At 52.6% G+C, this 70,204-nt stretch overlaps 2 protein-coding genes across 7 annotated transcripts; one reads left to right on the top strand and one right to left on the bottom strand.

Moving 5' to 3' along the window:
* Window positions 1-22,281: 22,281 nt before the first annotated feature.
* Mb (myoglobin) lies at window positions 22,282-34,253 on the bottom strand. Its single transcript, XM_048349456.1, has 4 exons — window positions 34,202-34,253; window positions 29,817-29,919; window positions 24,344-24,566; window positions 22,282-22,841 (listed from the first exon to the last, which is right to left on the bottom strand). The coding sequence occupies exons 2-4, from the start codon at window positions 29,909-29,911 to the stop codon at window positions 22,695-22,697; spliced, it is 465 nt and encodes a 154-aa protein (XP_048205413.1). The 5' UTR covers window positions 29,912-29,919; window positions 34,202-34,253; the 3' UTR covers window positions 22,282-22,694.
* A 10,223-nt stretch (window positions 34,254-44,476) lies between these two features.
* On the top strand, window positions 44,477-62,429 carry LOC125358776 (apolipoprotein L6-like). 6 transcript variants are annotated; one of them, XM_048356255.1, is made up of 6 exons: window positions 44,525-44,571; window positions 47,080-47,343; window positions 47,905-48,014; window positions 57,495-57,588; window positions 60,032-60,866; window positions 61,779-62,429. In XM_048356255.1, exons 3-6 carry the CDS (start codon window positions 47,951-47,953, stop codon window positions 61,803-61,805), a joined length of 1,020 nt encoding a protein of 339 aa, XP_048212212.1. In that variant the 5' UTR covers window positions 44,525-44,571; window positions 47,080-47,343; window positions 47,905-47,950; the 3' UTR covers window positions 61,806-62,429. The 6 variants fall into 6 exon arrangements, with proteins under 6 accessions (XP_048212194.1, XP_048212212.1, XP_048212175.1 ...); XM_048356218.1 differs by having other exon boundaries at window positions 44,528-44,571; window positions 57,492-57,588; XM_048356237.1 differs by lacking the exon at window positions 47,080-47,343 and having other exon boundaries at window positions 44,477-44,571; window positions 57,492-57,588.
* Window positions 62,430-70,204: the final 7,775 nt, after the last annotated feature.

The following is a 70,204-nucleotide window of genomic DNA, read 5'->3' as shown; positions in this document are numbered from 1 at the left end:
TCCTTCCAACTGCCCCATTTTCCCCACCCCCCATCCCCCACCCCCTGATACTTAAAATTACCAAAGGCACTTGGTATTCACCAGAAGTAAGGATGAGATCAGTAAGAATCTCACACTGGGAAATGTTCTTTCCAGCATAAATCTGCTTGTGAAAAGGAGCAAACTGGCCGGGTGTGGTGTACATGCCTATAATCTCGGCTAATCTGGAGGTGGAGGCTATACTGGGCAAAGTTCGTGAGACCCTGCCTGGAAACCAGAGAGACAGATGGGCCCGGGTGGCCCATGCCTGTGGTCCTACTCAAGAGGCTGAGATCTAAAGGATCGGAGGATCCTAGTTCAAAGCCAGCCGAGGCAGGAAACTCCACCAGACTTTGGTTTCCAATTAACCATCCAAAAGCTCAAAGTGGAGTTGGGGCTCAAGTGGCAGAGCGTCAGTCTGGAGCAAAAAGCTAAGGACCAGCACCCAGGCTTTGAGTTCAAGCTCTTGTACCGGCGCAAAAAAAAAAAAGAAGAGAAATGAAATGGAAACAAATATTAAAAAAAAAAAAAGCCAAACAAACAAACAAAAAAAGGCGAGGGGCGTGAATCAAATGGTGGAGTTTGCCTCCCATAGATGAGGCTTTAGATTTAATCCTCACTATGGCGAGAAAAAAAACAACACCAGGTTTTTAAAAGGAGCAAAGAGTAACTGAAGCGCTGACCTTCATCCTGTTCACTTGGAGACCAGCGCCCTTGCACAGGGACGCACGTGGGTCCCGTTCCCTCCCTCCCTCCTGAAGCTGCCTGGGTGATGTGTGCATGCGTGCATGGGTGCATGTGTGTGTATGTGTGTGCATGCGTGCGCGTGTGCACTGAGGGGCACTTCAGAGCTGCCAACGTGAGCCGGGGCTACACTCCAGCCTCCCCTCTTTAATCCGCTCCCGGAGTCTCTTTTCCTGAAGAAGAGCCAATCAACCCTCCCGGGTCCGCATAGTTTTTTTTTCCATTGTTAGCAAGAGCAGCTGGAATTCTTCTTCCAGGAGGACACGGATCTCGCCGGCTGGTGCGGCTCCCTCCCTGCTCACTCCTCGCTGACATCTTGGTCCCCGTGGTTGGAGACCTCAGCCATGCCCCCGGGAGATGCCAGGCCCAAAGCTCGCTGCTGAACCCTCCAGTGACCCCTCCCGGCCCCCCAGCCCTCCGCTGTGCCCGGAGACGGCCTGGAAGTCACCTAAGTGTGCGCCCCACACAGAGGCACGCACGCACACGCGCGCCCCACGAGCAGGCACACATGTGCACGGCACACCCAGAGGCACACACGTGCACACCCCACACAGAGGCACACACGTGCACCCCACACAGAGACACACACGCACCCCACACACAGAGGCACACACGCACCCCACACACAGAGGCACACATGTGCACACCCCACACAGAGGCACACATGCACACCCCACACAGAGGCACACATGCACACCCCACACAGAGGCACACATGCACACCCCACACAGAGGCACACATGCACACCCCACACAGAGGCACACACACGTGCACTCCCCACACAGGCACACATGTGCACACCCCACACAGAGGCACACATGCACACCCCACACAGAGGCACACACGTGCACTCCACACAGAGGCACACACGCACCCCACACACAGAGACACACAAATGCACACCCCACACAGAGGCACACATGCACACCCCACACACAGAGACACACACGCACTACCCACACACAGACACACACACGTGCACTCCCCACACAGAGGCACACACGGGCACCCCACACAGAGAGGCACACACATGCACACCCCACACAGAGGCACACATGTGCACGGTACACACAGAGGCACACACGTGCACGCCCCACACAGAGGCACACACGCACCCCACATGCAGAGGCACACGTGCACACCCCACACAGAGGCACACACGCACCCCACATGCAGAGGCACACGTGCACACCCCACACGGCATGCACACACACACACGCACGCACGCACACCCCACACAGAGGCACACATGTGCACACCCCACACCAAGGCACACGTACGCGCCCCATACAGGACGCGTGCACGCACGCCCCACACAGAGCACACACATGCACACCCACACAGAGCACACACATGCACACCCACACAGAGGCACACACATGCACACCCCACAGAGAGGCACACATGCACGCCCCACAGAGAGGCACACACATGCACGCCCCACACAGAGACACGCACGTGCACGCCCCACACAGAGGCACGCACACACACGCATGCCCCACAAGCAGGCACACATGTGCACGGCACACCCAGAGGCACACACGTGCACACCCCACACAGAGACACACATGCACACCCCACAGGGCATGCACACACACACACGCACGCACACCCCACACAGAGGCACACATGTGCACACCCCACACCAAGGCATACGTGCGCGCCCCATACAGGACGCGTGCACGCATGCCCCACACAGAGCACACACATGCACACCCCACAGAGAGGCACACGCATGCATGCCCCACACAGAGAGACACACATGCACGCCCCACATAGAGGCACACATGTGCACACCCCATACAGAGGCACACACATGCACACCCCACACGGAGGCGCACGTGCACACCCCACACAGAGGTGCGCACATGCACATCCCACACAGAGGTACAAACACGCACACACAACACAGTAGTACATGTGTGCACACATGACCACAGTAGTACATACATGCACACACGTGGACACGAACACATGTATATATATCTGTACACATATGTATGTATACGACATAGGTGCACATGCTCATACAGGCACTTACATTTATTGGCCCCATCCACAGACACACACCCACCTACACAGGTGTGTGCACAAACATGTATGTACAATGACATACATGCTCACATAAAGACAGTCCATTCATGCATGGCATGCATGTGGGTCTGTATGTATCTACCACCACATCTGCACGCACATGTGTATCACACACACGCCCATTCGTGCACATGTACACATTGCCAGCCAACCCAGGAGTGCACACACAACCAAGGAGGAGGAAGGGCAGAAGGGAAAAGAAAGGGGAAGGAAGTGGAGCTGTGGCTCAAAGCAGAGCACTAGCTGTGAGCTGAAGAGCTCAGGGACAGCGCCCAGGCCCAGAGTTCAAGGCTCATGACTGACAAAAAAAAAAAAAAAGGGTGGGGGGAGGGAGGGAGAGGAGAAGGGGGGAGGAGGAAGGCAGACACATCATTCTCTCCCTCTCTTCTTTCAAACAACTTCTTGCCTTTGGCACAAACTTTTGTTTGGGCATCCTTTGTTATTCTTTTAGATCCTGAACAGGCAGGACTAGAACAAATGCACAAGGTTTACAGATGGGCTTTGTGGGTTCTAGCAGGGAATCTCCGGGAACAGAATGGCGTGTGGAAAGAATGTGGAGGCCTGGGGGGCCTCCCCCTTCCCTCCCCTGCAGGGAGACAGCACCCCCTCCCCCTCCCTCCCCCACCCACACTGGCTAGAAGCCACGCTCTTTTCTGTGCCTTTGCCCGTTGGGTGAACTTGGTCGATTTGCTCGCTGTCTCGGGTCCCTCCTGTATGGACTTTTTCAGATCGTGACAGATGGAGAAACGGAGGCTGGGAGTTCAGAGGGCCTCCTGGGCGCTGACGGCCACGTCGCGAAGCTTCCTGGGGGACTCTGCACGTGGGCTCCTCAGAGCTGGCTGTGCGGGAGCCCCTGGGATCTTGGCTGTAGCGCAGATTGGCTCAGGGGTGGGGTGAACTCAAGAGTCTGTCTAACAAGCTCCTAAGTAAACTTCACCTTTACTAGAAAGTTCTAACACTGAAGGCAAGGGTAGTTGCACTTGGCTTTCCTGGACCAGGCAGAGATGGATGGATGGTGTGGTGGTCTTTCTGAGTGGCTCTCCTTCCACTTTACCTCTGGATACCCCAGTACCACCTCCCCTTTCCGGAGCCATTTGGGGCTGGAGTGGTCCGTTGGCTAGAGGTGACCTGCTTCTCATAGCCCTAACCCCCTGGGGGCCGGGGGCAGACCTGTCTCCTCTTGGAGCCTCAGTTTCCCCATTTGTACAAAGAGGAGGCTGGCTGTGTCCTCAGCCCCGGCTGCCCCTCAGAGCCACAGGCAGGACTCTTGCCCAGCACTTGGCCTGGGGTACCACCTGCACTTTTACACACGTGGACCAGGTGAGCCCCCAAGGTGGACGTTTGCAAACCCCTGCCCCGGGGCATTGTATGGAGAGGTGGCATTGGAGGAGCACTGGAGGCCTGGTGGCTAGATCTGCACACAGGTGCGGGGCTCAGCTGCGGAGAACCTCCATGTGGCTGTTACACAAGCATGTACACACACACACACACACACACACACACACACACACACGGTGGAAAGGCTCCGGGAACACAGCTCGGGATAAAGACCCTGGCTCCAGGTTGAACTTTCTTTTCTTCTGACTGGCACTTGATGTGAGCCTTAATTAAAGACTCAACCCCACACATCCATCAGCAGCAGGGCTCCCCCGCCATCGCCACCTCCCCGCCTCCCACAGGAGGGCGGGAGGGCATCGCTGAGCTGCAAGGTGCAGGCAATGGAGGGCTGGTCTGAGGGGCTGTGGAACCTGGGGCCATCAATAGCTCGATCCTCCCTAGAGGCCTCACAGCAGAGCCCAGATGGGAACCATGAGCTTTCCTTAAAGTCCCGGGGTTTCCATAGCAACGTGCCCCGCCTGGCGGAGGCCGACCATGGTGGTCCCCACACCAGGGAAGCCGGGATGGGGCGAGCTGAACTTGTGCAATCCCAGCTCCGTGGTGCCTGCAGGTGGTTCGGGGCCTCTCAGAAAGGGACAGACTGGCACCAGGTACTCGAGAGCCCCACTCGCTGGCCCCCCACGGGCAGGAAGCAAGAGGACCGGTAATGGGACCTTTCCGTGGTCCCTGGCCCAGGCAGGCTGTGTGCTTCTTCCTGGTACCCACACCCCAAGAGTGCCAGGTTTCTCCCCCCCCCCCACACTGCTTCCAGTCCCTAAGAAGGCCCTCCCAAGCCTCAATCTCCCCACTGACCCGAGCAGGGGCTCTGAAGCTTGACCTGGGGAAGCTTTCGTCACCTCAACATCCAGTGTACCCCTAAGTTGTGCCAGGATCTCTTTGGGGAAGGACTCTGGCATCTGATTTTTTTTTTTTTGTTAAACCCAACAGCACAACAACTCTGCGGGTGGCTCCAGCGTTCAGCCAGAGGAAATCTGGACGCCTCTGTTGGTCCCTGTAAGGCGCCTGGGCCTAAGTCCTGAGTTGGAATCGGGGGAGCCAGAGGGGTTCAGTACGAGCTCACTTGCACCTTCTTTCTGCACCTGCCTGAGCCGTGCCCCTGGCAGATGCCAGGTGAGAGGCCTACCCATGGCATCTATTGTTGGTTCAACACACACACACACACACACACACACACACACACACACACACACACACACACACACTGGCCATTAGAAGCCACGAGCAGGGCTGTGCAGGGCTCTGAGCAGCCGGGAGAGGCTGTGAATTCAAGCTGAGCGTGGAGACCTGCAGAGGTGTTAGCTAGTGAGCTAGCAGGCGTGCGGCAATCACCGCCCCCCCCCCCACATGCCACAGATTCCTGTGGCCAGATGGTATTCAGTGGCCTCAAGAAGCCAAAAGGACAGGCCGCGGGGCTAATCCTAGGCGAGGGGACACAAGTGGGTTAGGGCCAAACGCCTTCCCCACCAGCCTGGACCTTGTGCCTCTATTCAGAAAGAAAAGAAAGCTGTGTCTCATAATCCCTCGATAGCCACGAAGATCCAGATTTCCCTCCCCCATTAGCTTGAAAACCCACTGACTAGCCGGGGTCTCGTGGCTCATGCCCGTAATCTTAGCTACTCAAGAGGCTGAGTTCTGGGGGCCATGGTTCGAAGCCAGCCTGAGCAGAAAAGTCCGTGAGACTACTTATCTCTCATAAACTACTCAGAAAAAGCCGGAAGTGGCACCGTGGCTCTAGTGGTGAGCACACAGAGGCTGAGGAGCAGCACCCAGGCCCTGAGTTCAAGCCCCAGGACCAGAAAACAAACAAACAAACAAACTCCATCGACACCAAAATGCCTTGTATTTTATATGCTCATGTCCTTTAAATTACCTGTAATCCCAGGCACACAAGAGGTGGATTTAGGAAGACTGCAGTCTGAACTCAGCCCAGATAAAAACAACACACACTATCTAAACACACACACACACACACACACACACACACACACACACACACACACACACACACCCCAAAACCAAAAAATGTGGATGGGGGTGAGCTGGAGATGGCTGAGGCCTTTCCTAGCAAGCACAAGGCTCTGAGTTCAAACCCTAATACCACCAAAAAAAGAACAGGATCTCAAATTTGCCATTTCTTTTGCTAACATTTTGGGCTGTTTCCTCATCATTTGATGTTTAAAAAAAAAAACAAACTTTTCTTTACCCTGACTCAGAGATCCCAGCTGCCTTTTGAGAAAAGCCTGAATGGACTGATTCACTGAACAAGCATGCTACCTACCCGGGCACCTGTGTCTCTGCTTGGCCCTTCTGGAAGATTCTCCTTTCCTGGAAGTGTGAGTGTTCTTTCCCACTTTGCCAGGCTGCCTGGGGAAGGCAGCCCAGTTCCTGCCTCTGAACTCGGGGAAGGAAGATGGGAGTAAACCAGGTAACAGCACACACTGAACCCCGAGCCCCTTCTTCGTCCACTCCCCCCCCCCAGGAGGCTGGGTCATTTCTGAAATGGGCGCGCGCGGCACAGCGTGCACACAAAGAGCCTTCTCCCCAACAGCCCGCCCGGCCTTTCATCTGGCTTATGGGGAGCTAAAAACATCCCCGCTCGTCCTTAGCTGTCATTACGAAGACTCATTTTCACAAACATCATTTTGGAAAAGAGCCATAGTAGGCCCGAGTGGGAGGTCGCCTCAGGATTCACACTTGCGGGGTGGGGGTGGGGGTGTGGGGGAAGGGAGAGGATATGTTCTCTCTGAGCCTCAGTTTCTCCATCTGCAAGGAGGCTGGACCAGATGCCCTCGTGTTACTTAAAAGTGTTATCTCTCTGCAATTGCGTGTGTGTGTGTGTGTGTGTGTGTGTGTGTGAGAGAGAGAGAGAGAGAGAGAGAGAGAGAGAGAGAGAGTGTTTCCCAAACTGTGTTCCTTCTTTGGAACCTAGTGGGGTGCGTCTGGGCCTGGGGGACTCCTCCCCAGCCCCCCTTCTCGTCCAGGACACCTGGCCAGGCTCTGTCCCCCCCGCTGGCCCCTCTGGCCTGACTCATCTCCTGGCTGGCGGCCTTCCAGGCCAGCCCCTTGCTGCTGAGCCTCACTGCTGCAGAGTGGGTACAGCCGGACTTCGCCCCCACCCTGCCCTCCACCCCGAGCGGTGAGCACACCGCTTCCACCTGCTTTCTTTCGGGGTCCTGCTCAAACCTCTCTGAGCTCCCCCCCCCCCACTCCAGCCCCCAGATCTTCTCGGGCTCAGCCTCCTGCGTCACCATCATCACCACCACCCTTGTCTGCGCCGCTGCCTCCTGAGTGCCACAGTGGACCCCAACCTCTCACGTGAGGTCAGAGGGCGACAGAGGGCGGACCCAGCCTGGGGCAGGCGGGGGGGGGGGGGGAGGCTCCTCTCAGCCAGGCCACCCGAGCAGGTGTCAGGAGCTGATTGGGGTTCCCCCCCACCCTCCGCCCCAGCCACGGCCACAGCTTGTGGCAAAGAGCAGTAGAGTGTGTGGGGTTTTGCCTGCATGATCTCCCCGCCCCGCCACCTTCACCCCAACTTCCAACGGAGCCTCCATCTCGCCGGCTGCTGGTGCCAAGCTAGGAAGCAGCGTCGCAAAGCCTGCCTGTAAAGAGCCCCGAGGAGCTGGGGCTGCTCCCGGAGGGAGAGCTGCCAGTCACCCCGAACTCAGCTCCTCCTCCCTCCCACGCCACCCCCCCCCCAGTGTCACATGCCTCCTGAGGGAGCCTGCGGGGGCAGGAGCAGGGAACCCTGGGAGCTGCACCTGTGGGTGGCCGGGTGAGGGGTGGGGTGAAGGATGCGCACAGGTTAGGGGCACATGTGCGCTGGCTCTCCTGCAGCTTCTCCCCCTCCCCAGGCTTCTCAGCCCCCCTCCCGCCCCCCCCCCCGCCCCCCTGCAGCCTCCAGGACTGGGCCTCCCACAGAGGAGCCTCCAGAGTCAGAAAGGGCAGGGAGCCTTGGAGGCCCCGCTCACGCGGTCTGGCTCAGACAAGAAGAAAATGGAGACCATCGTACCCCAGCTGAGGGGATGCTGGTGGAGGGCCTCCAGGTCCCTCAAGAACACACCCTGAGCCCGTCCTTTCAATCCCCACCCCCTGGGAGGGGGCCAGTGGCTCAGTGGTGACGGGCGCGTTCTAAGATCTGAGGGTCCCCAGTCCTCCACGCCGCCCCAGAAAGCAAGCCCTGTTGTCATCTGGACTTAGAGCGGAAGAAACCAAGAGCAGAGTACTTAGGTTACCTGTCCAAGGTCACACAGCTCTGCACATGATGGAGGCGGGATTTGACTCGAGAATCCCCTGCAACTCAAGCACTGTTCAGTGGCCTGTCTCCTGGGGAGGAAATACAGGAGTTGAGCTTAGCACCCTCCAGACTCACTGTCAGCACTCAGTATGTTATTTGTACTATTTAGCAGCTAGATCACAGCCCCCTAAAGGCTTTGGTAAAACTCCTGGCCCGTGGAATCTGGTGGAAGATTCCTGGGCACTGAAGGCGCTTCATGAGGGAGGCAGAGAAAGCGACAGAGGGGCAGAACAATCCTGGTGAGCCAAAAGCCACTTCTCTGACTCCCAGGGGAGAGAGAGGCTGCCTTCACTCTAATCAGCCAGGAGGATGAGCGGGGAGAGCGGGTTTTCTGATAAGCAGGCTTGAGCTCTGCAGGGCTGACTAGAGGAAGGAGTGCTGAATTTGCATTCAGAACCCAGACCCAAGTCCTATGTCACTGAGTGCTGAGAGCACGTGGCTCCAGCTACGTGCGACATCTGTGAAATGTCTCCCTTGGAAAGTTGCTTGTGCAGCTCAGCAAGTGACACTTGTCTATCAGCAGTTGTCAAAGGGGGGTGTGGGGGGCGGGGGCTGGTGGGAAGACTAAAGGAGAATGCAGGTGAGGCACCTGACAAAAAGAGAATGCTCTCAAGTTGTTAGCTATTCCTATTGACGTTACTGTGACAGTGCCAAGCATGTACCTCTGTGATGGTTGCCCAAATGGGTAGACAGGTGGACAGATAGACAAGCCAATCTGTCTGTTGACCAAGAGACCAGTGGAAGGTGAGGTAGATGGGTGAATGGACTGATGGGTAAATGGATGGATGAGTTGGTGGATGGATGGATGGATATATAGATGGGTGGATGATGGATGGGTGGGTTGATGAATAGATGGGTGAGTAGATGGGTGGATGGATGGATGAATAGATAGATGGGTGGGTGGATGGATGGGTGGATGGATTGGTGGGTAGATGGCTAGATGGATGAATGGATAAATTGGTGGATGAATGGATGGGCAGATAGATGGATGGATGTGTGTTTGGATAGGTGGGCGGATAGATAGATGAGTGGATGGGTGGGTGGGTGGGTAGAAGGATGGGTGGGTGAGTGGATGGATAGGTAAGTGAATGATGGATGGATGGATGAACCAGTAGCAACCAGACTGAAAGGCTGATGGGTGTTTAGACCAGTGTGTGGACATGTGAGTGTAGTCACTGGGTAGCTGGAGGGGAAGATGGATGCATGGCCAATGGGCAGGCACCTAGAGAGAGGACGCCTAGCAGGCGCTGTTGGATGGATGGAGGGGGTGAGATTCCTTCCTTCCCTTCTGAACGGAGGCTGGAGGCTCACACGCCGCTACAGGACCGCCATAGACACTCACAAGGAAGGGTGGGCGGGAGTTTCCTACTCCAGCAGGAAAAGTCTCATCACGTCCCCATGTCCACGCTTGGGATGGAGGCTTTGTGGAACATGGTGATGGGGACAGAGAGGAACTCTCAATCTGTCGCTGTCTGTCTGTCATCTATCTGTCCACCTTGGCCAGAGTGTGGAAGGTAGTGTGGTATCTACCGGCATGGGGTCAGAGGCCCCGCAGGGAAGGCCCGCCCATGGGCAGGACGTTAGCAGAGAGAGATGTACAGCCCGCCCCTGGGGACTCCCGGGATGTGGCCCAGAAGAACAAAATGTCCTGTTCACCAGGCTCTGCGGCAGGAGGGGGACCTGCTCTGGGAGGGAGGAGCCTCGGCTTTGACGTTGGTATGGCAGGCAATGCATGGAGTCAGCTTCCATGGGCCCTGGACCTTCAAGTCCTCCTTTCCTCATGAGCCTCAGTGTTTCCATCTGTGAAATGGGACAGTAACTGCCTTGCCTTGGTAAAGCTACCATGAGGATGTCATGGCAGGGGTGGTGGCTGGGCCCCCTGGGTATTGCTGTGCCATCTGTGTCTGCAGGTCCAAGGGCAGGGTGAGCCAGGGGACATTTTGCCCACTCCAACAAGCCCAGCCCCTCCCAGCCGGGGGGGTCTTAGGCTAATCCAGGATAATGCTGCTAACTGGCTGGGGTCAGAGGTCAGGCCTGTGCTGTCTGGGTCTCTCTCCACCCAGCTCCTCCGGACGGAAGCAGCCTCCTGGGAGCTTCTCTCAGCTCTTGGTGGGACAGAGCCTGGGAGGAGCCAGGGCAGGGACAGGAAGGCCTCAGAGTTTTCCCAGGCTGGAGGTCACCAAGGAACTGCTCTCCCTTCCCCCAGCACAGCTGGGCTTTGCTTCTGGTGTGGCTTTCCCAGACCTCGCTGGCCCCTGCCTGCTGGGGACAAACAGAGGAGAGGCTGGGGGAGGGGCAGGGGAAGGGCCTTTCGAAGAAGAGGCCACAGGGCAAGGCTAGGCCTCAGTTTCCCCTGCTGGACAATGGTTCTTTTGGTGCTGGGTCTGGGGCATGAACTCAGGGCCTGGCGCCTTCTCTTGGCTTTTTCACTCCAGGCTGGAGCTCTACCCCTTGAGCCACTCTTGCACTTGTGGATATTTCTTTTGCTGGGTAATTGGAAACAGGAGTCTCACTGACTTTTCTACCTAGGCAGGCTTTGAACTGTGGTCTTAAGATTTCAACCTGTTGTCTAGCTAGCATTACAGGCACCAGCCTATAAACAAAAATGAGTTTTGAATAGTGGCTTTCGCCAGGCTGCTAGTGCTGGAGCTGGAAGAGACCAAGAGCCTAGAACTTGACCAGGAGACCCCCGCCCCTCCCAAGATGTCAGCAATGGCTGTCTTGAGCCTTAGACTCTTGCTGTGCACAGGGCTCTGGAACCTACCATCTGCTCCAACAGGGAGACAGACCAGGCTGTGTGGGCATTATCTTCTTGGTCAATGTATATTTCCAACTATAAAAAAAAAGACAACAAACCTACAAAACTGGATGCCTGTCATTCCTGAAATACTAGCTACATAAGAGGCTGAGATCTGAGGATCACAGTTCAAAGCTAGCCAGGCAGGAAAGTCCATGGGACTCATCTCCAATGAACCATCAAAAAGCTGGAAATGAAGCTGTGGCTCAAAGTGGTAGAGTGCCAGCCTTGAGCAAAAGCTAAGAAATAGTGCCCAGGCCCCGAGTTCAAGCCCCAGGACTGGTACCAAAGGAGAAAAAAAAAAGACTATAAACTTGGGAGCTGAAAATGTTATGCACCCAATACCTTACAGTCTGAACGCAAGAGTCTAGAAGCAGACTCAAGGCTAATGCTACTGGCTGGCCAGGCTGCCTTTCTTCAGCTTTTCTAGAATGGGCACTATTCCACCCCGGAGCCTGTCTTCCTCCCTCTCCAGCCTCACGCTCTGTCTTTGCAGCATCCTGGAGATTACGCTGCTCCTCCCAGGGAGCCCAGGGTCACGTTGTGACCCCAAATTCTTCAAATAGTCACATCGACAGAGATCCTTTGGCCATATAAAGCAGCCCTCCCAGGCGTTTGGGGATTGTGGGGAGGTGGACATCTTTGGAGGCCCTCGGCCAATCAGCTTTCTCTTCTGTCAGCACGTGTATCTCGTCTCCCGCGAAGCTCAGTTTGTTCCCCAGTTTCTGCCGCGTTGTTGGCCGTGTGACCTTGAGTGAGGACCAAACCGCTCATCTCCTCGCTTTCCTCCCTGTAGGTCGTGGCTAAGGCTGAGTCGGGATGGAGGAAGGGGCATCTTGGTGCCTGATGTCACGGCTGAGAGAATGGAGTCACCGAGGACTTAGTTCGTGCCAGCACTGAGCTGAGTGTTGAGTTTATGCGATAAACCACACAGGCAGAAGTTCCCTCGGGGAGCTTCCGTAGTGCCTGAAAGACAGACTTAGGACATATAACCACACAAATCAATAGGTAATTACCAGAGAGGCCCCGTCACACCACTGGGAGAGAAGTGGGCAGAATTCACACCCAAATCTGCTGAATTCCCAAGGCCCTGGTTTTTCCATGACATTACCAGTCTCTTGAGGCTCGTGGAGGCCAAGGAGGGGACCAGAGACGGGAAGTGACTCGTCAGAGGTCACACAGCAAGAGAACAGCCAGATACGGATTCAGAGCACTAGGCATCCTGCCCAGAATTTGTCCTAGAGGAGACCCCCCAGGTGCGTGAAGCTGAAGTTGTGCGGGAGACAGCATGGACATCACGAGCACACTCACTGGGCTTGCTCAGTCCCCATGGTTCTGAGGGAGGAGAGGGCTGGTGGCCTGTGCCACAGATAAAGAGCTTGAGGTCTCAGAAAGGGCCTAGGCCAGGACTTGGCCACTCAGGCCCCCAGGACACTGACTAAGAAGAGGGCCTGGCGTGGACCCCACGGGCCCTGTACATCCTGTCCCCACCGGGGCGTTCTGTATGGCCGGCTCAGCTGTGGGATGTAGGGACTGTGGTCCTGGGGGATTGGAGGCGAGGTCGGGCGGGGGGACACTTCCTCCTGAGGGGAGCGATCAGGAAGACGGGTGGCCTGCGAGCGCCATCTAGTGGGCATGAGGAGACGCACCACGCCCCGGGGGCCCCACAGAACACTAGGAGACACGCTGGCAGGAAGTCCTCATCCTCCGCATAGCTGGCCTCTCCAGTCAGCTGACCACAGTGCACTGAACCAAATGACTCTCCTCATTGTGAGTGAGGAAACCAGCGAGGCCCAGAGAGTCAGGGGCAGATCCAAGTGGCTCGGGGAGGTGGGGCTTGCCCTGAGTCAAGCAGGGAGCCTGTGAGTCTTTGGGAGGGTAGAGCTACCGAGCGCTTGGATGGTCTCTGTGGAGGCAAGCCCTCTAGGCAAGGAGGAGACATGGGTGGTAGGACCGGGGTCATGGGCTGGCTAAAGGAGGGGATAAAGGAGACTGGCAGGTGATGCAGACTGTCTTGGCTGAAGTGATGACCAAGGCTTCTTCTCTACAGAGAAATCCCATGATTCTTAGGGCCACACACGGCTAGAGAAACCACATGATCCTTAGAGACAAACATGGCTGGAGAAATCCCATGGTTCTTAGGGACAAAGATAGCTGGGTAAATCCCCTGGTGCTTAGAAACAAACATGGGTGGAAAAATCCTATGATCCTCAGAAACAAGCGTGGCTGGCGAATTTTCATGATTCGTAGGGACAAACATTTCTAGAGAAATCCATGCTTTTGAAAGAGATCGTTTTTTATTTCAAGGACTGTTTCAAGCTGGATAGGTTGTACATTCATTTGTTCAACACACCCTCCCTGAGAATATACCCTGTGCTTAGCCCATGCAACACTTCTTGGGCGTCACAATCACATAGCCCAGCAGGTCACATAAAGAGAGAAGATGCCTTAAAAACTGACAGTTAGAGCAGTACGTCTGTATTTGTGGAGGCCCTGTCCTAAGACCCTTAGTGCAGGCTTCCAGAAGATCCGCCAGGGCACATAGAGACAGGGGTCTCTGGGGAGCTCTTTCTTGTTTGCACGAGAAAACATGAAGGAGAGACTTGCCTTTGGGTGTAATATGATGGTGTGTGCAGTCTGGAACTGTAGTGGCCATATTGTTACCTTGAGGAGAACTTAGGAGACCTATAGCCTGATATGTTCGGGCTACGGGCTCGACTGTAAATCCCTCATTCTGCGGCCTTCTTACCTCCAGGGTTTTAAGTATATTAAACTTTTACTCTCTTCTTTATCTTTTTTTTGCGGAGGTAGTACTGTGGTTTGAACTCAGGGCTTTGCATCTGTCAGGCAAGTGCTCTACCATGTAAGTCATTCTTCCGGCCCTTTTTGCTTTATTTTTGTCCAACAGGGTTTGACAGTTATGCCCAGGCTAGCCTAAACTGTAATCCTCCTATTAATATTTCCTGCATAGCTGGGATGACAGGCACACACTACCATGTCTAGCATTTTATTGGTTGAGAATAGGGTCTCGCAAGCTTTTCTCCAGGCTAGCCTTGAACCATCCTCCTCCTCCTCATAATCTCCCCTTTCTGTGTAGTTTGGATGACAGGCATGAGGCACTGTACCTGGCTACATTTCCTCACTTGTAAAGACAGTTTTACTTAGATTTTCTGTCGAGACTGTTGGAAATAGACGACCCTCCTGTGTCAGAAAACAAATAGACACACAGTTGATACAGGCGGTTTTTGTGGAGGCAATTTACTTGTGTGTAGAAGGACGCACTGCCCTGCCAGTCCCCAGAGCTTGGTGGGCACACAGAGCGGGTAACCTGTTCCCAACCTAGAGGGTAATGTTGTCCCTTCTCCTTGTTGCGGAGGGTCCCATTTTCCTTACAGCTGATTACCACGGTGGCAAGGCAATACGAGGAAGTTAGAAAGTAACCACTAGTGAAAGGTCTCTACTTGGGAGAGGGAGGGAAGCCGGTCTTTCTTGTCATGGCAGGCTGGGAACAAAGCTAAGAACAAGGGCTGCTTGTGATACTGTTGGAGGAGGTTGGAAAAGTCCGTGGAAAGTTCCCACTCAAGTTCTTTAACTCTGTTGACAAAGATTCCTGTGGCAGACATGGCTGGCTGGTCACGAACAACACAGATGATAGTCACAACTGAAGAAACAAAGAATTCCAGGAAATACCAATCCCGGGGAATATCGGTATACAGTAGCGACTGCTGACAAGATGGAGACATTTTAGTTTGACTGAAAAGATGGCTTCTTCTTGCAAGACTAGTTCGATATTCTCCATCTCAAGAGGTGGGTGCCACTAACGTGCCCATGTCACCAAGAGAAAACTGAGGTTCATGAACAGCAAGTAACATACCCGTTAGCAGTACGCGGGACCGTGATTTGAACCTGAGAACTCCGATGCTAAGGTCATACTGTGGACCACAGCAATCGTGTTCAAATCGTTACCTACCTATGAGTATCTTCCCTCTGTGAAACAGAGGGTAGGACACTGGGGCAGGAGGAAAGCATTGTTAGACACTGCTTGTGGTAAGCACCCTTTGGAAAGTTTATTTTTCCTTTAAATGTGCTGAGAGGCTGGGAAGACTTAACTTCCCGACAGCTGCTAGACCCTTTTCTGGGTCTGCCTTCATGCCAGCCTGCCTGTAGCTCCTGAAATCGTTGCCTTCAGCGAACAGCTTGCGCCAGACTTTTGCCAACACAGCTGCTACTACTTCTGCTCAGGCCAGTGTGAGACTCTGTACTTCCTTCCTCTTGGCCCAGTAGAAGAGGTGTGCTCAGTGACAGTGCCTGTGCTATGATTGGAGCAAACACCAGCCTTCATTTGCATAAGAGCTACTGTGATTGGAGCAAATGCCATCCTTCATTTGCGTGTGACCATCATGGTTGGTAAAAAACATCCTCTTTATGTGCTCTGCGGTTCAGCTCACTTTGTGAGTATCTGGGAGACCCTCCCTCCTGTGCCCCCTGAGGTTGCAGCAGCAGGTCATAGAGTCTTAGTGCTTGGTCTTGCTTACTTTTGGGTGGCTGAGTCTGTAACATGGAGAGAAGAAGCAGTAGCAGCAGGAGCAGTGGGGTATTGACAGCAGCAGTGGGTGGAGAGGGCAATAGTAAGAGTCTTCTTTCTTTCTCTCTTCATTCTTATTTTTCATTTCTTCTTCCCTCCATTCCTCCCTCCCTCCTTCCCTCTCTCCTTCCTTCCTTCCTTCCTTCCTTCCTTCCTTCCTTCCTTCCTTCCTTCCTTCCTTCTTTCCTTCCTTCCTTCTTTCCTTCCTTCCTGTTCTTGCTGGAACAGGTTCTTGCTATGCCGCCAAGTTGGTTTTGAACTCATGATCTTTCTGCCTTGGCCTTCCAAGTACTGGGATTGTAATAAACTACCACACTGGTCTGATGAAGTTTTGGTTTTTAAGATTTATGTGAAAGCTGTCAGTATGGTGTCTTAGAGTTTCTGAGGGATTGCAGTGTTCTCAGACACTGCCAGTGGCAGCCATTCACCCTGCTCACCAGTCTTGATGGTGTGAGGTTCAGACCCGACGGGCTGGATGTCACCCCAGGCTCGTGATCCCCGCTAGCCAGCACAAGGGTGCTCAGTGTCGAATTTGGTCTCCAGGTTCCAGCTGACAGATTAGTGAGCTTTGCTCTGAGCACCGCGTGGAGGGCAGTGTCTGCCCCAGGATGGAGCGCAGGGCTCCATCGTTCTCTGTACCTGCTGGTAGAGCACGTCCACCAATGTCTGCCCAATGCTAAAACCAAGGTTCTGGATTCAAATCTCAATGGTGCTGTTTCTCAGGTGGGTGGCCTTGAGCAAGTCCTCCAACTGACACTGTTGGCTTCTTCATGTATAAAGCAGGGATGATGCCTTAGTGGTCAGGGTCCTCAGAGAAACAGGCAGATGGACTTGTGTGTGTGTGCAGAAGTTTATAGGAAGGAATAGCTTAGGGGCTGTTGAGCATGACATCTCCTGGCTCCAGTGCCAGGCAGCCTGGAGGCAGAATGGCTTCTCCCTCGGGGAGCCCAGCTTTTCTCTTGAGTCCTTCCGCTGCCTGCACAAGGCCCGCCCTTATTCCCTTATTCTGGAGGTGATCTGTTTTCCTCACAATCTCTTTATTGAAATGTCACTCGCATCCACACAAAACAAAACCCTCCCTAGAAACCTCTAAACCTGTTGCTTACATAACTGGGCTCCCTAGCCTAGCCACGATGACACGTTGTTGACGACGACGATGATGATGATGATAATGACGGTGACATAACCCTGGCAAGTCCATAGAAAGGACTCAGCAGATTGGAGCGTGTGTGAGACTCCTCCAGTGTGCCAGGCCCCCCTCCTCCCACCAGCAGCCCCACGGCTTCGGCAAACATTCCAGGTAGCTTAACCCAGCAGGCTGATTGCTGACGGCCCACCCCACTGCACCTCCGCAGGCCCATCCGTGAATAGCATCCCTGCTCGGCCCCACATCCCATCCCGCCCGTGCCTGTCAGCACACCCTTGAGTCTCCTCCAGTGCTGAAAACCTTAAGCCCCAAATAACCCAGGGTCATAATAACCCGGGTCCACAGCCACCACCACTGCAGGCGCCGCGGCCCTCTGACCTCCGTGTGTTCGGCGGGTGAGTCACGGGAAAGCGACTTTGCTTCTGCGTCTGTGCAAAATGCCAACAGAGACAGAGCGCTTGGATTTGTCGTTGCTCTGTGGCCGACAGAAGCAATGGCTTTAAGACGCAGTCCTAGGCCCGCCTCTTCGCTGGCCTGGGGCCCCGCGTGGCTGCTAGCCCCGCCTCCCACCTCAGACCGCATGCGCGCCAAGATGGCAGCGGGCGGAACCCAGGGGGCGGTCCTGTGGGATGTGACGACTGTCCATAGAGGAAGTCCCGTGACGTCACTGTGATGGACAGCTCATAATCAGCCTATCGCCGTGCCTAGTTAGCCACTCCGAATCCCTCCCCTTCCTGCCGCCATTACTGCTGTATAAACCCCCGTCCTGAATTAAAATCCTTGGAGTTTTGCCTGACAGATCCCCGATGCACCTAACGGAGCGAGGGCCCTGCAGCGTAGGGAGAGTCAATGAAGACGAGACACTGAGGCTTCTTTCCTTTTACCAAGAAGTCTTTCCCTAACCTGTTTGCCGTGCACAGGGCATGAATGGCGCCTTGCAGGAGTCAGAGAGGGGACATAATGAAGTAGCAGATGTGAGACGAGGTGACCGCGTGCGTGCTGGCTGCCCTGTCAGTTTTCAGAGCCACAGCTCCCCGGCTCTGCTTGGTAAAGCTTTGTCACATCAGGCGCTCCCGTGAGCCACCATGGGCTCAGTAGGTCTCCGTAGATGGTGCTCACGCCGCCCAGATGGTGGTGCCCAGGCTCCAGCTTCTTAGTCCTCTCCGGGCCTCACGCTGGCTCCGCCCAGATGGCACAGCCAGGCTGAGTCACCCAGGCCGCCTCAGGGGCTCACGTGCCCTTCAGGGTGACGGAAACACGGGCAGGAAGCCGGGATCACACCTGCGAGGAGAGAGGGCACACTGACATTCACACTCCAGCACTGTCACAGGGGCATCCCACAGGAGGATGCGCACACACACTCTCACACATGCACGCATGTGCACACGCATGTAAACACATCACACAGACACACGTGTGCAGGTGGTGAACCCACACAGATGAGCATGGATGCCTCATGCCTACAATCCTAGCTACTCAGGAGGCGGAAGTATAAGGATCAAGGTTCAAAGACAGCCTGGGCAGAAAAGTCCAAGAAACTCTCATCTCCAATTAAACACCAAAAAAACTGGGAATGGAGCTGTGGCTCAAGTAGTAGAGTGCCCGCCATGAGCACAAAAACTCAAGAGATAACGCCCAGGCTCTGAGTTAAAGCTGCAAGACTGGTGTATACACACACACACACACACACTACTCATACAGACATGCATGCACATGTCAATGCATACTCATGACACATATACCTCCGTGCAGTCATGTACAAACACACACATAACGACACATGTAAGCCCGTGTGCACATGGAAATGTGCACACTCATGGTGACGCACACTCCGAGCCTACACTCCTGGACCGTAATAATTCTAGATCACACCACTTAACAGTGTAAGCATGCGGAACTGATCAAGCTGGGAAAGAAGGAAAAGCCTTGCCCAGGATGGCCGGGTGGAGAGTCACGGAGGACAGAGGTCCTCCCACGGAGACCACAGAAGGAGGCCATGGAGGGAGCACGGCAGGGGACATGTATGATGTGCACGTGCACGAGGCAGGCGCGTCGCATTGTGAATGGGTGTGCCCACGTGCACGTGCACCTGCTTGTATGTAACTGTGAGCACAAGTGTGCACGTCTGGGTGTTCATTTGTGCATGTATGGGAGTGCGTGTGTGTGCACATGCATGCACACGAATCATGTGCTTATGCATGTGCCTATGCACATCTGTGTTTAGGCATGATGTTGAGCACATGTATGTTGTATGGGTGTGGTGTGTGTGTGTATGTGTGTGTAAAACGTTTCCATCTGGTAGTTCCCCTGGGGAACCTGCGATATCCTTAGAGGCACAGGGGTTAAAGGCGTGGTCCCCAGGGTGAGCTGTTGGGAGGGAGGGGATGGGGTCCTTGGGGGTGGGGCCTGCTGGGAGTTTTAGGTTAGCAGGAACATGCCTTCCAAGCAGACATGGAATGCTGGATTTTCCCCCTTCCTCCTCCTTTTGGCCCAAAGCTGTCGGGCTCATTGACCATGGCCTGAAGACGCCAGAGCTCTAAAGCAAAATCAACCTCCCAGGGCTTGAACTCGGGGCCTGGGCACTGTCCCTGAGCTCCTTTGCTCGAGGCTAGCGCTCTACTACTTGAGCCACAGCGCCACTTCCGGCTGATTTTTATATATGTGGTGCTGAGGAATCGAACCCAGGGCTTCATGTATACGAGGCGAGCACTCTACCACTAGGCCATATTCTAGCCCACATCCACTTTTTAGTTAGTTGGAGATGAGTCTCACTGGGATTTTTCAGCCCAGGTTGGCTTCGAACAGTGATCCTCAGATCTCAGCCTCCTGAGTAGCTAGGATTATGGGCAGGGGCCCCCAGCTTTCAACCTCTCTCTCTCTCTCTCTCTCTCTCTCTCTCTCTCTCTCTCTCTCTCTCTTCCAGTCCTGGGCTTGGACTCAGGGTCTGAGCACTGTCCCTGGCTTCTTTTTGCTCAAGGCTAGCACTCTACCACTTGAACCACAATGCCACTTCTGGTCATTTTCTATATATGTGGTGCTGGGGAATCGAACCCAGGGCTTCATGTATATGAGGCGAGCACTCTTGCCACTAGGCCATATTCCCAGCCCTCTCTCTCTTTTAACCAACAGATTCTCACTTAGATGTCTGTGACGGTCACAGAAGGTTGATTAACACAAACCCTAACACCCTGCCTAGCTCTGTGACATTAAGCCATCATGATTGGGCCCCGAAGACCTCCCTCACGTTGTCCCTACACCCCCCAAACACCTGGGCACTCAGTTTTATCGGTCTCCAGGCTCCCCGTACCTGGAGTGGGCCTGGTTCCACTCTCCATGGCACCTCAGGGTCCAACGCACAGCAGCCCGTGGTAGAGATTTGTTCTGTGAGGTGTGGGTTCGTCCTGGAGTGGGTGGCGGGATTTCAGGACTCCTCCCCTGTACTGGAAACTCCCTTATGCTTTTGCCCAAATCTTCTCTGCCTCCCCTCCCCCCCTCAGGGCAGAGCAGGCTCTTGGCCTCTTCACTCCATTCTCTGGAAGCTTCTGCAGGGGCGGAGACCCTGTCTGCTTCTTCGTAGCGGTGACCTGCGTCCCGGTGTGGGGCCTGGCAATGCTTACTCAATAAACATTTGCTAAATTAATGAGGAATCAATTCAAGATGGTTTAAAAAAAAATAGTAGCCTCTATCTGCACCCTTCCTCCCCCCAACTTCTTTCTTCCTTTGACCCTCGCCTTCCCAGATAAGCAGGGGTTTCTGTGCCCGAGCCTCAAGGAACGACTTGGCAGTGGAACATGGAGCAAAGTAAGCAGCCTCGCACAGCTTGGTCCCGGGACAGCATTGCGGGGAAGCCGACAGAAAGGTCGAGGGAGCGGAGGGCTGGGAGGAAGTTGCTTTCTGGCTACTTCAGCCTTTTCTGAAAGCCACAGGGGAAGAGGTGGGAGGAGCGAGCTCAAGAGGAGAAAAGCCTTCTGACCATCGGCTCACAGAACACCCCCAAGGGCACCCGCTAGCTCCCCGAACGCCCCGTCCAACAGACGAGGAAAAGGAAAAGGCTGCACGGGTTGCTTGGGACACGCAGAGAACCATCAGTGCAGGACCAAGGAGGACTCTGTGCCTCACATCCCAGCAACCCTCAAGAGCATTTGGGGGTGTGGCACCCCCACCCACCCCACCGTGCCACACATTCAGACCGCCACATCCCCAAATCCTCCCCGGGCACCTCTAGGATCTGTCAAAGCCCGAGGAGACGGAGGAAAACCTCAGGTCAACTGAGATCAATTGAATTACGGCTGCCCAGGTGCCCAGTGCAGGCACAACGGAGGCTCGGCGAGTCGCAGAGGGAGGAAGACGCGGCCACCGGAAGCTGGGCTCCACCACGCACGCTTGCTCAGACGGCGTGGGAGCAACGACAACCCGGCTTTCTCTGCAGCCTTCATTCCTCCCCCCCCACCCCACATACACACACACACACACACACACACACACACACACACACACACACACCCCTCCCTGACAAAAATACCACTTGCCCAGGGCCAAACCTACTTTTTCCGAGCATCCTCCAAGTCTAGAAGCTTCTCTGCCTGACAGCCCTTCAGGTTACTAATTACACAATTGAAATTTCTCTCCAGGACCCAGGTTCTGCCGTCTCGCCTTCCCCTCCCTCTCCTCCTCTTCCCGGTCCTTTCTTCCCTCTTCCCCCTCCCCCCTCCCCTGCCCAGGCCCCTCAGGGATGTGTGTGTGGGGGGGGGTTCCCAAGGTTGGAGTGGAGGGGTACAGATGTGCACTCCAACGCAGGGGCTATAAATAGTCATCCCCGCCCAGCAGACCCGCCCTGTCCCACCCACTTGCTGGCCGCTCTCCTCTGGGTTCCCACAGCCTGGCACTGGGCACTGGGCACTGATCTACACATTGCTAAGGTCATTTGTCCCCACCCAACATGGTGCTCCCTGGGGGCCCAGAAGGAGGCTCCTCCCTCCCGGTCCCAGTTCTCAGTGTGTGTCTCATGCGAGGTGGTGGCCTTAGGAAGCCAGGTCCTGGCCTCTCCCCCCCCACTTTCTACCCTCTCCTCCTCTCCTCCTCCCCTCTCCCTCCCTCCCTCCCTTCCTCCCTCCCAGTGGCCACAGTGGATGGCCACCCTCCCCTCTTCCCCGAGGGGGATGCTTCCCTGGTCTAGGGGACAGAAAGGCCAGGCAGAGACTGAGAAGTTGCAGAGCCATTTATTAAAACCAGGCGAGGCACCCCAACACCTGAGAATGTATCTGCTGCTTCCCAATGGCTGTCCACTCCCCTCTCACTGCCGTGGGCCCCCCCACACTTCCTCTGGTGGGGGGGTGGTCAAGGGGCCAGCTATGCTGGTGAGTGGCTTGGATTGGGGGTGAAAGGTGAGATCAGAAGTGTCCACATTGGGACTTAGGGGACTGGAGAACTGCGTAGAACCCACACCGAGTCAGGGCTACGCACCCCAGGCGGTGACAGGGGGCGGGGTGGGGCCCCTGCCCTCCTCCTCTGCCCACCTCTGCTACGCTAGGTCACTCTGCACACTCTACACGGCTACGAGACGGTCGGTCCCCACCGGCCCTGGGCCTGGGGACACGGAGGGCCAGGGTGGCAGGGCCTAGCCCTGGAACCCCAGCTCCTTGTACTTGGCGGCGATGTCGTTCCGGAACAGCTCCAGAGCCTTGCTCATGGCGCCCTGGGCGTCGGCTCCAAAGTCCCCAGGGTGCTTGCTCTGCAGGACCTGGAGGATGGCTTCTGAGATGAACTGCGGGGGTGGGGGGGGGGAGAGGCGGATGGTCAGTGGGGGGGGGGGGCAAGCTCAGGCCAGCAGTGTGGTCTCCACAGCTCAGCTCCTTCAAACCCCGACACACCGAGACACAGATACCACCACCCTTGCTTTACGGATGGAGAAACCGAGGCATGGCGAAAGGAAGCCATATGCCCAGGCCATGGGGCCCGGAAGGGGTATTTGAACTTGGGGGTGGCTTTGGCACCCGACTCCCACCCCAGCCCCATGCCTTGCTGTCCAGGGTATGAGCCCAACTGCCACTGAGGTGAGGGGGAGATCTGGTGAGATCCGAACCTCCAGCATGGCCTGTGGGAAGGGGTGCTGTAGACCCTGCTTTACCCAGGATTCTCCAGTCAGTGGGACAGGGTCTCTCTCTCTCTCTCTCTCTCTCTCTCCCCCCCCCCCCCCGACAGCGTGCGTGATGCACAGTGATGCAAGCGTTCTAGGCTGACCAGGAGGGTGGGACGGGTCCACAGGTCCCCAGCTCCGAAGCCCAGGACCGCAGCGAACAGCCCGAATGTGAAATGTCACCAGGCTTCTCCACCCTGAATCAGGATCAGGGCCCCAACGGCAGCCCTGGCCGCCACACCGAAGGAGTGACATTTCACAGAGGGGACAGCCAAATGGCTGGCCCGAGGTCACGTAGCAGGTGGACGGCAGGGCAGCGTGGTGCCCAGGGGACTGGGTGAGCCTGTGCCAGGGCTGAGGCGGGGGTGGGGGTGGGGTGAGCACCAATGGTGGTCACACAAGTGTCCTCCTGACTGCACTTTCCTTACTATTAGTGTTGGTGCTGGGGCTTGAACTCGGGGCCTCGAGTTGATACTCAACTTTTTTTTGCTCAAGGCTTGCCCTCTACCACTTGAACCATGCCTCGACACACAGCCTTTGGCTGGTTAATTGGAGATAAGAGTCTCTCAGATCTGTCTGTCTAGGCTAGCCTCCAAGGGTGATCCTCCAGATCCCAGCCTCCAGAACAGCTAGGATTGCAGGTTTGAGCCACCAGTGTGGGGTCAGAGATGGCTATGGAGGCAGACCCTGAAGGCCAGCAGGAGAGGGACATCAACAGCTGGTGCCCGGTGTCCCAGAGCTCAGTCTCTCTACAGAGATATTGGAGTCCACAGAGCAGCCTCCAAACACCCCCAGATTGAGCTCATTACAGACCCCCGGCCACACAGGGGCTCTAGAAAGACAGAGACCTGAGGGAGGATTCTCTGCCACCCTCGTTGTGCCTCTGTTTCCTCATCTGTGCAGCGGGTGGGTAAGGAAAATGGAGAGGATGGGAGTTGTACGCCGGATATCCCGCCCTTTGTCCCCACGAGAACGGAAGACATGAAATCGGCCATGCTGTTTGTGGTCTGGGGGTCCCAGGAGGAGACAAAACAGGGGTTCCATCCACCGACCCGTGAGGAGGCAAGCTGGGACTTGAACCCCAAGTCCCCCGAAGGCCTTCCTGCCCTCTCCTGCCCACGGCCTCCTACCTCCAGGTACGCCATGGGGATCTTGTGCTTTGTGGCGTGCGACTGGGCCAGGGGCTTGATCTCGGCCTCGTGCTGCCCTTTCTTCTTCAGGATGCCGCCCAGGGCAGTGAGCACGGTGGTGCCGTGCTTCTTCAAGTCCTCAGACGCCTTCATCTCATCCTCCGACTTCAGGTTCTTGAACTTGTCGAACTTCTCCAGGGTCTCGGGGTGGCCTTTGAAGAGCCTGGGAGATGGAAGAGGACCAGCGTGAGCTGCGAGGTCGTGCAGCGGGGGTCTGCGGGTGGCCGGACTCGGGGACAGGCCCCGCTTCCCCTCCTTCCAGCTGGGTGACCTTGCACAATTCCCTGCACCTCTCTGGGCCTTGACTTCCTCGTCAGAGAAAGGAAGATAAACTGTCCTTCCCCACGAGTGCACGCTCTGCGCCGTCTGGAGGCAAGGGACATGTCTTCCTGGTCACTGCCTCTGAGGGGCAGAAGGACAAAGGCATCTCCGCCCAGGACCTGGGCTCGCCCCGTTCACTCCACGCTGTCTGGGGAGCGCCTGTAACAGCCCCCAGGCCCCCTGCCGGCCCTGCCCGGGCCTCCCAAACCCCCTCTACTGAGGGTGGGGACCCGCCAGAGCCACAGCCGCGGTGATGAGCCTTCCCCCGGATCAAACACATTGGTTTGTGCCCAGGAGTCAGATTCTGGTGCTCCCCACCCTGGCGGGGGGGGGGGGGGGGGTGGGGCGGGGAACCCCTATGGCCAGATACTGGGTTTCTCTTCATCCAACCTGAAAGCCAGTTCCAGTTACTGAGGGTCATCTATGGGGACGGTCAGCAGGAGGCCCAGGCAGGAGGATGGCCAGCGCGTGAGAAGAGGAACCAAAACCATCGAGTTCTCGTTCTCGGCACAGTTGCTTGCCGGGTCTCCACCGAGCAGGACGCAGGGAGTCGCTTTAGCCCGGAGGCTGAAAGGCTGGGCCTGAGCCCCGGCACACGGGCGACCACAGGACAGGTAGCGGAGGCGGGCGCTCCAGCTCCCTGCTCACGCAGGCAGCTCAGTACCCATGCTGGGACAGGCTGATCTTGCACCCGTGGGTGACCGATGTCATCCCAGAGACCCCCAGGGGAGAGGAGACGAGGCGAATCCGGCCCTCCTTCCACGTGCAGATCTCGCACTCCACGCAGACCGTGCCTCACGCCACCCTCGCTGCTTAGCCCACTTGGCGTGACTCTCCAGTCTGCGGATCCAACTCCCCAGGTAAGCACAGGCACAGGTGCGGCTGCACACGCCTAAGTCCCGCTGCCAGCGATCCTCAGCCCCCTGAGTTGGTACGGCGCTGACTGTGTACGCAAGCCGGGTGGTGGCGTTTCCTACGTAAAATCCTAGCTCTACGGGAGGCTGAGATTGGGAGGCTCTCAATTGAAGGCCGGGCCGAGGCAGAAATGGCCACAAGGCTCCGTAGCAACAGAATGAAGCGGGATATGTAGAGCTGGGAAGGTGACCTAGCGGTAGAGCGCTCGCCTAGCACGCACGAAGCCCTGGGTTCGATTCCTCAGCGCCACATAAACAGAAGAAGCCGGAAGTGGTGCTGTGGCTTAAGTGATAGAGTGCTAGCCTTGAGCAATAAAAGCTCAGGGTCAGCACCCAGGCCCTGAGTTCAAGCCCCAAGACTCATACCAAAAAAAAAAGGGGGGGGTACAAGGATAGAGGACTTGAGTTGAAAAACAACAACAGTACTACTGAAAGAAGGCAAGAAAGGAAGGAAGGAAAAGGGAGGGAGGGAGAAAGGAAGGACAAGAAGGAGGGAGGGAGGGAAGAACGAAGGGATAGAAGAAATGGGTGATGCAGCAGAGTTCATGTGAGCTGGGGAAACTGAGGCACCGAGGGCGCCTGTGACACTGGTATTTAGCCAGGTGGCCTGGCTTCCCACCTACACTGCGGGTGATGCTCAGGCGTGGTCACTGTCACACCAAGACGTTCACGTGCGAACCGAAATGTGCAGCCCCCCAAGTGTAGGCACGCGTGTTGCGCGGCTGCGCGAACACGCCCATTCTCGTGGGAAGAGTCACGTAGGCGGATGTGCGCATGTGCACAGGGCGTTGGGCGAGTGACGGGGTGCCAGGGATGTCCACAGCCGTGACCGGTGTCCCCGAGTCACACCGGGGTCTCGTCCAAAGCCACGTACGTCACTGACAGCTCGTCTCCGCCACTTTCGTCCAAGGGTCCCTGAGCTCCTGACTATTATTATCTGGCGACAATGATCGTTGGATTCGCGCTGACAGATGGGCGATCTGGCAGCCGGGCCGAGGCCCAAGGTCAGGAAGCTGGAAGGAGACAAAGGCACGGGAGGGCCAAGGACCCAAGGCCCAAGGCCGGGGGGGGGGGAATCTTAGCTGCCTGGGGTTTAGGCCCCCTGAGTTCTGGGCCCAGCTCCGGCTTCTTTGTGCTGTGTGACGCTGAAGAAGTCACAGGCCCTTTCTGGGCCTTGACTCACAAATAAATAAACCCAAAGGGCTGAGGAGGAGCCCTGGCGCCTGCTTCACCGAGGGAGCCCGGGCTTGCTGGCCAGCCACCGAGTCCCCAGCCCGGCCGCTGGGACCCGAGTCGCTGGGACAGCAGAGGTGGCACCGCAGCGGGGTGGGGGTGTCTCCAGGTTTTCACCGCTGCTCCAGCCACACATTCAACCCCATGTCCGTGGCACAACAGAGGTGTGGTCAGACACTCAGAGACGGGGGGTCGGGTGGGGGGGTGGGGGGGAACATGTCCCTGCCGTCTCCTGACTGGAGCCCTGAGCACTGACCCAGACCCACAGGAACCCTTTGGGTTCTCCTGGGAAAAGCCCACCCCAGGCAAGTCCCATCGGGCCCTGCCGCAGAACCCCCCCAAGAGCAGAGAGGCGCCATTCACGTGGCCTGCAGTCGAGTCCCCAGCCCCCCGGGCGCGGTGTGGCGATGATGAGTTCATCAAGGTGAACCCTTTGTGCAGGGCCCGGCAGTCAGCAGACGCGCTGACTCCATCCTCCCCTCTTCTCCACCTTTGTCACCCTTGAAGTCATCGTCATCATCACCAGCACCAGGAGCCTGAGGGCTGCCTGGAGCCCACATACATGGCCTGGTTGAAAACCGTGAGGCACAGTTTCCTAATAGGAGAGATTTGTGGCCACCAGCTGCGATTTCAAACTTTCCTGAGCCTTGAAATGTTTAGATCCCACAGAAATGCACACATAAATAAAGCAGAAAACGTCCAGCTAGGCGACAGTGAGGCAGGGGTCCGGGCCCCCCCCATAGTGCCCCTCTGCCCTTCCCTCAAGCCCCTTTTCTGGCAAGCTGGGAGCCATAGCCCTCACCCAGCGTCTGGGCTCTGGAAGCCTGTGTCCGCGGGCTGCCAGCAGGGCTTCAGCAGTTCACTAACCAGCAGTGTCGCAGAACCCTCACTGTTGCTAAAAGGCAGGGCATTGGGGAAATGACCTTGTCAAGGTCATCACAAAGGCCAGGGTCAGCACCTGGATCAGACCTAGAGGTCAGCTCCTAGCCAAGGCACCGGTGACTCACACCTATAACCCTAGCTACTCAGGAGTCTCAGATCTGAGGATCACGGTTTGAAGCCAGCCCAGGCAGGAAAGTCCATGAAGACTCATTTCCAATAAACTACTCAGAAAAAGCTGGAAGTGATACTGTGGTTGAAGTGGTAGAGCACTAGCCTTGAGTACAAAGAGGTGCAGGGACAGTGTCCAGGCCCTGAGTTCAAGCCCCAGAACTGGCAAAAATAAAATAAGAGGTCAGTTCCTGCCTGGAGTTAGCACCAAAGACAGTGGCCCAGAGGGGAAACCCTGGGGGAGAGGACACCCCCCCACACACACAGATTGAGGTGTAACAGGGTATGGCACCCCTTTGAACCTTCTAGAGCCCTCCATCTTGGGTGGGCGTCACAGCCCCACAGGTCCCTGGCTGCTAGAGGCCCCTGGCAGGCCTCTCTGCTCTGCCCCAAGAAGGGAGGGAACATTGCCAAGTCTCCTTCAGGTTGCACAAGTCTCTGCCTTGAGGCAGGCAGGAGCTGCCACCGCAGAGGACCTGCTGCTCCGCCTGCTCCGGGCCCTCCCCGGCCCATAGCAGTCCCAACTGCTGGCCCACAGCACAGAGGACAGACGATGAGCAGCCCAGCACCCCGGGGCCTGCGCATGGGGGATGGCTGGGATCTCAGACGCCTGACAATGCACTGCCTGGCAAGGCCTGCCGAGGCTGTGCCCTGTCTGGGAGCAGATGACAGCTCGGTGGCGTGGGGGGCCTGCCACAGCCCCATGGCCCTCTCACAGGGACGACAGGGGAGAAGGTGGAGGGGGGGGCCATCTAGGATAATAGCCAGACCCCAGGAAGCTGGCTCTCCTTCCTGGATTCTGCATGGAGCCCGGAGAGCTGTGACTCCAGATAACTTGGCCCCCTGTGGCCCCGGGGCAACAGGACTGCAAAGGGACAGGGCCTCCGGGAGTCAGGACGAAGACTGGCTCCGCTCACAAATGAGGAGAAATTTCTTTGCAAATGCGAACTTCAAGGACAAATTGGGGGCAAGCTAGGCTAGGACCGGCTTCCCCAGAGGCAGAACCATGGACCACAACCCAGTAGGTCTTTAATCCGAGTTACCCAGATGTGAGAGAAGGGGCAGGGGAAGAGAGAACCCTGCACCAGCATCCCCTACTCACGGAATTTGGGGTTTGGGGTTGGGGGGGGGTGTGCTATATTCAGAACTCCTCTAGATAAGTTTGGAGGCCACTTTATTCAAGCTTTCAAATTAGAGACATACCCAACACCTCAGGTAGCCAATAGGCCTCTCAGCCCTTTGCTAATTACAGGGCTCAGCATTTGTAAGAGTTAATGAACATTTCTAGAACTCATCGTATGCCAGGAACTGGATCTGCTCCTTCCAAACAGATGTAACGCTCACTTCTACTCTATAATGTAGGAATTAGGATTTATTTTTCTCTCATGCTACAAGAGAAGAAACTGAGAGCCAGAGAGATTGAGAATCTTCCCAAAGGTCACACAGTTGCTTAGAAATAGAGCCAAATCTAGATGCAGAGGGGCCTCACCTTGAAGACCATGTCTTTTTAGCCTGGACATTTATATACTAGTGAGCTTGTGATTTGGGGGAGTCATCTTTCTCTCTGAACCCTCAGTTAATAGGTAAGGTGGCTGGACAAGACCTGGGCTCTCTTCACTCTGACTACCCGCAATTTCAAGATTCATTCTGATGGATCTCAGGCTTGCAGGGTCTGAACCTCAAGTTTCTTCCAGCTGTTGATAGGAGTCTGAGTGGGATCCTTTTCCTTTCCTAAGTCCAATCCTTTATGCTTACAAGCAAAGGAACACAAGAAGTTCAAGAGCCTCCTCTGCCTGGGGCAACTGGTCTACCTGGGGCCAATTTCTACCCTTCAATTGAGTGTCTGTGCTCTCTGGGGTGTAGGTGAGAGGGACCCAGGGATCTCTTCCTTTTACCTGATGAGGACTTCCTGCCCATGGCCAGCCAGATCAGCCTCCACCTTGCCCCAGACGTTCAGCACCAGCTGCCACTCCCCGTCGCTGAGCCCCATGATGGCCTCTGAGGAAGACAAGAAGAGTGATATGGGCTGACTGCTCGGCGTCTGGGCCAGGCAACCAGGGTTTGGAGCTGCCTGGTCCAGAGGGGTTTTTATACCTTCCTGGATGCTGCTTTCAGATCACCTGATGCTGCACGCTCCCCTCCCCTTCTCCTTGTGTCCCCTGCCCTCCCCTTCCCCCAGGCTCTAATCTCTGCCTTTCTCCAGTCCTCATGTGGGCAGCTATTTCAGGACAGGTGCCATTGTGGGACGTAGGACAACTCGGGCCACGGGGGTGGGGTGGGTGGGGGGTGGATCAGGGGACCAAGCCACTGTCTGGATTCTCACAAGCCAAGGGAAAGGACACCGCAGAGCCCAAGGCCAGCAGCCTGAAACTCAACCCTCCCCCTGTCAGCCATCCCAAAGACCTGTCATGTTCTAAGCTTGGGCACAGGCACCCTGCTGGCCAGGACTGTTCTGGCCCCTGGCAGTCTTCTGTCTTACTTCCTGCCTCTGACCCCAGACAAAAGAGATAAGAAGGAGCCTTGCAGCCTTTGGACCTCTGAAATTCCTGCACCTACAAAGTGACCCTCGTGTCTCTGTGCCAGGCATCCACTGGGGTGAAGCCAGTGCTCACCATCTCTGCCTGCCACAGGCCGGGCTTCAGCACTTTACATCTGCCAGCTCCTCTAATCCAGGAGCTGTGTGTGGTGGACACAGACAGTGCCCCCACTTCACTGAGAAGAAGGTGGGGAGTCAAGCCACAGTCCCACAGCATCCTAGGTTTGAACCTAGGATGTCAGGCTTCCAAGGCCATGCTCTTGAAACTTTGCATCTTTGTTTTATTCATCTGTATCTCTTGGGCCCTTACACAGAGCCCTACACTAAACTTGAACTATATAGGGTAAAAGATAGATGGTAGCCTGGTACTGGTACAGGCTTATGCCTGTAATCCTAGCTACTCAGGAGGCTGAGATCTGAGGGTTGTGGTTCAAAGCCATCCTGGGCAAGAAAGTCTGTGAGATTCTTATCCCCGATGAACTACCAGAAAACCAGAAGTGGTGCTGTGGCTCAAGTGGTAAAGTGCTAGCCTTGAGCAGAAAAAGCTCAGGGACAGTGCCCAGGACCTGAGTTCAAGCCTCATGATTGACCAAAAAAATAGATTGATAGATAGATAGATAGATAGATATAGATGGCCTCGCAAGGAAGGCAAGTTGAGAGTGACTGGATTTAGTTTGTATCTATACATACCTCCAAACTACCCATCCATCCATTCATTCATCTATTATCTTTCTTTCCATTCATCCATCATTCATCTACCATCCACCCATCCATCATGTATCCCTCATCTCTCCTTGCCTCCCTCCCTCCAGCTATACCCATCCATCATTACCATCTGTCTATCATCCATCCCGCAAGCATTACAGCATATCCACTGTACGTCAGTCACCATGCTACATGCCGAGGATAACAAAGTAAAATAAAACATTTGTGTTCAAGAAATTTCCCACGTCCTTGGGGAGGTAATTCAGGGGGATGAAAATACAGGGGGGTTTCCTTAGTGCTGTGTTTGAGCTCCGCAGATGCTTCCTTGTCTCTTCACAAGGCGTTTGCATTTATTATTGATTCAGTGCCCCCTGGGAGGCAGATCCTAATTTCAGAGGGCTGAGTACCTACCTGCCTGGCTACCCTGGGTCTGCTCTGGCTGTGTCAACAATGATTGCCCACCCACGTGGCTCTTTTTAGGGACATGCCCCTTCTCCGGTCCTGCTGAAGTGTGAGGCAGGGCCAGCCACATTCGGGGACCACACGATTGTACCCCAAACCTGAGGTCAATTGCAGCTGACCAAGGCTGACACCTGACTAGGGGCAACCAATGGAAAACCTAAACAGCCAATCAGATCACCTCTTCAAACTGGAGCCGGGGGCCCCGGGGGTAAGGATTGGCCAGATAGTGGGAATGTGACATGAAAACAGGTGAAATTCATGGCCAGCTAGCACTGGGCAAGAAGCCTTAGACTTAGCACAGCCCTGACCCCTGCCCACAGGCTTTCTGGCCCCTGGAAGGCTGGCCAATGACCGTGCGAGGATTGCCACAGACTGGCCTTTCCAGAATGACCCTGGTATGTCCTTGCAGGGCATCCGATGCTGGCCAGTGAGTGAGAGGGCCCAAGGGATCTCGGGCTGCCCTTCCTGACACTCATTGCCGAGGTGGGCCAGAGCTCTCAGCCTGCAGGCCACGAGCGTCTGCCCAGCCGTAGCAGCACAAGACGCGCTAGCTAAAGGTCAGGTGGGTTTCTGGAGGACGGATTTCGGGCATGCATTCATTCACTTGTTCCTTTGTTCATTCATTGACTCCACAGCCCTGGACTGAGGACCTGCCCTATGCCAGCATTTGTGGGAAAGGCAAATTCATGGGCCTGCACTTGGCTCCGCTTCTGTGGCTTTGGTCCCCATTCTGGCTACCGGCTGGAGGGTGAGTCCAGGGAGCAGGGGAGAGGGGACAGAAAGAAGGAGGTGCAGCCAGCTGCCCCAGGCTGACCAAGGCTACCTGCGTGCTCCGTGTCTGCCGGGTCACCTCCTCGGCCCCCTGCCAGGATTGGCAGTGCTAGCTCCAGATTTATATCCTCCATGCTGGCTCTCGGGACACAGTGTGCTGTCTGGGCGCCCTCCTGGGGGCCCCCACACTAAACAAGGGGTGAGCTGGGCAGGTCCACTCACGTCTGGAGCCCTCCGCTCGTCTCTGTCTCCAGCCTCTCCAGTTGTCTGAGTGTTTAAAATCTCATCAAACCATTAGCGATGTTCAAGTGTTTAATGGGGCGCTGTCACGGGCTCGGCAGGTGCCCCATTCGCGGGGGAGGCGGGGAGGAGGCGCTCCGGGAGACCTGTGGCTTCGAGCTGATGAGCCTTTGAAGTCCTACCATTTAAGCTAAGGGGGAGTCGCCAACATCTGTGTGTACTTACACATCGCCACAACACGGCGCCTGCCTGGCAGTTGCTATGGAGACCCGGAGTCTCCCTCCCCCCCCCCCCCACTCTCCCCCAGCCCTGTGTGGAGGCTGTTATTCTTGCTGTCGGCCATGGCTGGGCAGGGAGGCTACAGATGGGCCCGAAAAGCCAGGCTGCTTTGGTGTGTGAAACTCCACAGCCTTTCACCCACACGTACACACACACACACACACACACACACACACACACGTTACTTTGACACTGAGGAGGGGAAGCGAGATCCTTCCCATCAGACCCACCCCACCCCCTCCGCGTATCCCAGAATGCTTTTCATCCCCAAAGCTGAGACTTGTGGAATGCAGCCCCAAGTCTTCAAAATTCTCCGGTCTGAGATCCCAGGATGAAAATTCTAGAGTGTCAAGCTTGACAAGCTGTTCATGACTCCAGAAACTTGGGTTGTAGATTCCAGGGTCATGGAGAGCTAGAGATGGAAGCATCTAGAACGGTCGTGCCAATGTGCCTCGAAGCTAAAGAGGCCTTCCATGGTTTCATACCCAGATCCCATTCAACGTCCCTCTCCCTACAGATCACTGTCCAGCAGCTGCTTGAACGCTGCTGGGAACCGTGAGTTCGCCACCCACCGCTGTACGAACTCTGTGACGCGGAGCTAACGGGCACCTTCTCCCCAGGCGCTTGCCTGGGTCTGCGGGCTGACCGGCCAGGACTGACACGCAAGGTATGCCACGGGCCCTCGGAATACACCAGGGCCCCCCCAGCCCCAAAGAGTGAGGCCAGCTGGGGTCTGGTCCCTTGGCTCTCTCAAGCCGTAGCTGATCCCCATAGGGCTGGCTAGCTCCTGCTGCACAGGTGTGGGCCGGACCTGTGTCGCTACCCCCGTCTTCTCCAGGGCCAAGAGTCCAGTCTGGCGGACCTGTGAACTGGGCAGCCCTGTAGGCAGCCAAGCGTACCCCACGGCAAGTCTGGGGGATTTTTCCATAGGACTTCACCGAGGGGGACCAAGGATGTGGGGAAAAAAAAAAAAGAGAGAGAGAAAGAGAACCTTGGCTTCTGAAGCCACAATTGAGGGGCTTCCATCTTCCCTGCCTGTCCCCTGCCTTCCTCAGCAAGGAGCTCCGCCCTCTCCTGTGCCCCGCCCCCGGGCCCGCCCAGCCTCTGCCTCCTGGCTGTCCTCCCTCCTGGGCCAACGCCAGGACTTGGGTGGGGGCTGGGCGTGGAGGTGGCAGGGGCTTCCAGGTCAGGGACCCCCCCCCCCGCCCCAAAGCTTGCTCTAGCCCCCAACTCAAGCCCGCCGCCCACAGCTGCTCCTGTCCAGCCCCTCAGCAGCAGCATACTGACCACGTCTCCCTTCTCCCCAGCTGTCCTCCCGGAGTGCAGCCAGGCAGCCAGGGCTGGGGGCGGGGAGGGGCGTCTTATAGGACAGGGGAGAGGCACAGGGAACTAAAAATACCGTTTCCACGCAGGCTCCTCCTTTCCCTGCAGGCCCAGGGGGCCTTATTAGAGAAGGGCTGGCAGGGACACGAGCCACATGCTCTGCGCAACAGGTGTGGCCTGGAGACGCCAGCCTCCCTCCCTCCCCTTCTCCCACCCCCTCCCAGCCCTGCCGCACCTGTCATCTCCTCCTGGAGGCCCAGCCCACCCCAGGACCCTTCCTCTTCCTCTTTTGGGGGGCCGTGTGCCCTCTTTAGCCGCAGGGCTCTAACGTGGACGTAGCCTTCTTGTCTCCGTGCTTTGGGATACAGCCAGGGGAAATGGCTTCTCCCCATTCGTACTCTGTGAGCACCTCATCCTTTTCTCTGGAATGAACAATTTGTGAGTCCCACCCTACTCAGGAAGAAATGGAGGCACAGGGAGGGCCAGAAAGCCGCCCCAAGTTGTCGCCGGAGTCCGAGCCCAGAGGCCCAGCTCCTTGGATTTCACATGCCAGGCCGCTGACCACTCGCCCCATCATGCCAAATAAAGAGACGAGCGTGGTGAAGGGCAGAGAAAGGAGATTTATTACAGGCACGGGAAGCTGCAGGAGGAGACACAGTGAGCACTTCAGCCCCCCTCCCCACACAGACGTGAGCTTTAAGTTGAACTAGACAAGGAATCTGGGCAGGAGTGAAAGGTCATTATTGGACAGCATGATTGGCGGTGGTGGCTTGTTCATCGTCTCCCGTTCCTTGCTGCTTGGTGGGTGGCCTGTCCCTTTCCGAGAGAGTCCCCTGTAAACGTGCTATGCATCAGAGCTCTCTTCCTGGAACCCAGGGGTATAGAGGCAAAAGGGGGGAGCTGATGGGTTAAGCCTTCCTCTTTCTTTCTTTTAGTTACCTCTTGGGCATTGATAGGCCCACTTGATGAGTTGGTGGTTTTCAGCAAAAGTAGTTGCTAAGCACCTGTTCTAAACTCAACACAGCTAGGAAGTGCCAGGCACCCTGTACCCAAGCACCCTGGCTCCAGATCTATGCCTCATGGCTCAAGAGTGGTCTAATTTGGAGATCCTTCGCCCTCGGCCTCTCATCTCCCGTCAGCACTAGCAAAGGCCAGGCCAATCAGCTCTTCCAAGGTTTATTTTATTGTCTGGATTCCGTCCAGGGCCCTCCCTGGCTTCACGAGGGTAAAGGCCGTGTCCCAGTGGCTGACAATGGAGAGGCTGCTGCCGCCATCTAGTGGTGATACGGAGAAGCGCCGCAGACTCTTGCAGGTCCACCTACCAAGGTTCTTTGTTCTTTCCTTCCTCATCTCTGCCAGCCAGGATCTGGTCTTTCTGGTCTCTCTGGCTCATGGCCCCTTGCTTAGAAGACTGAAGAAGGATTTCTAACTTATTACAAGATGAGGTGGGCGGGATTCTGTTCTCAAGTGTCTGCATGTCAAATGGAGGTGGCAGGCCATGTGGAGCAGAGGTTTGAGCAAAGGTCCGGGAGGGCTAGCAGGCCGGGTTTGGCCTACATGCAGAGGCTATGAGAGCGGGGACAGCTGGGTGGTTGAAAATACAAGGGATTGCAGGAGTCCAGAGCTGAGGTCACAAGCAGCCTGTGCGACATGTGAGACAGTGGATGTGGAGGGAGACCGTGAGGCAAGACAGGATGAGCTGGACAAGCTTGGGGGGTGGGGGTGGGGCTCAGGTCTGACCTTCAGTCCCCCACACACCGCTGTGGCCTGGTGCATGCCAGGCGCCGTGGAGAATCCATCTGTGGGGATCCTGAGTTAGGAAGCCATTCAAGCGCAAGGTGCCAGGCTACCCATGACCCTGGCTACTTAGGAGGCTGGGATCTGAGGATGACAGTATAAGGCCAGCTCAGACAGGAAAGTCCCAGAGATTCTTATCTCCAACTAATGACCAAAAAGCCCATAGTGGAGCTTTAGTTCAAGTGGTAAAGTGCTAGCCTCGAGCAAAAAATAAAAAAATAAAAGCCAAGGGAGAGCCCCTCCTGACACATGAGAAGTTGGTGACACACAGCCTCGCCTCCGGAAGTCAGGGACACATTGACCCTGCTTTCCAGGACTGACCACACCCCACATCTGCATGCCCTCAGCATGGTGCTCCAGCCATCCTCTCATCCGGAGGGGGCGTGTTTGCTCTGCCTTTGCTTTGCTTGTAAGAAACGTGCTCTTTCTCAAGTCTCCTCGGTGTCTGTCCTTGAACTCTTTCTCTGATGAGGTATGGCTTCCACCCACCCATTCATCAATCCATCCATCTGGCCATCCACCCATCTATCATCCATCTGTCCTCCTGTCCATCTGCCCATCCAGCTATTTGTCTATCCAGCTACCCATCCACCTCCCTCCATCCATCCATCTGTCCTTCTCTGTGGTGTTTCAAAATCCAATCATGCGCCACATAAGAACATTCCAGCCAGGCACCGGTGGCTCACACCTGTCATTCTAGCTACTCAGGAGGCTGAGATCTGAGAATCACGGTTCAAAGTCAGTCCAGGCAGGAAAGTCTGTGAGACTTTTATCTCCAATTAACCACCAGAAAACTGGAATAGCACTGTGGCTTAAAGTGGTAGAGCGCTGGCCTTGAGCAAAAAGAGTTCGGAGACAACACTCAGGCCCCAAGTTTTAGCCTAATGACTGACAAAAAGAAGAGGAAGGAGGAGGAGGAAGGAGGAGGAAGTGGAAGAGGAAGAAAGAGGAGGAGGAGGAGGAGGCAGAGGAGATTCCAAGTGTCAATGGTCTGAAGACACAAGAAGCCCCAGAGTTTTCTATGTTTTAACTGTTGCTTCTCTATGATCAAATAGAAAGCAGCATCATGTTACAATGGCTGCCAGGACTGGTGCACAGGTCGGAGGGGCAGTGGCCTCTCCCTAGGGGTGGGCAGCCCTGCGCACTGTGGCGTCCCTACGAGGACTCAGCTGTCTGCGCTGCGGTTCTCAGCAGGTGCCCGGCTCTGGGGCGCCGCGTGCCTGCTCACTGTGGGGAGAGCCTCTGCTCCCGGGAACATTCCCCAGGCTGTCAGTCTTCTGAGGCAAAGTCACACCTCATGTGCACGTGTGCTGGGGTTTGATAAACACACCTGGCTAACCCAAACTGTATGGAGATACGGAACGCTCGCAGGGCGTGCATGGTGATGCACACGTGTAATCTCAGCACTGGGGAGACTGAGGCAGGATTATTGGGAGTCTGAGGCCAGCCTGGGCGACATCCCCAGACCCCATCCACAACACACACCCCTCCCCGCAAGGAAAAAACACACAAAAAATGGGCCTCACACCCCCAGTTCCGACAGGATCCTCAACCCTGGCCCTGCCCACCTTGCACAGACCATCAGAACTGGACTGGGTTTTTTTTGGGGGGGGGGTGGGGATGAAGGTAAGGGGTTGCTGGAACTCAGAGCTTTGTGCTGGCTACCACAGAGCCACAGCCAGCCCCAGAGTTTGTGAGTTTCTTTTATTTTATTTTAGTAAATCATAGATTGGCCTGGGGAAGGCAGACATCAGAGAGCCTGCAGTGGGTATCGCAGCCAGGGTGGGGGTTCGGAGAAGCAGAGGGAGCCACAGACTGATGCAGGGTGGTGCCCGTGACTGGGGCAGGGGGGAGGGAGGCAGGGGCCTGCTGGGCCTAGCAGTCACCAGGGAGGCCCGGAGGTCCTGCCAAGCCCCACCCTGCCTCGCCCCGCCCTGCAAGGCCCCGCCCCCAGGAGGACAGGGCTGGGGGAGTCATCCCACTCCTCCTCCTCCTCCCCTTCTCTCCCCCTCTTCCCTGCCTTCCCTCCCTGTCCCTGCAGGCCAGCCCCCCACCCCCTCAGAGAGCTCTAGCCCCAGGATGTACCTCACCCCTCCTTCTGCCTGGCCCCCCAAAACGCCCAAACCAGGTCTTTCAAGGGCCCGTAGGTAGGTATGTGTGTGTGTGTGTGTGTGTGTGTGTGTGTGTGTAGCATTGTGATATGCGTGTGTACATGTATGGTATGTGTCTGTGTGGTGTGTACGCATGCGTTCCTGTTTTCCCATCAGCACGGCTTGATCTGGGGAGCTCATTCCTTTAATCTAAGAGAAAAATGTGTCCCCCTGGGCTGGCAGACTCACGTTACGCATGTAAACAACAGCATGTGTCTAGCTGGCCATTTGGAGGAAACTCAGTTTACCCTATCCAGCACAAGACTGGAAGCCTGAGCTGGACTGGCAGCCATGGGGGCTGTAAGTGGAAGTGGGGGGGTGTTAGGGAGAGGGAAAGGATGGGGGGGGCTTATGGGGGGGAGGGGAGCCGGGAGGAGGAGCAGAGGGAGGCTTTGGGAGGAGGGTGGAGGCTTAGTAGTTCTTAGTATTTCGCAGGGGCTCAGTAGTTGTTAGAGTGGTGGCAGCCAGGCGCTGGTGGCTCAGGCCTGGAATCCTAGCTACTCAGGAGGCTGAGATCTGAGGACCCTGGTTTGAAGCCAGCCTGAGCAGAAAGGTCTGTGAGGCTCTCGTCTCCAATTCACACCAACAAAGCCAGAAGTGGAGCCGTGGCTCAAGTGGTGGAGAGCGCTGGTCTTGAACAAAAAAGCTCAGGGACGGCGCCCGAGCCCTGAGTTCAAGTTCTAGCGCCGGCACACACGCGCGCCGAGGCGGGGTGGAGGGGGCTAGCTCAGGCTGGATCCTGTGCTCTACGAGGTGGCTTGGGGACTCCGGGTGCCCAGGTTCGCTGTCTCGGCTCGGCCTGGCACCCTGCCCGGCTGTGTCCAGGAGGCAGGGACTGGGCTGAATGTGGATGGACAAGATGGGGGTTCCGTGAGAAGCCTTAGGGGCCTCACCGAACGCTGTGCCTCCGCCTGCTCCCAGCTACCCGGTCCTCTAGCGGGGTGCAGACAAGGGCAGCAATCAGGACTGGGTGACAAAGCAGTGCATGACCCCGGGTCACATCTTGGATCTTGGAAGATGGGGAGAGGAGCAGGTGGAAGGCCCGGGGGGAGGGGGGGTGCTGATCACACTGGAAAACCAAGGAAGCTCTTCAGAGCACGGGGGGGGGGGGGGGTGGCGCGGGGGAAGCAGGGGTGCCAATGGAACATGCCGGAAGCCCTCCAAGGACCTGCTTGGCTGGGGTCAGAGGGTTGGTGAAGTGGTGGAGGATGAAGTGGAAATCAGGCTGACTAGACGGGGAGGGGTTGGGGTGGCTCTTGGGCAGGCTGAGGGGTTGCGTGGGGGTGGGGGAGGGGGTTGGGTGGCTCTTGGGCAGGCCGAGGGAGGGACTGCGTGGGGGTGGGGGTGGGGGAGGGGGTGGGGGTGGCTCTTGGGCAGGCCGAGGGAGGGGCTCTGCCATGACTCACCCTGGTCCGTTAAAATGAATCACAGCAAAGCCAAAAGCGTGGTGTGAGCTGCAGGGCCGCCAGCCCCCCCCCCCCGCCCCCCAGGGAAAGCTGTCTTCCTGCCTTGGGGAGGGGGTACTCGGGATGGGAAGCGGGGGAAGGGCTCTGTGCTACCCCAGGAGCCCCGGAGCAGGGCTGTTGGGCAGCGCCCAATCCTCTGACCTCAGCCACAGGCTGGTAGGAGCCCGGCCTGGGTGCCCGCGGAGCCCAAGATGAGCCCCAGGCCGAGGCCGAGCCGCCCCTGGCTCCCGGGACCCTTGGCTTTGCCTTGGCCACCAGAGCGCGGTTGGAACGCTGGGTGATGATTCAGAGGTTTGAAATCCCTCCCACCAATCCTCTCCATTTCCCCAGCCCGCCACGCACCCGGGCGCCTGCCCAAGGCTCTGGGGCCTGGAAAGGGAGGGCTGGACACAGAAGCCTTCCTGCAGATCCTCGGGGGTGGGGGGGGCTGGGAGGAGGGAAGAGAGGGAAGGAGAGAGGGAGGTGGACTCCTGCAGGGCCCCTCATCCCTCAGCTGCTGGGTGAGCTGAGGTGGAGGGCAGGGGTCAGCCTGGTGGGCGCCCCGGGTTCTCAGGACACTGGGGCCACCCCCCTTTGTGCAGGCCCATCACACCCAGCTCCCCATTGGGGCTTGTGGCTGGGTCTCAGCTCACAACCCTTCACGCCAACCCTGGAGGCCGGTGCTCCGGTCCCCATTTTACTGAGGAGGAACCGAGCCCCGCAGAGCACTGTCTTACCTTTAGGGGACCGGCCCCACCCCCCCACCCTCGCTGTGCAGATAACGGGTAATATGGAGAGAGGCGTGGGCACGACAGTCTTGGGGTTGTCATGGGGGACTAAATGACAGAGACAGGTGCTTCCCTCTCCCAGGTTTCAGCCTTGTAGGGTCACCTCCCTGAGTGGCCCCTCCAGCCAGCAGCTCCACAATTTGGCCAGCAGAAAGGGGAGGGGAGGGAAGGGAGAGGGTCCATCTAGGGAAGAGGTCCACCCTGCTCACACGCTATTGGTTAGAACTGGGTCACATGGTCCAAATAGCTGCAAGGGAAGCTGGGAAATAGTCCTCAGCTATGTGGCCCCAGCAGCTGTAGGGGGATGGGGATGCCTCCGGAGAAAGGCCCCAGCTCTTCCTGCTGGTCCCCCAGGGACTGGGTATACTCATGCCTGATCTAGAAAGTTCTTTGCATGGCATTAGGAGGAGGTGGAATTGTGGATTGGCTGGTGGCTTGGGACTTGTGAGCTCAGAGCACAGGGACTTAGCAACCAGACTGTGAACTCCGGCAGCCCCAGGTCTCTGAAGAGAGGCCAGGCAGACCTACTCCTCAACAGACAGGAAAACCCTTCAGGCCTCAGAGCAAACCTGACCCCCCGGAGCACAGAGCCAGGGAATGGTGCTCCTCCGTACCTCTAGCACCACCGTCTTGGAGAGAGGGAAACTGAATGACAGAGAACATACCAGAAAAAAAAACTACAGCACCACCAGATGGTTCATCTTAGTCCCTCCCCCTCCCTCCCAGCAGTGAGGGATAAACAAGGGGCAACATGGAGTAGCTGTCACTTTAATCATCTGGAGCCAGATTATCTGACTTTGAATTTCTTTTCCACTGCTTGTTTGCTGTGTGTTTGAGGAGGTTCCTTAGCCTCTCTGTGCTTTCCTTTTTTTTTTTTTTTTTTTTTTTTTTTTGCCAGTCCTGAGGGCCTGAGCACTGTCCCTGGGTTTCTTTTTGCTCAAGGCTAGCACTCTGCCACTTGAGCCACAGCGCCACTTCTGGCCATTTTCTGTATATGCGGTACTGGGGAATCGAACCCAAGGCTTCATGTATACAAGGCAAACATTCTTGCCACTAGGCCATATTCCCACTAGGGGTCCACTAGGGGTCTCCTGGACGTGTGTGTGTGTGTGTGTGTGTGTGTGTGTGTGTGTGTCAGTACTGGGGCATGAACTCAGGGCCTGGGCGCTGTCCCTTAGCACTCTCCCACTTGAGCCACAGCTCCATTTCTGGCTTTTTGCTGGTTAAATTGGAGATAAGAGTCTCTCAGACTTTCCTGCCCCAGGCTGGCTTTGAACCACGATCCTCAGAACTCAGCCTCCTGAGTAGCCGCAGTTCCAGAGCCGTGGACACCTCGCTGCGCTGAGGCTTTGGCCCTGAAACTTCAGCTCCACAAACCTCTGGGTCTGTGCAACTCTGAGCTGAGTTTCCGTCTCTTTCTACTGAAGGATTCCAGCTCCTCTCCCTTCCCCATAAGCGCCCCCCCCCCAAGCAGGAAGCTCCCTCCCTCCCTGTCCCCCCCCACCAGCCACTGTGTTGGCCTCTCACACATTAGCCCAGTACACATGGCTGCCTCGATTTTACTTCTGTCTGTACACACCATAGCCAAGAGCACACTTGTGCACACTGACACGCCCTCCCGTTGCGGGTGCAAGGTCACAGAAGGAAGAAACTCTCCTCACTCCATGCTCCCAGGAAAAAGCTGAGCTGTGATTCAAATCCAGGCTTGTCCAATCCCCACGACCGTGTTGGGGGCCCCCACATCTGGATCAGGGGGCTGAGGACACAGCCCAGACTAGAAAAAGAGCAAAGTTCTTGGAACCCATCCAACATTCAAGAGCAAAGGGGAGAGCTCCAGCCGGTGCCTCCCTCCGTCTTCCTCCTGCTCACTTCCTGCAATGCGCTCTCCAAAACACCTGCGCAGTGCGGGCACCTGTGCCCATCTTCAGGGGAAAGCAGAGGCTCTGATGGCCTGCCTCAACCTCCCCTGTCAGTGTGATGCGCATCTGCAATGGCGGCTGGGAGCCACGTTTCCCTTTTCCCTCCACCCCCTGGGCCAGGCCTGCATCCAGGAGCCCCTTTGTGGATCTCTGCAGTCCCCCCCATAAGACATTAAGACCCAGTGGGACTCCCATCCTGTGTCCTGCCTCAGGGGGTGATGGGAATTCTCTGGAAGTGGCCCAGTCAGGGCTGACATTACACCTGCCTGGCTGTGTGCCCCATGGTTCCTTCCCTGAGGCTTGAGTTTCCCGGAAACTGCCCTTCCACCCCAGCCCTGCCATCTGGGCTCTATCTATGGATGTCTCCCGTCGAGTTGAACCCGCACCCACACCGCGCTGCTGTCAGTTTCGAAACTCACCCACAAGCTGCACAGGGTTAGAGGCCGAGAGTTCAAGTTGCTCAGTGTCCTCTCTGAGCCCCGGGAAACCCCCAAGCCACATTCAAGCTTGTTTGCTGCCCAGGGCATCATAGCAAATGACCACAGCCTGGGAGCTGAGGACTGATTCACTGCTCACAGCTCACCAGGAGGAGCAGGGCTGCTATCCTGTGGGGGGTGGGAAGGAGAATCTTCAGGGTCCTTTCTTGGTTTCTGGTGGCTGCTAGTGGTCCTTGACCTGCAAGGACATTACTTTATATACACACTCACCCCACTTTCTCTTATCCCCACATCATTTCCTTTTCAGTCTCTCTCTGCCTCTCTGTCTCCCTCTCCCTCCCCCGCCCCTCTCTCCAGTATTGGGGGCTTGAGCTTGAACTCAGGTCCTGGGTGCTATCCCTTAGCTGTTTTGCTCAAGGCTGGTGCTCTACCACCGGAGTCACACTTCTACTTCTGGACTTTTGGTGTTTAATTGAGGATAAGAGTCTCACAGATTTTCCTGCCTGGGCTGGCTTTGAAATTACAGGCATGAGTCACTGATACCCAGCACGTTTTCTGTCTCTGTTTTGTGGTGGTGGTTGTTGTTGGCTAAGAGGCTTGAACTCAGGGCCTGGGTGCTCTCTCCGAACTCTTTTGTCAAGGCTAATGGTCTAAAGTGAGCCACAGCTTCACGTCCAGTTTTCTGGTGGTTGATTGGAGATGAGCGTCTCACAGACTTTCCTGCTTTGAACCACTATCCTCAGATCTCCGCCTTCCGGGTAGCTAGGATTGCAGCCGTTGGATTTCTGGCTGACCTAAATCTAGGTTGATTTCCTCTCAAAAATTTTAAGGCCCCTCCAGACCGGCTACGGTTCTTGGCCTGGGAAATTGCTCAGTGAGAAACCATCAGGAGTTTGGCTGGGCTGGGCAGGGAGCAGCTATGGGCGGGGACTCCCTCTCCTCTCCCGGTGCTTGATGGGGCCTGGGCTGGCAACTGGCTCGGCTCACACCCTGACCACGCATCCCAGCCCACAGCCTTGCCCTCCTGGTGTGTTCTTCTCGGGAGACCGGGCCTGATTTCTGAGAAGCAGAAATCCCTATCTCCAGCCAGCCCTTGGGAGGTTGAAATCAGGTTCATCACCCACTCAGTCCCAAGGCACAGCCCCTGGGCCCTCCTCTCCCCTCTCTCCCTCCCTCCTCTTTCTCTACTCTGTCTCCCCCCCTCCCCCACCCCCTCCATTGGGCATGTTTATTGCCTCTCCAGAGCCTGGAGATGGTATTGGCAGGCTAGGGCTCACTGCAGGTTGTGCCTGCCTGTCGGAGATTGGGGGTGGGGGTGACACGCTCCCCCAGGTCCTCTCAGCTCTCCTAAGTACATCCAGTCCTGTGTCTTCAGCACACAGAGAACCTTCGCTCTAACCCCTGGCGTACAGGACTCGGGGAAGCTGCCCCATCCACGAGCCCCAGGGCCCTGTGGTCCGCCCTGGTCAAGTTCAGGGCTCCAGTCTCTACTTGTAACTGATGCTGCTCCACCCAGCTGGGCCCCTCTGGGGCCGGCTCCCCGTCAAGGCCTGGAGGCGGGGGTGGGGAGGGAACTTTTGTTACACTTGGCACCCTGTACCCGCTGGCAGCGCCAGCTCACTCGGCCTGACCGGCAGCCAGGGAGAAGCAGAGGAGTTCCTGGAAGCTGAGATGGGCGGGGGCGAGGGAGGGGCGGGGAGTGCAGTCACTGCCCAGGCCGGGCTTCAGCCTGTGGATCCTCTGGGCCCCTGGGCAAGGCCTGAGCTGCTCCTCACCCAAGAGAGCCGGTGGTCCCGAAGTAAGTGCTGTGTGAGCGTGGCATGCGCACGTCCCTCGCAACAGGCGAACTAACAGGAAATGGCCCTTCGCCTCCATCCTAGCCTCAAACCCCCTGTTCTAAGCAAGCCTGCGGAATCCGGGTGTGTGGACCTGCATGCCTGTGTTTGTTTATAATTCTGATGGTTACAGAATGAGGAGATCTGTCGGTAATGGTAACACTCAAGGAGATGCTATTTGTAGAGTGCCCTCAGGGGCTGTGTGCCGGCCTCCTGCCTGTCCCTCGGGAGCACAGCATCCGGACTCCTCCCATCCCAGAACCCCAACCCAAGTCCCTTAACTGTACATAAATGGCATGGCTGACGCGCCCCCGCACTGGAGATCATTTCTAGATGACTTACTACTCATGTAGGAAATAACGATGGGAAAAGATCTGCGCACTCGTTCCGTTACAAACTTGATTTTGTTTCGGGTAGTCTGCGGTGGGTAGTCCCAAACTCACACTGAACTCAAGCATGCACCACCACACTAGCCAAGTAGTGTGGATTCGTGGCTGGTTGAGTCCCCTAGGCCTGCTCCACCACAGCGGCACAAAATGGTTAGTTAGATGAGGAATACGACCCGATCGTGTTTGTCCCCGTCCCCAGTCCTCTTGCTGGGGCCTGGATGGCAGAGAGAAGCAGCCAGTGCCAAGGAAAGGGAAAGATCATGGCAGAAACACAAGTCTGCACCTGCTAGAGGGCTGAGGTAGCACTGAGCCTAAGGGGCCTCCCGGGGCTGTCAGCCAGATGTCTAGGACCGAGAGAGACTAGCACCAGGGTGGTCCAAGGGCCCTGCCTATGCCGTTCCCAGACAAGGCTGGGGGCCATACAGGGGTTTGTCAAGTGCTGGACCACTTGAGCCACACCCCTGTTCCTTTCATATTTCTGTGTATGTGGGCTTGGTTGTGGGGCTTGAACTCAGGGCCTGGGCTCTGTCCTTGACCTTCCTTCTATCACTCTACCTGAGCCACGGCTGTACCACAGGCTTTTTTGGAGGTAGTGAGTTGAAAATGAGTCTCACAGGGCTTACTGACCAGATTAGCTTTGAACCTTGATCCTCAGATCTCAGCCTCCTGAGTAGCTAGGATTATAGGCGTGAGCCACTGGCATCTGGCTGCAGAGTTGGTTTTTTTTTCTTCCAAATTTGCTTTTGTTTTTGAGATAGGGTCTCACTACCTTTGCCTCAGCTGGAGTTTATAACTTGGGATCCTCCAACCATCAACTCCAAAGGGCTGAGATTACAGGTATGAGCTACCACATATGGCCCAAGAAAGGCTTTTAGGGGAAAGAAAAAGGGGTGTGTGTGTGTGTGTGGTGTGTGTGTGTGTGTGTGTGTGTGTGTGTGTGTGTGTGTGTACTGGGGTTTGAACTCAAGGCCTGAGTACTGTCCTTTAACTTTTTCATTGAAGGCTGATGCTCTAGCACTTGAGCCACAGCTCCACTTGTGGCTTTTTGGCGGTTAATTGGAGATGAGTCTCATGAACTTTCCTGCCTGGGCTAGTCTGGACTCTCGATTCTTAGGTCTCAGCCTCCTGAGTAGCTAGAATTATGGGAGTGAACCACCAATGCCAAGCTAGGAAGAAGTCTGAATAGAAAACCTGGACTTGAGTTTGCTCAACAGCCTTTCTGAAGCTTTGACTGGGCCCAGCAGTGGGTTACGCGTTCTGGGAGCACAAAGGACTTGCAGCCATTTTGCAGCTGTTCTGTCGGGTTGGAGTCCACAGAGGGAGGGCAGGTGAATGAGCCCATCATACTTCCTGTCTTCTGAGTTACAGAGAATGTGCTTCTTTCTCTTCGCTTCTCTTTTCTTTCTTTCTTGTGTTGGTCATGGGGCTTGAACTCTGGGCCTGGGCGCTGTCCCTGAGCTTTTTTGCTCAAGGCTCGTGCTCTACCACTTCTGGGTTTCTGGTGGTTCCTTGCGGATAAGAATCTCACAGACTTTTCTGTTCTCCAGGTCTCAGTCTTCTGAGTAGTTAGGATTATAGGCATGAGCCACCAGCACCCGGTAGCCAGAGCATGGGTTTTCTGTCTCGTAGTGTTTAGCTACAGAACATCTTGGGGGCCTTTATTTCACAAGGGCCACTGTGGTCAATGGTACCCTGGCCTGGCCCGGAGGCTCCAGACACAGCCCCTGGGCTGTTGTCAGAGTAGTTGGGTAGCCATGAACCCCCAGCGCCTGGCTAGGATTTCTCTTTTTAAGTATTGTCACAGCTACCACGTTGGCTGTCACTTATTCATAGGCTTCTTGAGGCAGCTCTGTTCTTGTTTCATAGATGGGGGCATCAAGGCCGGGGGTGGGGGCTGCTCACTGTGCAGCCATCGTAAACGGCCCCCTGTCCTCCAGCACCCCTCCTGGGCAGTAAGGACACAGCTGGGAAGGGAAGTGGGAGACTTGGAACCCAGAGCTTTGTGTTTCCCAGCCAGGCCCTACACCACCAAGCCACGTTCCCCCGGCCAGGCATGGGTTTTGACCCCACTCTCCTACTCAGGGGTGCACATGGGAGGGGAAGACATAGCAGCAAAAGCACCAGTTTCTGGACAAGCCTGGGGCTCACCGGAAGTTGACACTTGCCATGCCCAGCTGCCTCCCAGCTGAGCAGTCAACCTGAGCCCAGTTTCACAATGCCACGTGTTCACAAGCTTCTACGCGGGACCGTGGCCTGATGGGAAACTGCTGAGCTGCTGTCGCCTCTTGCTCTGTGTGGCCCAGACGCAGCTCCCAGCTCTCAGCTACAGCACAGGCTCCTGAAGAGGTGAGCGCAGAGCTCAGGGGTACCTTCTCCCTGGAGGCCCCCAGGAGGGTGGCGGGCAGAGGAGAGAGGAAGGGCAGCCTCCTAGACCTCTCAAGTACACGGTGGTCAGGGATGGGCTCTGGCTGCCTGGCTCAGGACACAAGAGCTATTTCCAGGATAACCAGGGTTCAAATCCCAGGCTGTGAGGAGCTTTATGGGCTAGGGAGGGGGCCCGGCTCAGCTCCTATGCAAAACCAAGTAGGAACTGTGCTGGTTCAGGTGCGGTTCTTGAGGGAAGCACTCAGTTGCACTTCATTTCTGATCTGGTTGGGGGATCCTTTCTTTCAGATAGATCACTTTTTAAACCCTGTAATTTTATGGTTATGAATTTAATTTTACAATTGGGAAAAAAATCACAAGGTAGATACTTTAAGAGTAGCTAAGCTAGGCATTTTGGATAGTGAAAGAGAAAGTTCTGGCAGGAGTTATGGTTCTTGAAATCTGTGAGTTGGTAAGGACCAGAGACGAGCTTCGAATGCACAGGATATTATATGGAAGCGAATGTCTGTCTATCTTCTGTAGGGAGAAGCAGCATCCATTCCCAGCTGGACTCCCTGCCGTCGGAAGCATGAAGAGAAGCAGAGCTGCCTTTCTGGACATTGCCAAAACAGATACATCTCCAGTTTGTGAAGGTGTGCTTCCCCTTTAATTCCCCCTCCCACACACTCCTGTTGAGCAAAATCAGCCATGCCTTTGTGGGAGGAAGGTGGGAAGAAAATGGCCTTGATGTTGGGAAAAAAAAAGTAAGAATGAGCCTTTGGTTTCTATCTTTAGACACACACACCTGTCAATCACATCTGACACACACACACACACACACACACACACACACACACACACACACACACCTGTCAATCACATCTGAACATCCCTTGGATTCCAAAATGTCACTCTGTTCTACCCATTGCTTGCTGTTTCCTCCTCTTCTACTTGATGGGTTTTTTGTTGTTGTTGTTGGTTTTGGCCAGTCCTGGGGCTTTGGACTCAGGGCCTGAGCACTGTCTCTGGCTTCTTTTTACTCAAGGCTAGCACTCTGCCACTTGAGCCACAGCGCCACTTCTGGCCGTTTTCTATATATGCGGTGCTGAGGAATCGAACCCAGGGCTTCATGTATATGAGGCAAGCACTCTTGCCACTAGGCCATATTCTCAGCCTACCTGATTTAAAAAAAAAATTATTTATGCGGTACAGAGGAATTGAACCCAGGGCTTCATGCTTGCTAGGGAAGCACTCCACCACTAAGCCACATTCCCAACCCTCTACCCGATTTCTCAACTACTCAGGCTCTGTTTTCCTTGGACTATGTTTTGCTCCTATTATTACTCTTCCCCTGGGATTTTCATCTAACCATTGGCATCTATCTGTCTGTCTATCTACTTATCTATCCTGGCTGCAACAGAGGTTTGAACTCAGAGCCTTACACTTGCTAGACTGGTGTTCTAGCACTTGAGCCTTACCTCCAGCTCTATTATGCTTCAGTTTGTTTTTCAGATAGGGTGTCCTGCATTTGTCCAGGATCAATCTAATCTCAAACAAAGATCTCCCTAACTCTGTGTCTTTAGTAGCTTGGATTATATGTGTGCATCACTACATCCAGCCCCAATCCATGGCCTTCTGATGACCACCAACATCAATTTCCCAGCAGTAGGGAACTCATCCAGCCACCGTCTCTTCTACCTCATGTGGATGGCTAACAGACCTCTCAAATGCAGCCTCTAACTGAACCATTACACCCCATACCACACATAGCCAGCCAACAATCTGCCCACCCTTCCTATAAGGGTTCCTATGCAGGGACCCTTGTGATAGCACTTTTTCATGATCCAAGTCTGAAGTTGTTCCTAACTCTGCCTTCATACCCCATCTGCACTGGGAAAGTCTATGGGCTCCCATGACCCCCACTCTCTTTATTCTTACATCCCTGTCCAAGCTACCACCTGAATTGGCTCTACTGACTGCTATGCCTTCCTGAGGTTTCCCCTGCTTCTTCTCTTGCAAAGTGAGATATAATAGAAATGCATGTGTTTGTCTCTGCCTCTGGTTCCTTCCATGGAGCTTGTAAAGTCTGCAGAGAGGGGCACCAGGAGGCTCTTTTTATCTAAGACCTGGTCTTGGACTCCAGTTAGCAATACAGAGCTTCCAAGACTCATCTGACCCAGAGCTCCTGATCCCCTGGTGTTTCCTGGGTGGTGAGGCAGTGGCTCTTGTAGACTCCTGGACAGGAGTTGGTCATTGAGAGACAAACCATGGCTAGACACATGGAAACTTCAGAGGGGGTAAGAGGGAAAGAGAGTGGATTCACAATTGGTCATGCTGGCAAAATATATCCCCCCATAAAGATCCCTGAAATTCAGGGCTTGGAGAGCTTTCAGGTTGCTTGTTGAACACAAGGAGATCTCTAAAGAGACACAGGGAGAAAGGGGCTTAGGGAATACCTCTGTTCCCTCCTCCCCACAGACCCTGCGTACATACCACTTCATCTGGTGTGTGTGTGTAGGCTTGAACTTGGGGCTTGGGTGCTGTCCCTGAGATTTTCAGCTCAAGGCTAGTTAGTGCTCTACCACTTTGAGCCACAGCTCTACTTTGTTTCCTGGTGGTTAATTGGAGGTAAGAGTGTCATAGACTTTCTTACTTGGGTGGGTTTCAAACCTTAATTCTTAGATCTCAGTTTCTCTAGTAGCTAGGATTACAGGTGTGAGCTCCCAACACCCGCTTCATCTGGCATTTTATCTGCAGCCTTTGCAAATCCTGTTCTAGCAAATGAGTCTACTAGGTGTTCCCTGAATTCCATGAGGCGATTTCATAAATCTATCAAATCCTGACAATGGAGTGTTAGGAATTCTCATTTGTAGCCTGTCGGTGAGAAGTTTGGGGGGACTTCTGATTGGCATCTGAAGTGTGGCTAGTCTTGTGGGACTGAACCCTTACTTAGCCTGTGGGAACCAACTGTCTCTGAGGATTTGTTTTCAGAATTAAGTTGGAATACTTGCCCTGAGTGTCCTCTGAAGAACATTCGAGGAACTTCCACCACAGGTTGTTCCTCGAAGAGTGCTGTAGCCACTCAAAGAGGAAAAAAGAAGCCAAACCTATTCGTTTTTCTGGTTCATAAACCTATAGTCTGTTTTCTAGCGTGAATCATCCTTCTTAACCCACAAGGGAGATCAGGCCCGTGGATGCCTTCATGATGTCTGTATTAGTCAGTTTTCTGTTTTTAGCCGCACAATCTCACAGGCTGGGCAATAGTTTAAAAAGGTTATCTTATCCAGGTGCTCATGACTCTTGCCTGTAATCCTAGTCACTCAGGAGGCTAAGATGAAGGTTCGGAGTCAACCTGGGCAGGAAAGTCGTGAGACTCATCACCAAGAAGCTAGAAATGGAGCTGTGGCTCAAGCGGTGGAGCACCTTGACCAAAATAGCTCGGGGACCGAGTCCAGCCCTGGGGCTGGGGGTGGGGGGAGATTATCTGGGTTTATCTTGACTTGGCTCTGAAGGGCCAAGGCCCAGGGCTGCTCTGACCATGTGTTTCTTGCTGGCAGAGTCCCAAGGCAATACAGGATATTACATGACAAGACAGAAGTTCTGAACATGCATATGTACTTTCTGGTCTCTGTTTTTCTAAAGCTCCCTGGATTCCATCACAATGACCTAATCACCTCCTAGAGTTCCCACCTCTCACAACTGCCCAGGGATGGGCAGTCTTCAGTAATTACTTCAAGTTGGGATTTGATGGTGGTCCTAAGGAGGGCCCAGAAGCCATCTCCTCTCTGATTTAGGGTCATTTCCTTAGGATTAAACTATATAAAATAAAATCCTTTCTTATCTAGAAGTACTTTAAAAATACTTTTGCTTTTTCAAAATATACCTTTTTATATGTGTATGTTTCCCTCCCTCCCTTCCTCCCTTCCTCCCTTCCTTTCTTTCCTTTCTTTTCTTTTCTTTTCTTTTTTCTTTTCTGCTCCTGGGGCTTGAACTCAGGTCCTGGGCTCTGTCCCTGAGCCTCTCTGTGCTCAAGGCTAGCACTCTACCACTTGCGCCACAGCACCACTTGTAGCTTTTTCTGTTTCTGAGGTATCAAACCCAGAGCTTCATGCATGCTACGCAAGTACTCTACCACTAAGCCACATCCCCAGCCCTTTATACACGTTTTTGTTTATTGGTCCTCTTTTTAAAAAAATCTCTTTTAAGTTTGTATTTAAAACAACTTTGATGGGCTGGGAATATGGCCTAGTGGCAAGAGTGCTTGCCTCGTACACATGAAGCTCTCGGTTCGATTCCCCAGCACCACATATATGGAAAACGGCCAGAAGGTTCGCTGTGGCTCAGGTGGCAGAGTGCTAGCCTTGAGCAGGAAGAAGCCAGGGATGGTGCTCAGGCCCTGAGTCCAAGGCCCAGGGCTGGCCAAAAATTAAAAAATAAAAATAAAACAACTTTGATAAAATTACTGAATTTAGACAAAAATTGCTTTTTTTCTCCCCAATAAGATAACTTTTAGCAGTCTTTCATTTATTTATTTTTGTGCTGGTCCTGAGGCTTGAACTTAGGACCCGGGTACGGTGCTTGAGCTTTTTTGCTCAAAGCTGGGACTCTATCACTTAAGCTATAGGCTCTACTTTTGACTTTTTGGTGGTTAATTGGAGATATGAGTCTCACAGACTTTCCTGCCTGGGCTGGCTTTGAGTCATGATCCTCAGATCTCAGCCTCCTGAGTGGTTAGGATTATGGGCGTGTTGTAGTCTTATTCTGGCTAGTCGTAGTCTTATTCTTAATGAAGAGCTAGGAAGAAAGCAATTTTATTGTTTCTTTTAATAACAATTTACAAAAACCATCACATTTTTAATAGACCCAAATATGTTCTAAAAGAAGGTTGAGTCCAAATTACACTTCGGACCAAATGAAACAGATTAAGATCATTTGTTTAAATAACCAAACTTGAGGATCCCTTTTGTAAATCTTAGTGGTGGTCTCAGTGGCTACTTGAGTTAAATGACGTCTTACCTCTCTTTGTTTTTAGTCCGAGACTGGGACTTGAACTCAATACCGGACACTTAAAGCTCATTGGCTAGTGCCCTATCAACTGAGCCATGCCTCCAACCTTCATGTCTTTCTTTTCTTTAGTCCAGATCTTGAAAGTTAACTCTTAAATGAGGCAAACAAACACCCAAAGACTAGCTACCTAAAGGGAGTCAATAACATCTCTGTAATTTCAGTCTAAGAGTCATCTTATGGCTCACACATAGGCGTACAAATGTTTTAAGCAAGCGTGTCAAACCTATCAATTTTGGCAAACACATGATGAGCTAAGAAAAATGTAGAGATTAAAATGACCACAGGTAGGTCATCATTTGTTTTTCTGGAAGTCAGGGACAGACTAAGCTTTGCCCCACTTTGTTTTAGGATTCACTGTAGACTTAGACCAGTAGATACAAATAGAATCACATACCCAGAAAAAAAAAAATGTCATTAGTGTGTATTAAGTCATTTATTTTTCCAGAGATTTATAACTAATCAGTTAGAACTTATTTTAGGGGACATCAGACAGCGTTAGCACTTTTGAATTTTTAAAAGAAATTATAATAGATCTTTTTAAATCTCTGTTTTGTTGTTGTTAAAACACTTCTTTCCTATAATTGCTAACAAAGCCGCAGAATCCATATTTTCTTGTTAGACTAGCTAGTGACTTATGCCTGAAAAATTATTTAATTTTTAGATGGCCAAAGTTGTGACTGGAATTTTGGGCCAGAGGTCCTAAGAGAGTCTAAGAGATCAGGTTTGGTCATATACTATTGTAAGGCAAAACGAAGTTTGTCCCTTGATTGTCCCCAATTCTTTAACATGCACCCAAAGAGAGAACTGTCAAGGACGTGGTCAGTATAAATACTGCCATCGGGGCACGAGGTCTGCTTCTAAGAAAAGGAGAAGAAAGGGCTGGGGATATGGCCTAGTGGCAAGAGTGCCTGCCTCGGATACACGAGGCCCTAGGTTCGATTCCCCAGCACCACATATACAGAAAACGGCCAGAAGCGGCGCTGTGGCTCAAGTGGCAGAGTGCTAGCCTTGAGCAAAAAGAAGCCAGGGACAGTGCTCAGGCCCTGAGTCCAAGGCCCAGGACTGGCCAAAAAAAAAAAAAAAAAGAAAAGGAGAAGAAAGAAAGACATCTATACAATCATTTAAGCAGCCCAACAGCCCATGCCTCCCACCATGCTGATCCCCGCAGACAAGGCCCGCCCACCCGGCTCTGACCACATCCTGGTGAGAGGGTGTCTCCGGTCTCCAGAGGCCAGCCTCTTGCTCCCTCTTTACATAGAAAATAAAAGCACTTCAGACAGAATAGACTGAATGGACGAGCTTGTCTTTAAGAATGGTAAGAATTTTATCTTGGTTGAAACGGATCCTATTTAGCCTTTTAAAATTATTCTAGAGGAGACTGAATGGATGCACACAAATCTTAGTTCATTTTAAGGGGATGTTTAGATTTGTGCCTTCCTCATCCTTAACTTTTAACCATTTAAAAAAAATCATAGTTATAAAAGAGAGGTCTTTCACTAAAGTCATGGTGGCCCTGCATAGCTTTTACTTACCAGCAATCCTGCTAGTTCCTCAAAGGGGGAAAGGCCTCTGCTTGTACAGGCAAGATGGCGACCAGACTGGGGAGTGGGTGCATCTAACTCACCAGCTGCCAATGCTCTACCAAGGTTTCAGCTATCCATGGTCAAGAATATATGTGGTTCACGGAAGAGGCAGAGAGGCCCAGGACCTCCACACGGACGGAGGTAGAGCTAAGCCCGGCAGAGATGGTTGTCAGAAAAAGAGAAATGCTTTTAATTATATTGAATGGAATATTTCAATTACAAAGTCACAGTATTAAAGTACTCTAATGCCTTTAGAAGTCACAATCCACTTCACAAAATTCTAATCGATAATCAGAAGCTTCAGGAAACATTTGTACACACATTTGTTGTTGCTGAAATTTTAATGTCTTGTCAGGGATCCTTTAAACAATCTAGCTTATACAGCTTGAATAAGAGAAAAGCACAGCAACTTAACATATTATATTTGATATACACAGTTAAAAGCAATTTTTGGGAAAATGTATTCATTTTAGATAAACACTAGTCTGACAGATTTGTGTGTATGATGAACTGTTAGAATTAAATGAAGTTAAAGGCTTTAATTGAATGACATATTCTTCCAAAAACAAATTATATAGAGCTTAAATACCTATGAGAATTTTTTTTATTTTATGATATAGGTAACTGAAAACTTACATTTCAAGTGACTGCCCTAATCTGCTAAAAATAAAGGAAATTAATAAATAATCATAAAAAGAATATATGTGGTTATATATACGTATGTACGTACGTATGTATGTATAGATTGTCAGTCACGGCCATTCACAGTGAAAAGTAGGCTGGGGTATGGCCCAGATTAACTAGAGGATAAATGTCCCCTTAACACAGGTCCATTTAATCCCTGTTTTATTAACTGGGTCTGGAGATTCAAGGTTGGCCTACTCTTTGAGCTTGGATAGGTGGCTGATGTCTGAGCAGCCTTGAAACCAAGGAGGGGCTCAGCTACATGTCCCTTGAAGACATGTATCCATCCTTGAGATAAATTTTATTTTTTCCCCATTAAACACGCTTTGTGCCAAGAGGAATCATCTTCCCATCTCCTCCCCTTCCCCCGCCCCAGGATAACTCTCTTTAGGACATCTTAGCTCAGTTTCCAGAGCACATGAATTATTTGGCCAAGTAGGCTAGGTCAGAGGGAGCACTGCTCCCTGCCTTTAAAAAAAACTACATGTTGCAGCTCAGGAGGGAGCATAAGGCTTAAAACCAAGAAAACAGTGCTTAGGTGCTATTAATCAAGCTAGTCCTGGCTACAGTGTTGGTCTGGTGATTCCTGGACGCTGTTCCCTGTGCCTCATTTTTCCCAATCTGTACTGCGCAGTGTGAGCAACTCCTTTTATTACTGGTTTGTAATTGGTCTGTTGGAGCCCGGTACAGGAGTTCAGTCCCAAACAATAACATCTTGTCATTTTTTTTTTTTTTTTTGGCCAGTCCTGGGCCTTGGACTCAGGGCTGAGCACTGTCCCTGGCTTCTTCTTGCTCAAGGCTAGCACTCTGCCACTTGAGCCACAGCGCCGCTTCTGGCCGTTTTCTGTATATGTGGTGCTGGGGAATCGAACCTAGGGCCTCGTGTATCCGAGGCAGGCACTCTTGCCACTAGGCTATATCCCCAGCCCACATCTTGTCATTTTTATTTAACATTATAAGTCACAAAATCAAACATAGTAGGACTATGTCCTTGGGAATATATAATTTGCACAGCTGCTTTATCCTGTCAAAATGAGCTTTCAATCATTATAGTCAATTTGCTCACTACAGCCCATGACAAGAAGCAATTCAAATAACGACAATCAACAGAAGAAAGATAAATCAAGTATATTTACATAATTAAATACTATGTCACAATTATGTAAAGTTATTAATTTAGTAATAATTATATAGTACTTGATTATAGTACTATCTATTACTATATAATAGTAATTGTATATAATTGCTATATAGTATTTAATTATATAAATATATTATAATTGTGTAGCTATATAATGCATTATATAACATATTATGTATGTAATATATATTAAAACACACACACATACACACATATTTAGTGCCAGTGCTAGGGTTGAACTCAAGGTCTAGGTGCTCTCCCTGAGCTTTTTAAATCAAGGCTCTACCACTTTGGCCATAGTTCCACTACTCCCCTTTTGATGGCTAATTGGAGATAATCTCTTGCCTTGGCTGGCTTCAAACTTTGATTTTCAGATCTCAAACTTCTGAGTAGCTAGGATTACAGGCACTAAGCTAACGGCGCCAAGCCAACTATAATAGCTTTTAGAACTGAGAACTTCCACTATGTAGATGAACTTCACAGACCTTACATGGAGTGAAAGAAGTCAATTAAATGGCTCAATTTGTATGAAGTTGAAGAATAAGCCAACTAATCAATGGACTCTAATGGTAATTACCTGTCAGAGTGTGATCAGCTTTGGAGTATTACTAAGGGGAGGAGTAGATCTTGATTTAGGTGGCAATTGTCTGGTATACAGACAATTAGTCATATGTATGTATGTATGTATGTATGTATGTATGTATGTATGTACTGTCAGTCCTGGGGTTTGGACTCAGGGCCTGAGCACTGTCTCTGGCTTCTTTTTCCTCAAGACTAGCGCTCTACCACTTGAGCCCCAGCGCCACTTCTGGCCTTTTCTGTTTATGTGGTGCTGAGGAATCGAACCCAGGGCTTCATGCATGCAAGGCAAGCACTCTTCTGCTAAGCCTCATTCCCAGCCCCTATGGTCAAGAATATTAAGTGGGAAATTCCAGAAACAACTGAGAAGCTTTGAACTGTAGAATGTTCTGTGCCTGATGAAATCTTGTGCTTCCTGTCCTGCTCAGGACTGGTGCCGCCCCTTTGCCTGGCGTTTCCACATAGTCTGTGATACTTACCCATCAGTCACTTAGTATAACGCAGTATGTACAGGGCTAGGTCTCAGTCGAGCTACTGTATCTGCTTCTTTATAATCACCTTTAGTCAAATATAATCCTTAAGCCAAAGTGGCATCCTTTCCCATCTTCCAAAGTAGATATTAAAATTTGTTGAGCTGAGTACTTCATTTTATGTAATTACTGTACGTTATATCTCAAACTAACATTTAAAAACAACAGCTGGGTTGGGCGCTGGCGGCTCTTGCCTATGATCCTAGCTACGTTGGAGGCTGAGATCTGAGGATCCCGGTTCTAAGCCAACCTGGGCAGGAAAGTCTGAGTTTCTTATCTCCAATTAACCACCAGAAAACCACAAGTGACTCTGTGGCTGAAGTGACAGAGCACTAGCCTTGAGTGAAAAAGCTCAGGGACAGTGCCCAGGCCCTGAGTTCAAGTCCCATGATGAACAAAACATAAAAATAAACAAACAGCTAGCAAACAGCCTGCCATGTGTTTTATTATTATTTAAATTTTGCATAACCTATAACCTCGGTAATGATTAAATTTCATAAGGTATATGACGTATATCATAATTTTGTTTTCCACATTTCTAACCAGAAGACCATTTAACGTGTGGGAACATGGATTTGGTGCAGGAGCAACTGCCTGCCACCCAGGCAGAGAGACAACTGGAGGCTGGCATCGATTTGCAAAGGTAACCCATGGTTTGCCCCATGGGGGAGAGGGCTGGGTCTCTGAAGGCTTCTGGTGTCTTTGGAATTAGGAGCGAGTGCCGTAGTAACTGGCTGCCAGGTACAACTCACCTCTCCCGGTCTCTGTTATAGTCTCCTAGGGAGAAAAAACAGACTCCGTCAGCTTAACTAAATATTTTTGAACGCCTGTTAAGATTTATTCAGGTGTGTTGGCATTGGCCATGGAACTTCATGAAGAGGAATTATCCCCCACGTGGGGCCCCCGTCCTCTGAGTCTCATGAAAGGGACCCACCAAGGAAGCTCTTTAGTGTTAATTGATTTAATGGATTAAAAGCTAATTATGGGGCTGGGGATATAGCCTAGTGGCAAGAGTGCCTGCCTCGGATACACGAGGCCCTAGGTTCGATTCCCCAGCACCACATATACAGAAAACGGCCAGAAGCGGCGCTGTGGCTCAAGAGGCAGAGTGCTAGCCTTGAGCGGGAAGAAGCCAGGGACAGTGCTCAGGCCCTGAGTCCAAGGCCCAGGACTGGCCAAAAAAAAAAAAAAAAAAAAAGCTAATTATGAGTCCAGCAACTTACCACCACCACCACCCAGCACAGCCTGGACAAGCAACTAGGTGAACTGTCTGTGCAGAGTTTCATAGAACTAGACTTTGATTTCATTCTAAGCTGGGCAACATGGCTGCCCAAGGAAGGAGGGTCTGGGGTACATATGAAGCATTTGGTTTAATTAAGAAACACATAGGCCAGGCACTGGTGACTCATGCTTATAATCCTAGCTACTCAGGAGGCTGAGAGCTGAGGATGGCGGCTCGAAGCCAGCCTCAACAAGTCTTTGAGACTCTTAAAACTGGAAATGGAGCTGTGGCTCAAAGGAACCTTGAGCAAAAACGCTCAGGGAGAGTGCCCAGGCCCTGAGTTCAAGCTCCCTAGCTGATAAAAAGGGAGGAAAAAATAGAGAAGAAGGAGAAACAGAAGGAGAAGGAGAGGAGGAAGAGAAAGAAAAGAAACACATGAAGCCAAGTGTCCATTGGCTTGGCTCTGGTGTATGTAGAGTATATGCAAATATGGTGCCATTTTCTAAAAGTCACATGGGCACCTGAGGAGATTGGTGTCCGCAGGGGTCCTAGACCCCCTCCTCCCATGGTACAGGGGAACAACTGCAGGAAGGGAGCTGGGTATCCGCTGACATCTGAGCTCCTTCTGGACCCGCATGGTCCCTTGGGAGAGTCCTCTTTCCTTTTTGGGCTGAAGAGTGAAGCAAGCAGGAGACTCTGCTCTCTTGTTGAGGACCTTGGACCTGGGTACCATTGCTGTCACCAGCCTCCTCTCATCCTGAAGGAAATGTGGGAGACAGAAGGGGCCGCTTTGCCCTTCCTATTGCTGGTCTTGGGGCTTTCCAACACCCCTCTCTACTCTGTCCTACCAAATGCTAGGGAGGAGGGGCCGGAAGCCCCTTGTCCCCCGTTTTTTTTTTTTTTTTTCCATGCAGGACCAATCCCATCTGCTAAGGGGCCAAGAACAGTGAGGAGTGAAGGCACACCCGTAGGAGCTAATGTCAAGTTTGTCCACCTGGGGGGATCTTGTCTACAATCAGGCTTCCTCCGCCCTCTGATTTACCTCTACACACAGGTCTCCTATTCCTTCCGATCATCTGACCTCTACCCCTCCTCCTCCCAGACCTCTCCCTCCACCTCTCCCACATTCCTTCTCTTGAGCAGGACAGCATTTCCCTGCATGGAAGTACAGAGCTCTTGTTCCTCTAAGCACAGACAGCAATGACCCCGCGGAAGAATGGGCCTGCCCCACCTATTTGTTCAGGACTGCTGCCACTCCCGCTCAGCTGTCTAGAGTCCCCTGTACCTCTTGCTTCTCTTCCGGAGGTCTGTGGCTTCCTGCAAAGGTTAGGCTTCTCAGTAACACCCTGGAACTTTCCAGGCAGCTCCACAGGGAGATGCAGAACAGGTTTGTCACCATGTGATGGACTGAGAGGTTTCCTCAGTTTCCCAGTGTCTATGAAAAACCACAGGGCCTTGAGCTCCATGCATGAGAAGAATTCCAGGAGCCAGACTCCGGGGGCTCACACCCGTTATCCTAGCTACTCTAGAGGCTGGGTTTTGAGGATCGTGGTTCAGAGCCAACCTGGGCAGGAAAGTCTGTGAGACTTATCTCCAGTTAACCACCAGAAAACTGGAAGTGGCTCTGTGGCTCAAGTGATAGAGTGCTAACCTTGAACAAAAGACTCATGGACAGTGCCTGGGCCTTGAGTTCTAGCCTCAGGGCTGACACGCCCATGTACATTTGTGCACTCTGTCTCCCCCTCCTCCCCCCAATTCCCTATCAATCCTCCCTCGGGTTCAAAGTTGGTAAAGATAGGACATCCCTGAGGCCACAGGGCTAGATGCACAGTTGGGCTTTTTTTTTTTTTTTCCTTATCCACAGGGACAAAGAAGATGAGGGGCCCCTGGGTGAAGCTGAGGAGCTACAAGATGAAGGTCTGTCAGCTGGAGACCAAACATTTTTGGAAGAATTCCCCAGATGGAAACAGGATCAAAAAAGGGCCATTAAGAAGCTCCGCAGACTTGCAGACGAGATCGACACAAACCACCAGACAGTCACCAAGAGCAAGGTGGTATCCAACTCGGCCGCCGTGGTCTCCGGGGTCATGACAATCCTAGGTTTAGCCCTCGCCCCGGCGACGGCAGGAGGAAGTCTCATGCTAACAGCTGCTGGCCAAGGCCTGGGGGCCATAGCCGGGATCACCAATATTGTGAGCAACGTGTTGGAAAATTCTCGAAATAAAAAAGCCCAAGCTCAAGCCAACAGCCTGGTGGCCTCCGATGACTGGAAGTTGCAGGCCAGAGGAGGGCAGACATCCTATGTCACAGCTGTGGGTAAGATTGTCTACGACTGTGGGAATGCCGTGGACAACATCAGGAAGAATGCCCAAGCCTACCGCCTCACCCAAGCCCATCCGCACTTGGCCAAAGCCGCCAAGCAACTCCTGAAAACCGGCCAAGTCTCAGTCAAGAGCAGCAGACAGGTGCAGAAGGCCTTTGAGGGCACGGCCTTGGCCATGACAAGAAATGCACGCATGCTGGGAGGGGCGGTGGCTGTCATCTCCCTGAGCCAGGACGTGGTGGCTCTCTCGAATGACCTGAAGCAACTGAAGGAGGGAACGAGGGCAGAGCTTGCAGAGGAGCTCCGGGACAAGGCTCGGGAGCTGGAGGAGCTGGTGGCAGAATGCACCTACCACTGCGACAGGCTGCGGCACAAGGTGAGGACTGGATTCTAGAAGGGGAGGGGGCTTTGAACTAGGACCTGTGGGAGTCAAGACAGAACTGGAGTGTGTGTGTGTGGTGGAGACTGTAGGGATGGCCCTCAGGATGTAGCTATTTGGACCAATTTGTACAAGTAGGATCAAATGATCTTTAGCGGAGGCCAGTATTGTACAGGCCTGGCCGTGCCTTCTTTAAAGAAAATTTCCCCTAAATTTCAAGCCTTTTTGGGGGGGGGAGGGGCGCAGTCCAACTTGGAGTTTTTGCTCAAGGCTAGCACTCTGGCACTTGAACCACAACGCCACTTCTGGTCGTTTTCTGTATATGCGGTGCTGGGGAATTGAACCCAGGGCTTCATGTATATGAGGCAAGCACTCTTGCCACTAGGCCATATCCCCAGCCCCTCCTCAAGGCTTTTTAAAACCCTCCTATTGGGAAGAGGGCCTTCCTGATTTTAGAGAGATACTGTGTTCTGGACTTGATTGATCGCATCCCATCAGACCCCCACTTGGAAATGCTAAGCCCCAGTGTGACCATGGTGTTTGGAGAGGGGGCCATCAGCAGGAGGGCCCTGGGTAGGAGGGATCCTGTCCTAACTGATGGGACCACTGTCTTTGAAAGATGCAAGGGGTGCTGGTAACTCACACTTCTAACCTGAGCCACACAGATGGCTGAGATCTGAGGATCACAGTTTGAAGCCAGCCCAGGCAGGAAAGTCCATGAGACTCTTATCTCCAATAAACCACCAACAAAAAGCCAGAAGTGGAGGTATAGCTCAAATGGTAGAGCACCAAGCTTGAGTGACAAAGCTAGAGGACAGTGGCCAGACCCTGAGTTCAACCCCAACACTGGCACACATTAAAAAATTGGCACATAATAATTGTATTGTATATGTGTGTGTTTTCTTCCAGAAACTCTTGCAAGAAAAAAGCTTCTGAGTGCCTGTTTGGAGGGAACCATGGAGAGGCCTCAGCCTCCCTCCAGACGTGGGCATGCAGAATCCCTGCGTGCAGGACGGATGAAGGCACGCTGAGGCCCAGGGCCTCTGGCCTAGTCAAAGGCAACCAGAGTGGGAGCCAAACGCTGGCAGAGGAGCTGCACAGAGACTTGCCAACTGGGAGGTCCAAGAGAGCTCCTTAGTCCTGGGAGGGCCTGCCAACCCTGGTAGCAAAGCTCCTTCGCCTCAGTCCCTTACCTACACCGCAGCTGTTGCACTTTGGACAGGTCTTGTTTCCTGCCAGCCTCTAAAGTGAGGAGCAGGAGAGGCCCTAGGGAAAGGTCAGCTCCGTGTCAGGTCACCTCTCTGTCCCCACCCTGTAGCTAGTGGCTCAGAGCACCCCCCCCCCCCCCCCACACACACAAACACACACGGAGGATGTCACAGGAACCTGCTCAACCAGATTCCATCCAGAAGGAGAGAGGCCCCCGACCCCCTCTTGTACGGGAAGTTCTCAGTGCCTTTTCAGGACCTTATACATTGTTGGTTGATTTCTCCCGGCTATCTGGTTTACCTCTTAATTTTTTTTTTTTTTTTTTTTTTTTTGCCAGTTCTGGGGCTGAACGCAGGGCCTGAGCACTGTCCCTGGCTTCTTTTTGCTCAAGGCTAGCACTCTACCACTTGAGCCACAGCGCCACTTCTGGCTTTTTCTATATATATGTGGTGCTGAGGAATCGAACCCAGGGCTTCATGTATACGAGGCAAGCACTCTACCACTAGGTCATATCCCCAGCCCTTAATTATTATTTTTTTTTGCATGTGTTTACTAAAGCTTGAACTCAGTGTGTAGGGATTTTTATCCCCCCAAGGCTGGCACTCTGTGGCTTGATCCACACTTTCACTTCTGAATTCTGTGTGTGTGTGTGTGTGTGTGTGTGTGTGTGTGTGTGTTCATGCCAGTACCAGTGCTTGACTCAGGGCCTATGTCCCTGAGCTTTATTTTGCTCAAGGCTGGTGCTCTATCACTTAAGCCACACCTTCACTGAGAGCTTTTGGTAATTAATTGGAGATAAGAGTCTCACAGACTTTCCTGCCCAGGCTAGTTTTGAACCACAATCCTCAGATCTCAGTCTCCTGAGTAGGTAGGATTATAGGCATGAGCCACTGGTGCCAAGCCACATTTTCTTCTTAAATGATGTCCTAATAAATCATCGTTTTTCCTCTTCTCTTTTCTCCTAAATGATTCTACCCACTAGCTGTTCTGAAATTCATCAGAGTGCCTATGCACAGTAAGGCATCAGGGAGACCTCTTTACACTTTGAAGTGTGGCCTATCCTTCCTGCTGTGTAAATGTTGTCGCTCTGAGGTTTTAAAAACTGTAATCCTGCACATGGATCTTTTATTTCCTGCTTCTGTTGCTCTCATTTTCTTGCTCATGTAAATATTCACAAGAATAATTATGAATGGTTTCCTCTGCATTTTATATTATTTTCCTAGTGTTTGAAAATCCTAGAAGACCGGGAAATAAAACCATATATTTACAGCTACAGTGGAAGAGAAAAAAAGTAGCCTCTTCAAAAACTGGTGTTAGGAAAACCAGGCATCCATATGCAGGAAACTAAAAGTAGATCCTTGTTGGTCACCAGGCACTCAAAGTGGATCAAATACCTCAACCTCAGACCTGAAACTGAAATTACTGCAGAGGGAGCAGGAGGAACAGTAGAACTCATAGGCAGGAACTGTTTGAAAAGGAGCCCCAGGGACATAGCAGATAGGAGACTTGACAAAATGGATTACATCAAAATTAAAAGCTCCTGTACAGCAAAGGATATAATTACTAAACTAGAAAGACAGCCAACAAACAGACTGGGAAAAGATACTTATCAACAATACATCTGACAAAGGCCAAATATCTAAAGTATACAAGGAGCTCAAGAAACTAACTCCTCTCAAAGCTAATAAACCAATCATTAAATGGACAAAGAAATTAAGGAGAGACTTCTCAAAAGAAGAGGTGAGAATGGCAAAAAAAGAAAAAGAAAGAAAAAAAAGAAGAAATTCTCATTATACCTGGCCATAAAGTAAATGCAAATCAAAACAACTCTGAGAGTCCATTTCACTCACTACAGTTAGATTGGCCAACACTGGGAATTCAAACAACGACAAACGTTGGAAGGCGTGTGGGGAAAAAGGAACCCTATTGCACTGTTGGTGGGAATGTAAAATAGTACAGCCACTCTAGACAGCAGTCTGGAGGTTCCTCAAAAAGCTAAAACCCTTGTATGTAAGGTAACAAAAACAGAATCATCAACAGAAGAAAAACAATTAAGAATCCTTTGTTTCCATATCTTTGGAGTTAATTTCAGTATGTATATTATTTTATATACATATGAAGAGGCATTTGGGTATTTGTTGTACCTTTGTGATTCTCTCCTAAGACTATCCTCTTTTGGTCTCACTATAAAAATAAATTAATAAAAATTTAAAAAACCCTAAATATAGATATTCCCTATGACTCCTGGGCATCTGCCCAGAACATCACATACCTTAGAGATACTTGCATGTCCACGTTTATTGCTGCACTATTCACAATAGCCAAGTTACAGAAATAGCCTAGTTGCCCTACAATAGATGAAGAGATCCCAAAAATGTGGTACCTATACACAACAGAATTTTATACAGCCATTAGAAAGAATAAAATAATGTCATTTGCAGGGAAATAGATGGACGTAGAACAAATGTTAAGTAAGGTAAGCCAAGCTCAGAAAGACAAATGACACATGCTAGATCTAAAATACATTGGGACACTGATAAATTATATAGGACTCTAGGCATTCACACATAGTAAGACCAAAGGAGGATATTCTTAGGGGAAGATCACAAAGGCACAATTCCTATGTGCCTCTGGTCATATAAAATAATGTTTATTGAAACAAACTCCAGGAAATGGAAACAAGAGGTTATTTCTTTGTCGTTATTTTTGTTTTCTTTCTGTCTTGTTTATCTGTCTTTGGGAGGATAAAGGGGACACAGAAATGGAGGGACAAAGGGTGAACAAATGCAGCAGTGGTACTTTGTGGAAAATAAACAACTTGTGGGTAGAGATGGGAGGGGAAAACTGGGAGAGCAAGGGAAGGAGTTAAGGAGTGACATTGTCCAAAAAGAGATATACTCACTGCCCTACTTATGTAACTATAACCCCTCTGTATATCACCTTTATAACAACATTTTTTTTAATATACAAAAAAAAGATACACCTTCAAAAAAAAAAAACCACCCCAAAACAACCAATCCTTTGGTGTGTGAATACTTGTCATATCCTGAATAATTATCATCAACCGTAATATCTGACACAAAGCAGTCACCCAGCTCTGGGCTTGGTTGGTGGAGAGCTGAACGGGGTAGTGGGGTTCTAAGAGTCACTGGTGACACTCTGGCCAAATCCCATGACTGAGTTTTGGTTTCTTTGGCTATGAAAGAAGGGTAGCCAGACTCAAATCTAGGAGTCCGTGTGGGCCAAGACTGACGGGGCCCATTTGTAGAAAATGTCATCTGGGGTACCTATGAAGGAAATCCAAATCCTCGCTGGGGCCCTTGCTTGAGGCCATGCCAAAGTAGGCAGGAGAGGAGCCATCTTCCCACCACTCCTCCCTCCTGCTCCAACTCTGCCTTTGGGCCTCTCCCTCTGCTCCTTGTGGCTCTTCCCAACTCCTGGCCCAGCCAGCTGTCTGCCTCCTGCCTTCCCCACTTCCTCCCCTAGCCTCTCTCAGGTGTGCCCCCCCTCTTTCTCTCCCCAGCAGTTAAATAGTCGCACTCCTTCCTGAGAAACCCCATAAACGATCCCACGCTATAAAACCTTCGCTCAGTCCTGCCCAGAGAACTGAGTACACATGACGCCCTCTTTCTAGCTGCCACCCACCATTTTTTCTTTAACGATGTCCTAGTAAACCTATTCAGGGTCGTCCCGCCTGGGTCCTCAAGATTATTCATGGGGCCTCTGAAGGAATGCAGACCAAGCCACCATGGCCCCATCTTCAGTCTGAGATGTAATTTTATTTTGGAACCCACTCATTTCCCATGGGGAAAGCTCAGGCCCTGAGTTCAAGTCCTGGTTCCAACACCAAAGCAAAACAACAAAACTAAACCATTACTAAGCCAGGTGCCTGTGGCTCATGCCTATAATCCTAGCTACTCAGGAGGCTTAGATCTGAGGATTGCAGAGCAGTTCGAAGCCAGTCTGGGCAGAAAAGTTCCCAATGAGACTTTTATCTCCAACAAACTACTTAAACAAGCTGGAAGTGGTGCTGTGGCTCAAGTGTTAGAGCGCTGGCCTTGAGTACAAAGAGGCTCAGGGATAGCACCCAGGCTGAGTTCAAGCTCCAGGACCAGGATATATTACTAGAAATACATTACTAGAAAATAAGGGAGAATTAGAAAATAAATGATCCTTAATTTTACAGAGAGATGTTAAGGTGATTAGCTAGCAAGGTCACAGCCCAAGACTGAGACGGGGACCCATGAGCTTTTGTCAAAGATGTGCCAACTTCTCATTTCACTCATGCAACAGATTTTAATGAATCGAGGCCGAGGATAGGGCTGAACATTTAGGAAGTGGTTGAAGGTTACACTGACGTACCTGAGCAGCTTCCATGCCGGTCAGAGTGTTGCTGGTGGCTCATGTCTGTACCCTAGCTGCTACTCAGGAGGCTGAGATCTGAGGATTGCTGGTTAGAGCCAGCCCAGGGAGAAAAATGTGGGAGAATTTTATCTTGCATTCATTAACTAGCAAAAAGCTGGAAGAGCAGTTGTGGGTCAAGTGGGAGAGGGCTAGCCTTGAGCAAAAAAAAGCTCGAGGACAGGGCCCAGGCCCTGAGTTCAAGCTCCAGAACTGGCACCAAAAAAAGAAGGAAAGAAAGGGAGGGAAGGAGGAGGGGAAAGAGGGAGAAAGAGGGAGAGAGAGGGAGGGAGAGAGAGGGAGAGAGAGAGAGACAGAGAGAGACAGAGAGAGAGAGAGAGAAATTCTATGAGTGGGGGAGGGCCCACTCCCAGAAGTGGGGACTCAGTTGGGCTGGGAAGGACCTGGACTATTTTCAAAAGATAGGAGGGGTGTTCTTTCTACTCACACCCGGGGTATCTCTTCCAGCTTCTCAATAACCAAGGGCAGATGAGGAGACACTGGGGCTCCTATCCCGGTGTCTGTCACGGATCCCCAGCTTAGGCCAGTCTACCTTGTGACATTTAGGAAAGGGTGATTCACACAGTCTCTGCCCAAATAGTGCTTAGGGCCCGAGAAGCCATTCGTGAAGGGAGGAGGGTCAGGTATGTTGAGAATCCCTTACTTATTCCTCCTGGGGTGCAGTGGGTCTGGGGGATTCAGAGGGGTAAGCAGTGAGGAGCAAAGCTGGTCCCTGGTGACGGGTGCCACCTGTCACATGCCCCTGGGCTCGTGCCTTGTCACCAAGCACTCTGCATTTCCAGCCAGATGGGCTATTCATTCTCTCATTCATTCTGTCACTTGGTGCACAGATGTTCGCTAAGCACACCTCTATGCTGGGCGCCCTGCCAGGCCCAGCAGCGACTAAGACAGACATGGCAGGTGTGGAAAGTGAACAACAACCTCCCTTCAGCCCGACACCATCTGGAGACTCTCTGGGCCTACTGACTAGTGCTGATTATAATCCTAAAAGACACGCTCCTCAACACCGTAATCCTGAATGTGGAAATCCTAAAAGATCCCTGTAAGTCTAAAATCCCTGAAAATTAAAACGTTGAAAATCCAATCTCAAACACTGAAATCCCGATAACGGCAATTTCTGTTTGTAAAGAATGCTATTTGAGGGTCAAAATGTCTAACTCTGAGACAAGGAGTATTAGTTCATTTCTGGTTGTATGCAGGAGAGTTGCTGAGTTGCTTATTCAGTTATATATATATATATAACTATATATACATATATATGTATACATATATACATATTTCTGCTTTTTACTTGTAGCCCCAGGCTTTCCTTCAAAAAAATGACTGGCAGTTAGGGTCTGGTGGCTCTTGACCACAATCCTAGCTCCTCAAGAGGCTGACATCTGAGAATTGTGGTTTAAAGCCAGCTTGGGGAGACAAATCTGCCAGACTCTTATTTCTAATTAACCACCAAAAAAAGATGGAAGCAGAGTTGTGGCTCAAGCAGTAGAGTGCCAGCCTTGAGCTTATTAATAAAGGTAAGCAAGAGGAGGCCCTGTGTTCAAACCCCAGTACCCACAGACACACAAATATCAGAAAATAAAACTAATTTGACAAGCTAAATGACCTTCTAAGACAAGTACACCAATACATGAAATAGTCCCTTGATTAGGGAGGGGCTTCATTATTACTATAAGATTTCTTGCATTTACTACTAAATCTAAGCTAGAAAACTAGTGTGTGCTTTACTTTTTCTAATGGGTAGCTCTTTTTTTTTTTTTTTTTTTTTGCCAGTGCTGGGCCTTGGACTCAGGGCCTGAGCACTGTCCCTGGCTTCCTTTTGCTCAAGGCTAGCAATTTACCACTTGAGCCATAGCGCCACTTCTGGCTGTTTTCTATATATGTGGTGCTGGGGAATCAAACCCAGGGCTTCATGTATATGAGGCAAGCACTCTTGCCACTAGGCCATATTCCCAGTCCCTAATGGGTAGCTCTTTAAGGAAGATCTTATTTTTCTTTTGCCAGTCCTGGTGCTTGGACTCAGGGCCTGGGCACTGTCCCTGGCTTTTTTTTGCTCAAGGCTAGCACTCTACCACTTGAGCCCACAGCGCCACTTCTGGCCTTTTCTGTTTATGTGATGCTGAGGAATCAAACCCAGGGCTCCGTGCATGCTAGGCAAGCATTCTACTACTAAGCCATATTCCCAGCCCAATCTCAACTTAAAAAAAAAGCCAAATATAAAAAGTGGGGTGCCAATGGCTCATGTCTATAATGCTAGCTACTCAGGAGACTGAGTTCTTAAAGATTGTGGTTTGAAGCCACTCTGAGTAGGAAAGTGTGAGATTCTTACCTCCAACTAATCAGCAAAATGATGGAAATGGAGGTGTGGCTCAAGTGGTAGAGTTTTGCCTTGGGCAAAAAAGCTAAGGAACAATAAGCACTTGGGCCCCAATTTCAAGCTCCAGTAACAGCACAATAACAATAAATCAAATACACAATTCCTGCTGGACCCAAATTTCTAAAAAACTTCTACTCATTATGTATAAATTACTGGAAGAAGTGAAGAACCTAATAAATGCATATATGAAGATTTCATGGGCTTTGCAAAATAAAAAGGATTTAAATTCTCAAATGGTAAGACAGATTTGGAATTAGGTGCAATCAGAGCTTCTAAAAGTTCATTTCAATGTGATATCAATAAGTTTGGCTTTTTGTTTTCCAGCGGATTTGCTAAGACAGGGCAGAGCTGGTAACTTCTGTTTTGTTTCTTATTTACAGTGACATTCCTTTCAGCTTGGAAATTTCAAAGGCTTCTAAAGAATTAAAGTCCTATTTGCCCTGAAGAAGTAGCAAGGTTACTAGCTTATGTTTAGATTATTATGTGAATGAAGTAGATGCACTGGCTCAAAAATTAACTATGAATAGGATAAGAAGGTGCTTAGAAGTGGGATTGTTGTTGGTCTGTACATGAGTGCATGCGGAATGAATTCCTATGTACCCCAAACAACACACAAGCGTGGCCCAGAGATGGGAAAACATAATAGGGAATGCTCATGTCAGCCTACATAGAAATCAAAGAATTTCCTAAGAGCAGCAACTCATAGGAAATGAATATGAATGCTTTGAAAGCAGCCATGTCAAATACAAAAAGAAAAACTCCAAAACCAAACTGGGTGCCAATGGCTTACGCCTGTAATCCTAGCTACTCAGGAAGCTGAGATCTGAAGAGTACAGCTGGAAGCTAGCACTGGGCAGGAAAGTAGTTACAACTCACTCTCACATCAATCAACAAAATGCTGGACTAGAGGCATGGCTCAAATGGCACAATATCAGCGAAACACCAGCAAGTCCCTGAGTTTAAATCCTAGTATAAGCACAAACAAACCAGCTATATATACATTGGAATGCAAGACTTGGGGTACAAGACTTCACATTGCCTCCATGCAACTGTCCACAAATGTATCCTGTACTTTCTCATATGAGGCTGAAAAATGCTTCCCCCCACCCCTACTTTAAGTTGTTGGCATTACATTTACAACTGACTGAGGGATCTGGGTATTTCACAGTCGCATAATTTCTAACACTGGAGACATAGGTTGTAGAGACTTCGGGAGAACTTTGGTTTTATGCATTTTTTTTTTGTTTTGTTGCAGATTTGACTGCAATAGCAGTTTTTGTAACACTGCATATATGTGAACATGTTGAAGGTGTCCCTTTTGTATGTC

Source organism: Perognathus longimembris, chromosome 1 (assembly GCF_023159225.1).
Source record: "Perognathus longimembris pacificus isolate PPM17 chromosome 1, ASM2315922v1, whole genome shotgun sequence".
Taxonomy (NCBI): Eukaryota; Metazoa; Chordata; class Mammalia; order Rodentia; family Heteromyidae; genus Perognathus; species Perognathus longimembris.
Note: the sequence above shows the minus strand (reverse complement) of the source record. Positions and strands in the feature narration are given on the sequence as shown.

Bases quoted from the DNA above. Each gene is read 5' to 3' on its own strand.
- LOC125358776 (XM_048356237.1), top strand. From the start codon at position 47,951: ATGAAGAGAAGCAGAGCTGCCTTTCTGGACATTGCCAAAACAGATACA. The intron at 57,589-60,031 runs GTAACCCATGGT...CCTTATCCACAG, and splicing joins GCTGGCATCGATTTGCAAAG to GGACAAAGAAGATGAGGGGC. The intron at 60,867-61,778 runs GTGAGGACTGGA...GTTTTCTTCCAG, and splicing joins GCGACAGGCTGCGGCACAAG to AAACTCTTGCAAGAAAAAAG.
- Mb (XM_048349456.1), bottom strand. From the start codon at position 29,911: ATGGGGCTCAGCGACGGGGAGTGGCAGCTGGTGCTGAACGTCTGGGGC. The intron at 24,567-29,816 runs GTAAAAGGAAGA...TCCATCTCCCAG, and splicing joins GGGCAGGAAGTCCTCATCAG to GCTCTTCAAAGGCCACCCCG. The intron at 22,842-24,343 runs GTAGGAGGCCGT...CCACCCCCGCAG, and splicing joins TCCCCATGGCGTACCTGGAG to TTCATCTCAGAAGCCATCCT.